Source organism: Eutrigla gurnardus (assembly GCF_963514095.1).
Source record: "Eutrigla gurnardus genome assembly, chromosome: 15".
Classification (NCBI taxonomy): domain Eukaryota; kingdom Metazoa; phylum Chordata; class Actinopteri; order Perciformes; family Triglidae; genus Eutrigla; species Eutrigla gurnardus.
The window spans coordinates 21,123,492-21,187,899 of record NC_139938.1 but is presented as its reverse complement, the minus strand read 5'-3'; the positions used below and the strand labels follow the sequence as shown (position 1 = coordinate 21,187,899).

The 64,408-nt window shown below is 43.6% G+C and overlaps 4 protein-coding genes and 1 pseudogene across 5 annotated transcripts; all 5 read left to right on the top strand.

Annotated features, from left to right (window-relative positions):
• Positions 1-12,404: 12,404 nt before the first annotated feature.
• Positions 12,405-13,214, top strand: LOC311025353 (odorant receptor 131-2-like; the record flags this gene model as incomplete). The annotated part of the gene is made up of 1 exon (XM_084028203.1): positions 12,405-13,214. The coding sequence occupies one exon, from the start codon at positions 12,405-12,407 to the stop codon at positions 13,212-13,214; it is 810 nt and encodes a 269-aa protein (XP_083884329.1).
• Positions 13,215-19,193: 5,979 nt separating this feature from the next.
• LOC311025352 (odorant receptor 131-2-like) lies at positions 19,194-20,021 on the top strand (the record flags this gene model as incomplete). The annotated part of the gene is made up of 2 exons (XM_084028202.1): positions 19,194-19,858; positions 19,916-20,021. 2 exons carry the CDS (start codon positions 19,194-19,196, stop codon positions 20,019-20,021), a joined length of 771 nt encoding a protein of 256 aa, XP_083884328.1.
• A 13,047-nt stretch (positions 20,022-33,068) lies between these two features.
• Positions 33,069-33,878, top strand: LOC311025351 (odorant receptor 131-2-like; the record flags this gene model as incomplete). The annotated part of the gene is made up of 2 exons (XM_084028201.1): positions 33,069-33,733; positions 33,791-33,878. 2 exons carry the CDS (start codon positions 33,069-33,071, stop codon positions 33,876-33,878), a joined length of 753 nt encoding a protein of 250 aa, XP_083884327.1.
• Positions 33,879-47,018: 13,140 nt separating this feature from the next.
• LOC311025350 (odorant receptor 131-2-like) lies at positions 47,019-54,023 on the top strand (annotated as a pseudogene). The gene is made up of 3 exons: positions 47,019-47,653; positions 47,740-47,823; positions 53,901-54,023. The product of its transcript is annotated as an odorant receptor 131-2-like (transcript).
• Positions 54,024-57,358: 3,335 nt separating this feature from the next.
• On the top strand, positions 57,359-58,237 carry LOC311025692 (odorant receptor 131-2-like; the record flags this gene model as incomplete). Its single annotated transcript, XM_084028762.1, has 1 exon — positions 57,359-58,237. Exon 1 carries the CDS (start codon positions 57,368-57,370, stop codon positions 58,235-58,237), a length of 870 nt encoding a protein of 289 aa, XP_083884888.1. The 5' UTR covers positions 57,359-57,367.
• Between the last annotated feature and the right edge of the window lie 6,171 nt (positions 58,238-64,408).

Genomic DNA, 64,408 nt, shown 5'->3' with positions numbered 1-64,408 from the left:
GAAGCTAGTATCAAGACAACCAAAAGCACTGGAGAAGTATTTACCTACCAGTCACTGCATGAAAAGTGGGATTTTCGTCAGTTAGCGGCCCTGTAAATTGACGTGGAAGTTCAGGTTTACGACTGCAAACGGCAATTTGCAGGAAACACCGAAAACTGACGTAAATTGCCGGGAATTGACGTGGGCCTTGCTTGGCAGTTGTCCCCCCATGACCCCCCTCCCCGTAATCCTAGGGGAGGCTTTAACATGTAAATGAAAATGCTGTGAGCTATACAAATGCAAATCAGGGTAGCAGGGGGAGTTTTCCCCCAGGTGACATTTTTCTGAAAGGTGTTAACTTCATTTCATCTTCATTCAAAGATATAACTTAATTTCATCTTCATTCAAAGATACACAAAACAATTTGCTTCAACAATTACTTTTAATCAGGCTTTGCCACAAAGGTAAAATGTACATTCATGCAAACAACATCACAGTCTCCTAGAGCTCAACCACTGTGCATAGTGGCATGACTACAGTGACCCTTTCTGTGCTTAAATGCACAGTGGATGTGTTAACCACACATCTCCCAGCAATGCGCTCAACAGGCAGAAATGATGCTGGGTATGACGTGTCTGTTCCCTGCAAGCTCCAAACTTCTATTGGCTTTCCATAAAAATGTCTGTCCGGATGGGGATGAAGCCAGGAAACTTGCGCAGTAACATGTTTAAATGCAGTACCTTTTGACACAACATTAACAACTATAAACTGCTTTATAATGGCTGGTCGTAGTTCTGAGGGTCAAGGATGGGTTCATAGATCATAGATCATAGGCTTGTGTTAGAAATGCCATACTAACGTCCTACTCGTACTTAATTGTGACGTAAATTTGAGTACGTAGTGCGTTCACATACAATAGTATGTGAATTTGTGCACGCGAGAAATGCCCGGATGTATACTGCATTGGCAAGAATTTCTGAGTACAGCGGACCTTGCTTAATCTACTCAACTTCCCAAAATGCATTGCGGCTCGTCTGACTTCACAAGTTTTGGATAATGGCGGACGACTGCGGTGATTCTGGCGAGGAGCCCGACACAAACCGCGTACACATGTAAGTATACTGTAACATGACTTTTACGTTTCCAGCTGACTTTTAAATCGTATTGATAATGAACGTTACTTTATTGTTGTTGGCATTGTACGTTAACGTTACGAATCGAAGGTCCTTCCAGCCGGCTAGCCTACTGACGCTAATTTACCATTTAGGGGTTAGCGAGCGCAAGCGAAGCGGAAAATGTGCCGTTTTTACCGACGTTAACTAATAATATAGTGCTTATGTTAAACCGTGGTTATATATTTACTAACGGTGATTAATAACGCCGTGCACCGTTGTCCGTTAAAGGGACTGATGCAGACACCGTGCGCCTCATTCAGTGGGGGGAACGAGGCGGAGACGTTCACGTTCACCGGCAGCAGGGATGCTGCTCTGAGAGGCTTCACTTAAGAAAATGTGGTTTAAATGTTATAATTCTTATATCCAGGACTGCTGGAGACTCTCAGGATGATTGCGGTAAGAATATGTTCGGTGACTGCTAGCTAAGCTAAAATTAGCAAAGCAAGCCCAAGCTAAAAGTAGCTTAAAAGCTAATAGTCCAAGCTAAAAGTAGCATAGTAGCCTTGTAAAAGAACAAGAGAGAGGAACCAGTGTAACGTTAAGTTGCTTTGTTAAGTGTATGTTGGTCTTTTACAGGAAGCAGTACGCCGTCTTCACAACCCGGAGACGAATTGTAGGCGCTACGAACCGGAGTAAGGGTACGATTTAAAGAATATGCTTTCATTCTGCTGTATAAGGAAATAGATGCGTTAACAGTAGATACCGATCTTAACTGTTCATTTTGTTTTCACAGACGAACCTCGCCTCATAACGAAGCTGTGACCTCTTACTTGCTCGGAGCTTTGTCCGCAAGTCCGGATTTCTATGACGCTGAATTACGACGCCATTGTGTGTAAGTAACTTTTACTGTTTTCTTCTTCCTTGTTTTAATTTTACTGTGACTTAAGTTTTCTTATTCATACCACTCATTTAATTGTTTTCCAGCTGCCTGTAAGACATACTATGAAACGGTACGCAGGAGCTTCAGACACACACAGCCTGATCTCGCATCGCAGGCGGAAGCTGTGAAGACGTCAGCTCGGAGTCGTTCCAGGAGAAAGAGGGTAAGACTTATTAGATCTGTTTTTGGTCAATGTGACCAAACCTACCTAAACCTATTTTCAGGTGCATTAATAGATGTGTTGTGTCCATGCGCAGTGCATCGCGCAGTACTGATTGTCTTTATTGATTGTTTTACAGCTGCTGGAAGTGAGACGGAGTGTGCTTGCTGGCGATGAGGCGGACCGTTGGAAGTGCGCCACCACAGACATGATGTCTGATGAGGCAGACGGCACATGATGTCTGATGAGGCAGACGGCGTCGTTGGCGGGGTGTCTGGATGGATTGTGCGACCTCCATCCTCTCGTAGCCAGGAGCTCACCGAGCTCTGTGCGACTCTACAGTCGCGATTAGAGAAGACTCCCAAGTACAGGGCCACGCACTGCAGGCGGCTGTAAAATTGACCAAATTCGGACAGAATGTCACCAGTTCATTTGTGTGTTGTGTTGTCAATAAAGCTCTTTCTTTGAATACTTCCTCCTGGCAATTTTTCCTTTCCTCAATAAATTCATTAATATTTATATTTATAAATATATAAATAAATAAAAATAAATGTGTATATATATATATATATAGATCTGCTAACCAATCACTAGTGATTATTCTTGTTTAAAAGACCCAGTGTGACCAATAGTAACACATCTGCCAACGGGGGTGGGGTTTACATTTATAATGACTCATCAGGTTGACCAATAGTGACAGATCTACCAACGTGGGTTGGCTTTACATTTATAATGACCAGATCTGCCAACCAATCACGAGCGATTATACTTGTTTAAAACTAGTGGTTTCATCCAATCCTGAGTGAGGATATTCAAGCCATCTCTGGCCAGGCGGGGTTTCGCCGCTATTCATATGCTAATTAGAGCCTTCGCTGTGGTTCGTTTCCGACAATTTTCGGCACAGACGAACGCGGCGTTCGCAGCCTGTAAATTGTCGTTAACTCCCGAAAATTAGGGAGATTTTCGGGCGTTTACAGGGACGAAAATCCGACTTTTCATATATTACACCATATTTGAATCAAAATGACACATATGATTTACATTACTTTAGAAAGTATGTCACTATCCACTGCAGTATGTTGGTAAACGGGGAATAAAGCGTTTCAGGGTAACTGTTCCAGACCCCTTTTAGGCTTGGAGAACTGTTGGAGAACACAAAAGTCTTGGCAAGGACAGCTTGAAATGTGTTTGTTTCATATGTTGAAGTTTATTTACAACTACATGCAGCTTCATACTTGAGTTTCAACATTTAAGTTTCAAATTACCTTTTGAGGACAGACTTTGGAGATCAATGTTTACTCCATATACGTGCTTAGGACAACTAAGATTACTCAAAAACACCCACAGAGGGCATTAATTATATCAATATTTAATGAAGATGTGATGGTGAGTTACGGTTTGGATATTCAATGTCTCTAAATGAGTTATCAGGGGATTGGGACAACTGTGGGGATTTTTCTCTGTGATACCTCAGAGTATTTCACCAAACTAAAAACAATAGTTTCATAACAACAACGCACTATTTGGAAAAGTTAGCAGAAGTCTAACTTTGACTGACTTGCAGGTGTTGCCATTTTCTGTTTTAGGCATTAGATGTTCAAATACACTTAATGTAAAATAAAATAGAAAATCAACAATTATATATTCATACACATTGATTAAGACTGGTTAAGACAACACATTAGATGTCAGATCCAAAGTTTGGCGGGGAAGGAAGTGAAATGGTAGACTGCCAATCAAGCAAACATGCTCTCAAATACAATGCTCTTTAATCTGTTCTTATTAACTGTCAATAGCTCGTAAAACATAACTCAAACTTACTGTAGACCTTTAGGATTCATTACTTAAAAAAAAAACCTTGAAAGAGGCCACTGACTATAGTCAGCTTTGGATTCACAGAGGTTACAGTGGATTGTTTTTCTTCTTGAGACTGCCTATGCCCTTGAAGTTTTGCTCACCTGTCCTGGATTTTGCCTTTTTGCTTGTTTTTGGATTTTGTAATTTTTGCCTGTGGATTCCCTGTTACCTGTGCATTTATGACTGCCTTCTCGTGTATGACCTCTGCCTGCATTAAAACGGAGACTGTTGATTTGGACTTGAAGTTTTGTCTGATTCCTGTGTGCGAGTCTCTCTTCTTGGTGTATTCATCAAAAATATACATGACTGGGATCATTGCTCTCATTATTAACAATAATATTTGTATTGTTGTTAATAATCCTTTTTGAAGAGTTTGCCCAACAGGATGTCAGTCAATGGACTTTTTCCTGAACTCGTAAATATTTCAATTTGATATCACAATTGGGCTTGGGGGTGTGGCATGTCAGCTCTATAACACTACATTTACTATTAGCCTTCAAATGCATTTTTTACACCCTTGGGGCATGGCAGGCCTTAGTCTGGATAATGGTGCTCCAACATTCAAGAAATTTGGTATGCATCTAGCTCTTATCATTTTAGACTTATTTCACATTGGCTTTGATTAACTCAGCCCAGCCCAAAGTCATCTATTTAACATTTTGCATGTTTTTCATTTACAGTTTTTCTCCATTGGTTTGGCTCTTTTCTTGAAACAGAAATTACATTCTCCAAACAACATGGACAAATCTCCAAACCACTTGGCAATTGTCCACAACAGAATTGCATTTCTCATTCATTAATCAAATTGCAATTGTCTTAGTACATGTCTCAATATCTCATTACATCTTTGCAAATGATTAAGTACAGGTAGCCTACATTTAGCACAATTTCCAAGTGAATAGATCTTGTTGATCTAAACTGATTGTCGATTCTCAGTCTAATGGTTGTTCTCTTCAAAACATGTCAGCATTATTTCATTGTGTAAGTCATCACTTGCACAATAGTCTGATCAATTGTCAAAATTAGTCAAGAACATAGTACCATGAATACCATATATGAATCTCTTGGAACGTTTGATAAATTGAGTACAGTAATTGACAGTCAGGTGAAACTAGAACTTGAGTAACGAAGGATGAGTTTCACTCATCTCAGATGACCAATCAAACCGTATGTTTAGTTACCTGACAGGTGCTGTCTATGATTGTGAATGCTGCCAAACATATACAGTATATATATAATGGTTGACCAGGACCAGTACCATTTCTGAACATGGAGGCACCTGGCCAAGCAAATGAACAAGGGCAACTGCCTGCTCCATGAAGAAGAAGAGGAAGAGGAGTAAGGGTGCGTGGTGGTGGAATAGGGGGAAAAGGGTCGAGGAGCACGAAGACACCATGTTGTCCCGGATGAAATTCGGGCCACAATTATAGACCATGTTGTCAACCACCGCCTCACAATGGTGGAGGCAGGTCGCAGAGTGCAGCCTAATGTGCCTCGCTCTACAGTCTCCTCCATCATCCAAACCTTTCGCAGGGAAAACAGGTGTACTCATATCAGTCAATAATTGAATTATATGTTGTATACTGTAGGACTGGACACTGTGCATAAAGCAAGAAATGTGCATTTACCTATTCATTTAGTGTGCGTGTGTGTGTGTGTTATAGCCCTGCAGTAATGTACCTCAATGGGATACAGTAGTATTCCAGTCACTGTTCAGTGATGCATTAGAATAGTGGTAAAAAGTAAAGCAACAATACAATTTCATTGGTAACTCATTCTGTAAGAAATACATAAGACATACATTACGAATGGAGTGTTGTCTTTTGAATTCTATGTTTGAACGACAACCTGGCACAGGTGGCTACTCTTACCGTAAAATCCTATTTTTTTCAGTTTTACACACAATTGTATTCTGTTAGCTAGATAAAAAATAACGAGTACAGTAACCATTGTCAATGAAGGACTGGGCTAAGACTTAGTGGTGGACATGAGGGATATTTCAATTGTCCTCTGCCATAGTGACAAAACATCTAAACATTTTGACTTGCAGTGCTTACACAATGCCAAAGGGATGATGCATTTTGGGGGCACTGACTATTTATATGAGAAAGGAATTTAGATTTGACACATGAGCGAACTGTTTTGGGAGAGATATGAGCTTTTGCAGGTGAACCATGGTGTTGTGCTGAACCATCCAGGTTATTTTGGCAAAAGCACCAAAGAGTGTTGAGAACGTCCGGTCTGTTTCGAGAAATGAGCCAAAGCAATTGAGAAGGATCTTTTGTCTTTTGGGGGCACTGACTATTTATATGGGAAAGGAATTTAGTTTTGAAGCATGAGTGAACAGTTTTGGGAGAGATATGGTGTTGTGCTGAACTGTAAGACTGTTTTGCCAAATGATCTTAGAGTTTTGAGAATGTAATTTCTGTTTCAAGAAATGAGCCAAACCAATGGAGAAAAACTGTAATGCAGTATGAACAAGAATATTTTAATGTAGACATATAGGGCCCTAGTTTCGTAGACCAGGCGCAGTCAGCTTTCAGCGCACCTGCGCCGCGCCGACGGGGTGTGTCCGCCTGGATTTTGCAAGTTTCGTGCACCGCGCAGGCTCGCGCAGGCACACCTCCCGTCTCGCCCACCGGCGCAAGTGGGAAAGAGGGAGGAGAAGAAGGCGTGAGTTGGAGACGAGGAGGAGACGAGGCGTGGACTGGGATTAATACAGCCGATTCAGATCTTCACCAATCAAATGAGCTCCTCTCCTCACCTTTAATGCGTTAGGGGAGGTTCAGTGCAAGTTCCGTCACTTGACAACCCGATGACAGAAGCAGCGCCGCTGCTCCCACCACGCGCATCACGCGCTGTGCGCGCGTATCATAATAATAACAATGCCGATATTATAAAAAACAGGAGAGAGAGAGGGAGATGTTTTGGTCCGAGAGGCTGAGTTTCCGTTACGCGTGCCATCCGCCTTTGATCTGACGTCAGATGTGACGGGACAATCTATATAGATATACATTCACGTGTTGATTCAATTAGTTGCATTAAATAGTGTTTGTTGTGATAGTTTATTGCATTTAAATGTGCCTGGAACTGTGGAAACCTGCCTGTGAGGTCTTGGTGACGTGTGCGGACTGCGCGCCGTCAGCCAAACTTCCGATCCGCCAGCTGTGATTCGCATTGAATGAATGGACTTCATTTACGCCTTGCGCCTTGCGCCGAAAGTAGACCAGGTTGGAGCTGGCGAGCTTTCAGCGCAGTCTCGGCGAGGCTTTTTGCCACGAAACTTCCGCTACGCCAAGCTGAATGTGTGACGCCTCCCCCTGCTGCGCCGCCACACCCATCTTGGCGCAGGCGATCCACCAAACTGCCAAACTGACCGTGCGCAAGGCTGCGCGGGTCGAAACTTGCATTGCGCCGGCTCCGCCACCCTGCGCCGCCCTGCGCTGCGCCACGAAACTAGGGCCCATAGAATCATCATACTGGTGTGATTGCATGCATCAAAGTGTTAATTAAAGGCTAAGGAAAAATATCGAGATATATATCGTGTATCATGACATGGCCTAAAAATATTGCGGTATTAATAAAAGGCCATATCGCCCAGCCCTAGAGGCACAGATAAATGTCTTCATGAGTAGAATGTGACTGAATATCATGTCAATGTTTTACATTTAAAGACATTTAGCCTAAAGGAGATTTGTGAGCTGGTGCTAGGGCTTCCTTGGGCAGAGGGTACGAGTCATGATTCTAGCCCATGTGGTACTTCGTATCTGCAGGGTGTTTCCAGATGCAGATAGCATAGATATTTATTGACATATTAAGTAATTCAGTTTTCTTTAGTTGAGGATGCAAACATTATCTTTACCTCTTTACTCAAGGGACCACTTGCTACTCTTGCGAGGGTCTTGGAGGGGGCCTGGGAATATGTCCATCCAGTCTACATGTATTTTGTGGAATAATAATAATAATAAGATAGCAAAAATAAAAAGTCCAAAAACTCAGGGAGACCACAGGGGCAAAAACACTATAAAAAAAACTAACCAAAAACATCCAAAAAACTCAGGGAGGCCACAAGGGCAAAAACACTATCAAAAAACAAAGACCCGTGGACAAAACTCACAAACAATAATCCAGACAAAGACCAGGACATAGGCAGGACAGATCAGGTGGTGGACACACCCAGGATAAAACAGACGACTGAGAAAGATAGAACAGAAACAGATAGACCAAAAACACCAGGGCTGATAAGGTCGACGACAGACAGGTGTGGAAACACAAGGGCAGGCTATGGTGATAGGAGAGAACGAGAGGCAAGGCTGACGAGACAATGAGACACAGCTGCGAGACGAAAAATGAGGGAAACTAAAACCGCAAGCAAAGCATGTGACAACACGAAACAGAAGGAGTACAAAATTAAACAGGAAACCAACACTACAAAAACCCACAGTCATGACATAGACAAGACAAGAAAAATGTGTGACAACACAAGACAGAATGACTGCAAAAAAACCCCAGAAACCAAAACATCAAAAACCCACAGTCATGACACCCCGGAAGATTTTGAGAGAGATGCTGTGGGAGTATGGGGTGAGGGTGTCACTTCTTAGGGCCATCCAATCTCTGTACTCCCAAAGCAAGAGCGGTGTTCGTGTACCCAGCAGTAAGTCGAACTTACCCTCCAGTGGGGATTGGCCTCCGCCAAGGCTTCGCTTAGCTCTTACTGCATCGGCAATGATACGTCGTGGTTTCTTTGTTTCCTTCTTTTGACAAATGTACTTATTGTAAGTCGCTTTGGACAAAAGCGTCTGCTAAATGACCTAAATGTAAATGTAAATATCACCAATCCTATTTGTGATAGTCATGGACAAGATATTGAGGCGTAGTCAGAAGGAGGAGGGTTTGCAGTACGGTATGCTGCAGATCTCATCGCTACTTTTTGCAGATGATGTGGTCCTGCTGGCATCATTGGTTTGTGACCTCCAGCACTCACTGGATCGGTTCGCAGCCGAATGTGAAGTGGTCCGGATGAGGATCAGCACCTCTAAATCTGATGCCAAGGTTCTCAGCCGAAAACCAATGAACTGCCTGCTCCGGGTAGGGAATTAGTCCTTACCCCAAGTGAAGGAGTTCAAGTACCTCATGTTCTTGTTCGTGAGTGAGGGGACAATGGAACGTGAGATTGGCCAGACAATTGGAGCAGCGGGGGCGGTATTTGCTGTACCGTCACCATTGTGACGAAAAGAGAGCTGAGCCGGAAGGCAAAGCTAATGATCTACCGGTCAATCTTCGTTCCTACCCTCACCTATGGTCATGAGAGATGGGTCACGACTGAAAGAACTAGATCGCGGGTACATGCGGCCAAAACGAGTTTCCTGAGGAGGGTGGCTGACGTCTCCCTTAGAGATAGGGTGCTCCTTTGCATCAAAAGGAGACAGCTGAGGTGGTACAGGGACAACCAGCTGGGGGAGGCCATGATGAAGACACAGGACCAGTGTTGGGCAAGTTACTTCAAAAGCGTAATGCATTATTTATTACTTGTTACTGTCATTTCAAAGTAATTAGTTACATTACAATATTACTGTCTTTGAATTGTAAGGCATTACACTACTTTTACATTACTTTTGCATTACTTTTCGCCAAAATAAAAGGAAATATGGATTTTTTTGTTCTCAATAGATCTTCTTGTGTTCAATGCAGCTCATTACACAGCAGGATGTGATGTGTTTCGCTTCAAAATAAAAGAACGAAAAACGGAAAATGACTCGTATCCCGTTATTCGTAAAAACGGAAAACGAGAAACGGAAAACGACTCGTTAACTGATATTAGATATTGTGTTCATGAACGGGATTCGGGGATGAAATAACAGTGCCATTTTTCATTCCAGATTTGCCGTATGACTTTTTTAATGACCCTGTGTTATGCTGCGAAATTACCTGAATCGGAGCCTCCGGCTTCGCCGCCGCCCCTCAGCTGTTGATCCTCGGTGTGCCGGGTCGGCTGCGCTCTGACTGACCGGGAGCCGCTCCGTGTCCAGCTCATGGAGCCTGCTAAGAACAGCGATTAATTAACATAGTGTAGCGTTACACGGACCGGCTTTCACACTTTTGGCAAATTTGTATAAAAACAACACACCAATTGATTTCGGGTTTAAAATGCATTGTAACGCGTGTTACTGAGAATTGTACCGAGTAAAATATTACCATTTTTTTTTTTGTAATGCCTTACATTACCGCTTTACAGCAAAACGTAATGCATTACAGTAATGCATTACTTTTGTAACGCGTTACTCCCAACACTGCACAGGACTAGGTGGAGTGATTATGGGCCCTAGTTTCGTGGCGCAGCGCAGGGCGGCGCAGGGTGGCGGAGCCGGCGTAATGCAAGTTTCGACCCGCACAGCCTTGCGCACGGTCAGTTTGGCAGTTTGGTGGATCGCTGCGCCAAGATGGGTGTGGCGGCGCAGCAGGGGGAGGCGTCACAGATTCAGCTTGGCGTAGCGGAAGTAAAGTCCATTCATTCAATGCGAATCACATCTGGCGGAGTGGAAGTTTGGCTGACGGCGCGCAGTGCGCACACGTCACCGAGGCCTCACAGGCAGGTTTCCACAGTTCCAGGCACATTTAAATGCAATAAATAATCACAACAAACACTATTTAATGCAACTAATTGAATCAACACGTGAATTTATATCTATATAGATTGTCCCGTCACATCTGACGTCAGATCAAAGGCGGATGGCACGCGTAACGGAAACTCAGCCTCTCGGACCAAAACATCTCCCTCTCTCTCTCCTGTTTTTTATAATATCGGCATTGTTATTATTATGATACGCATGCACAGCGCGTGATGCGCGAGGTGGGAGCGGCGGCGCTGCTTCTGTCATCGGGTTGTCAAGTGACGGATCTTGCACTGAACCTCCCCTTGCGCATTAAAGGTGAGGAGAGGAGCTCATTTGATTGGTGAAGATCTGAATCGGCTGTATTAATTCCAGTCCACGCCTCGTCTCCTCCTCGTCTCCCACTCACGCCTTCTTCTCCTCCCTCTTTCCCACTTGCGCGGGTGGGCGAGACGGGAGGTGTGCCTGCGCGAACCTGCGCGGTGCACGAAACTTGCAAAGTCCAGGCGGACACACCCCGTCGGCGTGGCGCAGGTGCGCTGAATGCTGACTGCGCCTGGTCTACGAAACTAGGGCCCTATATCTCCAGACTGGCCTTGAAACGCCTTGAGATGCCCCGGTCAGAGTTTGCTTATGTGGCCCGGGAAAGGGAAGTTTGGGGTCCCTTGCTGGAGCTGTTGCCCCCGCGACCAAACCCTGGATCAAGCGGTTGACGATGATTGATTTTTTAAGATTGAGCAAAACATGTTTGTAAATATAAAATGCATATCTTGAAATGATTGTCTGCTTATAAACGTAACTAAACCATACAATTAGAACATTCATTACTGTAGTCCCGATTGACATTTTTGATAGGAACAAAATAATCTTCTTGATAATTAAAATGCATAAAAGACATTAGAGAACAAAACGTTTCCAATGATGAAAGAGAGTGCTTAAAATAAAATGTGTAACTTGATTTCTCTATCATATTTAAACCCAAAATTTTTCCTGAGGCCATATGTATTCACACTGTTCTAATTGGAGCTTCCATTTGTTTAAAAATTATACGTTTTCGTAGACAAAATGTATTACATTAAAAAAAAGAAGTACGAACCAAAAAATCCTTTTTTTCCAAATCAGAAAAACACTCGTCATGTTCACAAACCAAAATATGATGACATGGACTAGCGTATAGAGAAATAACTTTGAAACGATTACATCATCCATTACTGTTTTTCACAGATCCAGTTGCCAAGTTTATGTGTGATGATATCACGTGAAGTGGGTGTGAGGATTGATTTCTTAAAATGCATGTGATGCCAGACAAACCCTGCAGACCAGTTCTGCTCACATGGAGTCAGGCACGGCAGCCAACATGCCAACCATCATCGGGGAAACGCATTTGGATAACTTTCTGTTTTGCATGTGAACTCAATAGACATCACTGCCTAAACAATGGGGTTTTTACTTTTCTGATAGGGCAAGTTGTGTAAGATAATTTTGTTTCTGTGTTATACTTGAATAACAAGGATCCAATAGAGTTGGAAGGACTTCAATGCTATTTAAGGTTACTTGAATGTAGATAGAAAATACCCATCTCGATTTCAAGTGGCATAATTGGCTGAATTATGTTGTATGAAACTTCATTTCAGATGAACATCACTTTTGAACAGCAGAAACGGGGAATACTGGAAATGATGTTGTTTTCTGCTCCAATTACAGTGACATGCTGTGTGTTTCTCTTCATTAACGGGATCATGTTATTCACTTTGAGGAGTAAATTGGTGTTTTGTGAGACCTCCCGTTACATTCTTCTGTTTAACCTCCTTTTTGCAGACACCATGCAGATGGCACTGAGCCAATTACTTTACCTACTGTCTGCTTGTAGTGTAAGGCTGACATATCCTGTATGTGGTGTTCTTGCCATGCTTGCTGATCTCACAAATGTAATCTCCCCTCTAACACTGGTGGTGATGTCTCTGGAGAGATATGTGGCCGTGTGCTACCCACTGAGACATGCTAGCATCATTACCATCAGAAACACAGCAGTGGCTATTATTGTGATTTGGGCATGCAGCTCACTTAATATACTCATACAAGTTCTTCTACTGTTAGATTATCCATTTCAAGACATGGCGAGTCTGCAGATGAAAGAATTTTGTGCCAAGGAAAGAATACAGCTTGGTCGATTGTCAGATGATTATGACAAGGTGTACAATTCTATTGTGTTTGTATCAGCTAGTGTGGCAGTCACTTCCTCTTTTGTTGCTGTGATGATAGCAGCCAGGTCAGCCTCCACAGACAAAGCGTCAGCTTGTAAGGCTCGTAACACACTGCTGCTGCATTTGTTGCAGCTGGCCCTCAGTCTCTGTTCAACTATACACAACCCCTTGGTTACTGCCATCACAAGAAACACTGACAGGTTATCAATGTTACGAATCCATAGTGTTCTTTATGTGTGCATCATCCTTTTCCCCAGATGTCTAACCGCTCTCATCTACGGCATCAGAGACCAGACCATCAGATCCCTCCTCATATACCATCTATGTTGTCGACTAAAACTGTAGGTCTCATTCTAGGCCACATTGAATCATTGAAACATACTCTGTACACATGTACTGTATTGATTTGGGACACAGGTCAAAAACTTAACATTTTAAATATAGAATATGACTAAAATAATTTATTTGATGTCCATTTATTTAAAGTCGATATGGGTTTTGAATTAATAATTAAAAATAAAATAAATGTGGTCTCATCTTGCAACAGTACTTCATATTCTTCCTGCATTATTTATGATGTCAACATAATACATTGAAGTTAACTTTATTACCTTAACCTTTGTGTCGTGTTCGTTTCCTGTTTTAACTGCTCTTACATTAACACAAAAAACACTGATCATGACCAAATTTGATTTTACACCCCTTTAAGCTTTTAACAATGTCTCAGACTACTGGTTTACATGAATAACTGCAGTGAATATTGAAATTGTACACTTTATTCCAAAATTTCCGTGTACTGTAAAAAAAATCAAAAAATCAAAACAGAGACCAAATTCACAAAACATCAGAACATCAGCATAAACACATCATCCATGTGTGTGTGTGGGGTGTGTGTGTGTGTGTGTGTCTTCACACACAGGATTGGCATTTTGCAATCAGGTCGGAATGCGCCTTGCAAACGTAGGCAAGGTCGGAAAGGTTGTGAAGTTCTGTCATCCAATCGGATAACTTGTGAGTGGACATGAAACTGTTGCAGGGACATAGTTGACCAGAATATAGGCCTCCCTGACTCCACATCCCACAGACTCATTGTTGGACCGATATACTCCTACTAAAATCAACAGACCCATGTAGGCTTGGATGTCCAATGTGTTGATGTGTTCATATGTATGACTATGTTACAACATAGCAACGATTGCTTACAGCTAAACAGCAGCCCGTTGCCAAAACAATGCAAGTCTCGCGCAAGAGTACTGAGTAGTTGCAATGGCGTATGGCAGGGGTGTCCAAAGTTTTTTTAGTGAGGGCCAAATACAGAAAAATAAACAAAGGGCCGGGCCACACACTAGAGGTGACATATTTACACATGAATACTGTGTGTATTTCTAACTCACCTATAATCTGAAGAACATTGCACTCAGTGGGAGCAGTGATGCTGTCCTTTGGATTGAAGGATGGCTGACATGTCAGGAGAAAGTTTGGTGGTTGAGACACGAAGGACTTCACAGAGATGGCTATCAGTCATTCTGGTTCTCAGTCTGCTTTTGTTCTGATTTAACAGAGAAAATGTTTGTTCACATATGTATGTTGAGCCGAACAGGCTCATCATTCTTTTTGCGTGGCGTCTCATCAGAGGAAACTTGGCATTATCCAAACTCTGATAGAAGTCAGGGAGGGAGAGAAGCTGATGTTGACTCTTCAGAGAATCATCACATTGCATTTCAATCAGTTCTAACTGCAGACTCTCTTCCACTTCTTCTGCATCCACCAGGAAGGGGGTCGAGAACAGCTTGATTTGTTTTTCAATGACAGAAAAATCTTGGAAACGCTGGTTGAATTCTGTCACGAGAGATGCAATCACAGACACATATTTCTCCTTTTTAGCAGAAAGGTCGGCCTTTGGAAAAGCAGACTTGATTTCAGACAGCGCAGGGAAGTGTGCAGCATTAAAGCTTCGTAGTTGTGTCTCAAACAGGCGGAGCTTTACACAGAAGGCTTTCATGTGCGCATACAGGTGTGGCACCAGCTGTTCTTTGCCTTGTAGGTTCTTGTTCAGTGTATTCAGATGATGAGTAAGATCAACTAAAAATGCCAGGTCTGCCAGCCACAGAGGGTCACTCAGTTCATGAAGAGGTCGGCCCTTGTCTTTCAAAAACTGGTCGATTTCTGATCTCAGCGAATAAAACCGCTGCAGCACAGAGCCGCGGCTGAGCCAGCGCACATCAGAGTGGTAGAGCACATCCCCGTATTCAGCATCCACATCAGATAGGAAAGCTTGAAATTCTCTGTGGTACAGTCCTCTAGCTCGAATTATGTTGACAGTTTTTACAACAGTGTTCATCACATCGCCCAGCTGGACAGTCTTGGCACACAGTGCTTCTTGGTGGATTATACAGTGCATCCTAACAGCCTCACCTCCGCTCTCTTTTACCTTTGCGCACACCATCGATGCCATTCCTTTGCGCTCGCCCGTCATGGCCGGAGCTCCATCCGTTGTTACTCCACAGAGCTTGTCCCATTGAAGTCCCATCTTTTCAACTGCCTCTGACACAGCTTCAAAAATATCTCTACCCGTCGTTGTGCCTTTTAGGCTCATCATATCAAGCAGCTCCTCCGTACAGCAAAAATTATCATCTACTCCCCGCAAAAAAATTAACAGCTGCGCGGTGTCTGTGGCATCTGTGCTCTCATCGCATGCTATTGAGTAGAAATCAAAAGCACAAGCTTTGTCTCTCAGCTGAAGTTTCAAGTTAGCTGACAAGTCCTCGATTCTCCGCACCACTGTATTTCTGGATAAGCTCACGTTGTTGAAATCCTGCACTTTTTCCGGGCACATTATTTCTGTGACTTTGATGAGGCACTGCTTTATGAAATCACCGTCTGAGAACGGTTTGCCGTGCTGGGCAATAAGTTTAGCGACTTCATAGCTTGCTGTTGTGGCGTTTTCCTGTATTTTGTTAGCACGAAAAAAAAACTGTTGTTGAGCTTGCAGGCTAGCTGCCATTTGCTTGACTTTCTGTGTTCGTTCGGCACCGGTGTACGATGTGTAGCTCTGATGCTTGGTCTCATAGTGCCGACGGACATTATACTCTTTCATCACAGAAATATCTTCATTGCAAATCAAACAGACACACTTTCCGTTGATTTCTTTGAAGAAATATTCATTTTCCCACCGTGTTTGAAATCTTCTACACTCACTTGCTATTTTGCGTTTCTTCGGTGCTGCCATTTCTGGTGACTCGCGGTAAAAGTTTTTCTTTGCTTAATTTTGCTTAGTGGAGAAGCACCGTTTCCGTGGCTGGCTCCATCTAGTGTTGAAACTGAGAAGTGCAACAGAGTTGAGCTCAAGCTTCTTGTGCGGGCCATATTCAATTATATTTTCAGAATTTGCTGCGGGCCAATAAAAACTGGACCGCAGGCCGCAGTTGGCCCGCGGGCTGTAGTTTGGACACCCCTGGCGTATGGGATCGGTTGACTCAAACCTGCCGAGAATCTTGATGAGCCTACGAGACTTGCAATGTTAGAGTATTCAGACTCGGGCTGTGTTCGAAATGCCATACTAACGTCCTACTCGTACTAAAATGTGACGTATATTTGAGTATGTAGTGCGTCTACATACAATGGTACGTGAATTGTGTACGTGAGAAATGCCGGGATGTATACTGCATTGGCAAGAATTTCAGCGGAAATTCTTGCCAATGCAGCGGACCTTGCTAGATCTACTCAACTTCCCCAAAATGCATCGCGGCTCGTCTGACTTCTGAAACTTTTTAGATAATGGCGGACGAATGCTGTGATTCTGGCGACAGCTCGACACAAACTGCGTACACATGTAAGTATAACCTAACACGATTTTTATGTTTTCAGCTGACTTTTAAATCATATTGATAATGAACGTTACTTTAGTGTTGTTGGAATTGTACGATAACGTTACGAATCGAAGGTCCTGCTAGCCGGCTAGCTTACTGACGGTAATTTACCACATAGGTTAGCGAGCGTAGCGGCAAATGTGTAGTTTTTTGCGACGTTAACTAAGAAGATAGTGCTCATCTTAAACCGTGGTTACATATTTACTAATTAGAATTTTCTTTTAATAACGCGGTGCATCGTTGTTCGTTAAAGGGAAAAATGAAAACACAGAGTGCCTCATTTGGTGGAGGGAACAAGGAGAAGTTCACCAGCAGGAGGAATGCTGCAGTAAGAGGCTTCATATAAGAACATGTATTTTAATGTTGTAATTCTCATATGCAGGGCTCCGTTTAAGTTCTGCTGTTGCATATTTAGCTTCTCAATGATATAAGGTTGAACACCAGCATATAGATGGGAGATATACTGCTCTCCTGAGATGTCTACCTGAAACGTTTCTGTTTCAACTTGCTAATCTTCATACAGGATGTTTATTAAAGAACATGGGATGGAGGGAAGGTGGAGCAGAAATACAAGGTGAGTTGGAAGCAGTTTAAAGTGTTGAACACTACAGCATAAAAGAAAAAAGATGAAGTTATCTTTCTTATAAATAACCAGTCAAAGTCAGTGCTGGGTAATATCTACAATGTATTAAAACATCAGAGTCCATTAAGATGATCCCATGTTGTAAAGTATTACAGTACATATTATAATATATGACTAGTGGTGAGTAGTTGATCTAAACAATGATTATGAGAAGTGTTTGTATATGTTGTTTGTATGAACTGAAGGTGTCAGCCCTGAGGGAGGAGAGGTCACTGCTGTAAACTGGAAGTGTTTGTTGTCATGGATGAGGTGATGGAGCAAAGACCTGCTATTACCCCACTACACCCCATCTCCTCAGCCATGATGCCAACCACTGCAGCAGGGTCTCTCCTCCAGAGCAGGAGGGAAATAGACCTGCAGGCCATAAGAGGAAACATGAGTCAACAATAATATATATTCAGATATTTATTATTTAGATTTATACAGAACATCAGATATAATCGTAAAACATTTAACAGGAAACATTTGTAAAAGCTTATACTGTGTGGTATTACCTATAAACTGCACTACTGATAAACAAAAATAAAAGATCAACAATAATCATGTTCCTGCAACACAGGGATCTGGACATTTGGAGCAGACGCTGCAGCTACAAGCCTCTGAGGATGTCCCAGGACTGCTGGAGCCTCTGAGGATATCCCAGGACTGCTGGAGCCTCTGAGGATATCCCAGGACTGCTGGAGCCTCAGAGGATGTCCCAGGACTGCTGGAGCCTCAGAGGATGTCCCGGGACTGCTGGAGCCTCTGAGGATGTCCCAGGACTGCTGGAGTCTCTGAGAATGTCCCAGGACTGCTGGAGCCTCTGAGGATGTCCCAGGACTGCTGGAGCCTCTGAAGATGTCCCAGGACTGCTGGAGCCTCTGAAGATGTCCCAGGACTGCTGGAGTGGCTCGTTGGCTTCGTCGCCATCACAACCGTGGAACTATGGACATGGAACCCATCTGTTCTGTTAGCAATGCAGTGATTAACGTAACGTGATTGATTTTTTTAGACTGAATTTTTTGACATTTAATTTTTTTAGACTGAATTTCTTTTAGGAATTGAATTTTTTTTACACTGAATTTTTTTGAGATGTTGATTTTTTTCATACTGATTTTTTTTCAGTGCTAGAAATTTGATGGTTTTTAAACTTCAATGTCTGATTTTGATACTAAAAAATGTCAATCATAGAAATTCATAGTCAAACTGATGGCACAGAATTACTTCCATACTCGTGTCATATCCACAAATGAAAATATGATGACATGGACTAGGGTTTTAGAGAAATAACTTTGAAACCATTACATCACCCATTACTGTTTTTCACAGATCCAGTTGCCAAGTTTATGTGTGATGATATCACGTGAAGTGGGTGTGAGGATTGATTTCTTAAAATGCATCTGACAAACCCTGCAGACCAGTTCTGCTCACATGGAGTCAGGCACGGCAGCCAACATGCCAACCATCACCGCATTTGGATAACTTTCTGTTTTGCATGTGAACTCAATAGACATCACTGCCTAAACAATGGGATTTTTACTTTTCTGATAGGGCAAGTTGTGTAAGATAATTTTGTTTCTGTGTTATACTTGAATAACAAGGATCCAATAGAGTTGGAAGGACTTCAATGCTATTTAAGGTTACTTGAATGTAGATAGAAAATACCCATCTCGATTTCAAGTGGCTCCCATAATTGGCTGAATTATGTTGTATGAAACTTCATTTCAGATGAACATCACTTTTGAACAGCAGAAATGGGGAATACTGGAAATGATGTTGTTTTCTGCTCCAATTACAGTGTCATGCTGTGTGTTTCTCTTAATTAACGGGATCATGTTATTCACTTTGAGGAGTAAATTGGTGTTTTGTGAGACCTCCCGTTACATTCTTTTGTTTAACCTCCTTTGTGCAGACACCATGCAGATGGCACTGAGCCAATTACTTTACCTACTGGCTGCTTGTAGAATAACACTGACATATCCAGTATGTTGTGTTTTTTCCATGCTTACTGATCTCACAAATGTAATCTCCCCTCTAACACTGGTGGTGATGTCTCTGGAGAGATATGTGGCCGTGTGCTACCCACTGAGACATGCTAGCATCATTACCATCAGAAACACAGCAGTGGCTATTATTGTGATTTGGGCATGCAGCTCACTTAATGTACTCATACAAGTTCTTCTACTGCTAGATTATCCATTTCAAGACATGGCGAGTCTGCAGATGAAAGAATTTTGTGCCAAGGAAAGAATACAGCTTGGTCGATTGTCAGATGATTACGACAAGGTGTACAATTCTATTGTGTTTGTATCAGCTAGTGTGGCAGTCACTTCCTCTTTTGTTGCTGTGATGATAGCAGCCAGGTCAGCCTCCACAGACAAAGCTTCAGCTTGTAAGGCTCGTAACACACTGCTGCTGCATTTGTTGCAGCTGGCCCTCAGTCTCTGTTCAACTATACACAACCCCTTGGTTACTGCCATCTCAAAAAACACTGACAGGTTAACACTGATACGAATCCGTAGTGTTCTTTATGTGTGTTTAACCCTTTTCCCCAGATGTCTAAGTGCTCTCATCTACGGCATCAGAGACCAGACCATCAGATCCCTCCTCATATACCATCTATGTGGTCGACTAAAACTGTGGGTCTCAAGGCCACATTGAACGATTGAAGCAAAACTCTCATTTAAGAGATGTACTGTATTAATTTGAGCCAAAACAATTTTTCTTTTTTAATTTTAAACATGAATATGAATATGAAGTAAGCATTTTTAAAATTAAATTCCAAGCAGATTTTGCTACACTAAAGCTTTATCGCAGGCAACTGGACTTGCTTTAGCTTTTTGAAGACACATTCCTCCTCTCATCCAAGAGGTCAAACTACAGTTTTACAAAATATTGGGCTTCAGAGGGATAAGAAATGCATATAAACTAAGCGCTGCCCGAGCCACTTAAAAATGGCGCGAAAGTCCATGAAATAAAACAGATCCATAGATGTAATCACCACGCTAATATACGCAGGGAAAACATTTGTGGTAGGCAACATTGCTGTTTTGCGATCTGTCTGGAAAATTGCACAGGACTAATACAAACATCTACAAAATCCGGAGAGACAGCCGGTAAGATGCTGGCTTCTTACTTCAACCATAATATTTGTATGTGAATGTAGTGATGTTTGTCAAGTGGAAAGATGCGAGTGGTGATGAGAAAAGGAAAGAATTCATAACTTTGAGTCACATTCACACAGCCCCTCCTTGAACCGACACCTTATCGTGGTGGAGGGGTTTGAGCACCTGAATGATCCTAGGAGCTATGTTGTCCGGGGCTTAATGCCCCTGGTAGGGTCTCCCAAGGCAAACAGGTCCTAGGTGACAGGTCAGACTAAGAGCGGTTCCAAAGCCCTTAATGAAGAAGCTAAAATCGAGGACGTTCACGTCGCCCGGATTGGCGTCACCGGGGCCCCACCCTGGAGCCAGGCCCGGGGTTGGGGCTCGCAGGCGAGCGCCTGGTGGCCGGGTCTGTGCCCACGGGACCCGGCCGGGCACAGCCCGAAAGAGCGACGTGGGCCCGCCCTCCTGTAGGCCCACCACCCGCAGGAGGGTTCAGAAGGGGCCGGTGCGGTGGGATTTGGGTGGCTGTCCTGGGCGGGTGCCCCGGCGACCCAATCCCCGGACGGTGACTCTAGCCATGGGGACATGGAATGTCACCTCACTGGGGGGTAAAGAGCCTGAGCTAGTGCGGGAGGTAGAGCGCTACCGGCTACAGGTAGTCGGGCTCACCTCCACGCACAGTCTGGGCTCTGGAACCCAACTCCTTGAGAGAGGCTGGACTCTCTTCTACTCTGGAGTTGCCCGCGGTGAAAGGCGCCGAGCTGGTGTGGGCTTGCTCATAGCCCCCCAGCTCGGCCGCCATGTGTTGGAGTTTTCCCCGGTGAACGAGAGGGTCGTTTCCCTGCGCCTTCGGGTCGGGGATAGGTCTCTCACTGTTGTTTCGGCCTATGGGCCAAACGGCAGTGCAGAGTACCCGGCCTTCTTGGAGTCCTTGGGAGGGGTACTTGAGAGTGCTCCAACCGGGGACTCCATTGTTTTACTGGGGGACTTCAACGCTCACGTGGGCAACGACAGTGTTACCTGGAGGGGCGTGATTGGGAGGGACGGCCTCCCCGATCAGAACCCGAGTGGGGTTCTGTTATTGGACTTCTGTGCTGGTCACGGTTTGTCCATAACGAACACCATGTTCAAACATAAGGGTGTCCATCAGTGCACATGGCACCAGGACACCCTAGGCCGGAGGTCAATGATCGACTTCGTGGTTGTGTCATCTGACCTCCGGCCGTATGTTTTGGACACTCGGGTGAAGAGAGGGGCTGAGCTGTCAACTGATCACCACCTGGTGGTGAGTTGGATCCGCTGGCAGGGGAGGAAGCTGGACAGACTTGGCAGACCTAAACGCGTTGTGAGGGTCTGCTGGGAACGTCTGGTGGAACCCTCTGTCAGGGAGGTCTTCAACTCCCACCTCCGGGAGAGCTTTGACCAGATCCCGAGGGAGGCTGGGGACATTGAGTCCGAATGGACCTTGTTCTCTGCCTCCATTGTTGACGCGGCTGTTCGAAGCTGTGGCCGTAAGGTCTCCGGTGCCTGTCGTGGTGGCAATCCCCGAACCCGGTGGTGGACACCGGAAGTAAGGGATGCTGTCAAGCTGAAGAAGGAGTCCTACCGAACCTGGTTGGCTTGGGGGACTCCCGAGGCAGCTGATGGGTACCGGCAGGCCAAGCGTGCTGCAGCACGGGTGGTCGCTGAAGCAAAAGTTCGGGTCTGGGAAGAGTTCGGGGAGGCCATGGAGGAGGACTATCGGTCGGCCTGGAGGAAATTCTGGCAAACCATCCGGCGCCTTAGGAAGGGGAAGCAGCCCTCCACCAACACTGTTTACGGTGGAGGTGGGGAGCTGCTGACTTCGACTGGGGATATCGTCGGGCGGTGGAAGGAATACTTCGAGGATCTCCTCAACCCCACTGACACGTCTCCCATTGGGGAAGCAGAGGCTGGAGACTCAGAGGTTCATCCACCCATTACACGGGCTGAAGTCACCGAGGTAGTTAAGAAGCTCCCCGGTGGCAAGGCACCGGGGTTGGATGAGATCCACCCTGAGTACCTCAAGTCTCTGGATGTTGTGGGGCTGTCTTGGTTGACACGTCTCTGCAACATCGCGTGGCAGTCGGGGACAGTGCCTCTGGACTGGCAGACCGGGGTGGTGGTCCCTCTATTCAAAAAGGGGGACCGGAGGGTGTGTTCCAACTATCGGGGGATCACACTTCTCAGCCTCCCCGGGAAAGTCTATTCCAGGGTGCTGGAGAGGAGAATTAGGCCGATAGTCGAACCTCGGATTCAGGAGGAACAATGCGGTTTTCGTCCTGGCCGTGGAACACTGGACCAGCTCTATACCCTCCGCAGGGTGCTTGAGGGTTCATGGGAGTTTGCCCAACCAGTCCACATGTGTTTTGTGGACTTGGAGAAGGCATTCGACCGTGTCCCTCGTGGCATTCTGTGGGAGGTACTTCGGGAGTACGGGGTCGGGGGCCCTCTGCTAAGGGCTGTTCGGTCCCTGTATGACCGGAGCAGGAGCTTGGTTCGCATTGCCGGCAGTAAGTCAGACCTGTTCCAGGTGCATGTTGGACTCCGGCAGGGCTGCCCTTTGTCACCGGTCCTGTTCATTATTTTTATGGACAGGATTTCTAGGCGCAGCCGTGGGCCGGAGGGGATCTGGTTCGGGAGCCACTGGATTTCATCCCTGCTTTTTGCGGACGATGTGGTCTTGTTGGCTCCTTCGAGCCAGGACCTCCAGCATGTCCTGGGGCGGTTTGCAGCCGAGTGTGAAGCAGCCGGGATGAGGATTAGCACCTCCAAATCTGAGGCCATGGTTCTCGACCGGAAAAAGGTGGCTTGCTCCCTCCAGGTCGGGGGGGAGTTCCTGCCTCAAGTGGAGGAGTTTAAGTATCTTGGGGTCTTGTTCACGAGTGAGGGAAGGATGGAACGCGAGATTGACAGGCGGATCGGTGCAGCGGCTGCAGTAATGCGGTCGCTGTATCGGTCCGTCGTGGTAAAGAGAGAGCTAAGCCGAAAGGCGAAGCTCTCGGTTTACCGGTCAATCTACGTTCCTACCCTCACCTATGGTCATGAACTTTGGGTCATGACCGAAAGAATAAGATCCCGGATACAAGCGGCCGAAATGAGCTTCCTCCGCAGGGTGGCGGGGCGCTCCCTTAGAGATAGGGTGAGGAGCTCCGTCACACGGGGGGAGCTCGGAGTAGAGCCGCTGCTCCTCCACATCGAGAGGAGCCAGTTGAGGTGGCTCGGGCATCTGCATCGGATGCCCCCTGGACGCCTCCCTCGGGAGGTGTTCCAGGCATGCCCCACCGGGAGGAGACCCCGAGGAAGACCCAGGACACGCTGGAGTGACTATGTCACCCGGCTGGCCTGGGAACGCCTTGGGGTCCTCCCGGAGGAGCTAGGGGAAGTGTCCGGGGAGAGGGAAGTCTGGGCGTCCCTGCTCAGGCAGCTGCCCCCGCGACCCGGTACTGGATAAGCGGAAGAAAATGGATGGATGGATGGAGTCACATTCTGGTTTATGAGTATCAAGCATGGTTAAATAATTAATGACTGGTAATTTGTTGTGTATGTTAACTGAAGCATGTTATAGGCTCAAAAGAGAAAGATGTGTTGTTTGAAGAGGTTGTGCAATTTGATGTTACATTATCTGTTTATGTAATAGTATTAATTAATTAATTAATCATATGAATATTTTAATACTATAAAGATTGAAATTATATTATGAGATATTTGATCATGAAATGTGTAAAAATGCACTATAGTGACATACATATTGAGTGTAAGAGCTTAAATATTTACAGAAGCAGAACAGGTCAGGAAAAGATCCGACTTGGTCCAGAGTAAGATAAAGGTAAGAAGAAGTATAATGTTCTTTCGCAAACTTTTGCTAGAGTTGGCAAAGCAATGTCGAAATGCATTCTCAAACACTACATCAAAAACCTTCAGCACTATAAAAGATTAGTCAGGTCTACTAGTGGAAATTGGATTGCAAGAGTTGCCAGTCATTATGATTCTTCTCAAGGTCACAGGTAATGCCGAACAGAAAATCTTTAATACCTTAATAGACTTTTCCTCATACACTGATCACATAAACCACAAGGATGCAATCAGACTGAACCCCATAAGTAAAGAAATAACTCTTTTCGTCTATGGCGTGGGTGGAATGAAGATTCATGTGGAGACAGTGTTTTCTAAAGTTCAGAGTGAACACTCCCAAGAGCACTCTCAAGTCATACCAACTGGTGTGTTATAGACCGGACTGCATTGCAAATGTCAACAATTGTGTGACCGCAAAACAATTGCAGAAATTCTTTCCAGACATACTGCTTGACGAACATTTACACACGATTAAACACCTGATTCCCTACAATACAACAAACAGATTTTGGTCAGTATCATCGTCGTCCTCCAGAATTATGTGCTGAATTATAGGCTGAATTGTGAATAATAGGCTGTGTGCTGTGTTCTGTACATGATTGTGCTCCATCTCAACATTAGGTTACAAACTTAAGGTTGCCAAATTCAAACATGAAGCTTACTGCTTTTCCACTTCAGCTTGTCAGCAAAGTCCATCAGGTTACCATATTCACAAAAATGTTATTGTGGAAATGCTCAAATTATTCACTTTATTTGTCTAGGTGCACATGTGGGAATTGTGCAACAATGCCTTCAAACACTGAAAATGTATGCTGCATGGTGTTGGGACCTAACCGTTAGGACTACACAATGCGGCCTACAAAGCCTACACAATGCGGCCAGACAATGGGACAAAGGAGATAAAAAACTACAACCACCATTTTAGTGTCACCTCCACCTGGTCGCGAGATCTGACGTCACACAACTGGTGCCCTATTGGCTGGCAACTGCATGGGACTCCAGGGGGTCCCCCGGACCAGCCGTGAGCTATAAATCCCGGCGTCACCAGAAGAACCTCCTCTCTCCAAAGTAACTCGCGTTACACCAGGAGGTGAACATTACGTCTGCAACGTTTTCCTTTGTCCTAGGCCGCAGTCTTTCCCCCAAACTCGCTGGACGAGCAACAGACTGTTTTCCCCTCTTTTTCTCTACTCGTTTTATTTTTCTTTTGTTTATCATTTTGGATCCCGAGGAGACCACCGCGACAGCGCGACTCTCCCGTTCCCCGCGGTAAGAAGAAAAACTTTCTTCGTCCCAGCTGCCAGCAGAACGGATAACTCGACCCGTCTTTGTCTGAAATCAGCTGACTAAATCGCTGAGCCCCGCGATTCATCATTTCCCTGCAGAAGGAAGAATAACTAACGGTTTTCTTCAACCAATTGGATCCGGCGCTGAACGAGCGCCCACGAACTACTGTCCGTTGCCGGCGTCAAGGAACGCCATCACCGCACGGGACGAAACCCTCACATCGACGCATCTCACATCGACAAAAGTAAGAGGCTATTTGTCTGGGCAGAAGCAGAGATTCGATAGTGTAGGACATGCTTGTAATTCTTGTTAATGTGTTTTAAGTTCTGATCGCGGACCGCCGAGTCCGTTGGTTCATGTGCTGCTGTATGTGAATGCTGATCGTGTACCCACGCAGCTGGGTTGATTTCTGTAACAGTGTTTCCGACTAACCTCCGCCATATTCGCAAGCTCAGAAAGCCTCTACTATCAGTTAAAAGACCGGTCTCGCGGAATAAACGCCAGTTAATTCACGCGCGCCCGGGTGATAGCGGCATGGCTTCTGTGCCTCAGAATATCGCTCGCGCATTCTCTCTCTCTTTGTTTGTGTCCCGCTAACACACACACACACATACACGCCGCACACACGTGTCCTAAGCCAGCTGTTCCCGGCGGACGCTAGGGACATAGTTACATCTGGTGGCTACATACGGCTATCTCTCTCTTTCTCTCTCTCTCTCGCTACTCCATCGGACGTCAGTGGCTCCGCCCCTGAACGCTGCGAGGAATAGCTCCACCTCTCTCTCTCTCTCGCTACCCCATCGGACATCAGTGGCTCCGCCCCTGAACGCTGTGAGGAATAGCTCCAGCTGGTGGCCGCACATAGCCATCTCTCCCTCTCTCTCTCTCTCTCTCTCTCTCTCTCTCGACACGCACGCACGCACACACATACGCACACACTCCACGTGTGTCTCTCCTTCTGTTTAGCTTAGTTTTGTATGTTAGGTAGTTAGGTAATAAGGCTTTGTTAATTGCAGTGTTATTGATTGTGATCATTATTACTGATTTTAATAAATCTTATTATATTATAGCTAGCGGTCTCTTGTGCTTGTTGTGTATATGTCACTGGATAACAGCAGGTTGTGAAGGCTAGTGCTTGAATTTCACGCCCTTCTTAATTGTTCGATTGTTTTTATGCTTCCATGCCAATGATCACGATGATTGTTATCTTTTCCCTGATCCCAGGGTGGTGCCCCGTTTATTCATGATTATATCATGATAATATATTAAAAATAATTATTAATACCGATAATCATATTGATATTGATAGTTAACTGTTGATAACAAAATCTGCTCCTGCTACAACCCCAACAATGGAGACACCACAGGTAATGTTATTGTTTGTTACACCAAGTTGTCTGATTAGATTATTATTCACATAACATGATGATAACCATGATTCACACTTGGGTACAAGATGGATGCAGCAGCTGGAGGAAAAGGTTGCATACATGGTGGAACATTCTGGGTTGGAACCTGTCTGCCTGAATGTCTTCTCACTCCAAAATGTACTCAGTATATCGCTGACTATGGTGCTTTACACATAAGGGGAAAACAGCAGTAAGTTGTTTGTTTATGAATTGTGTTTATAAAAATGAATATCTCTAAGTAAGACATTATACAGTGTTCCTGACTATAATTGAGTAATATAAGACAAGACACATTTTAAAATTACTGTAAAGACTTTATTGTCAATGAATCAGTAGTTGAAGTTTACAGTTTGGTCACAATTTGAAAATTGACTGGAAGTCACACAAAGAGACACGAGACGATCCGATCAATTGAAAATAAAATACCACGATTGAAAATGTGATCATATTTGTGTATCTAAACAGAGTATCCATCCATCCATCCATCCATCCATCCATTTTCTACCGCTTATCCTGTATTCAGGGTCGCGGTCTAAACAGAGTAGAGAGATGAAAACAAACAAACAAAATGAAAAAAATAACAACAGCTGAGCAGAGGGGCTTGTCAACCGTCGCAGAGAAATACTTGTCTGGTCTGCGCAGGGGGGCAGCGGCTGCTCGCTCACTGCTGCTACTGCTCACTTTAATTCAGTGTTGTTTTGAAATGTCATCTTAGTGATAACATGCACAAAAAGGCACTTTATTTGTTTTAAAATATTGTAGTGGCATAATGTACAAAAACAGCACTTCAATTTTGTGTTTTGAAATGCCATGTGAGTTACAGCATGCACAAAAGTGCACTAATTTCTTGTTTTGAAATGTTGTCTCTGTGACAGTTTTGCAAAAAACGTGCACTTTCTGTTTTGAAATGACAATTTTATGTTTGTACCACTCACTGTTTAATAAATACAGTTTTGTTAACTTTGACTTAGTTGTGATTTACCCTTTTTTGCATGAAAGTTTAAAATTAGCATATATTAATGCAGTATGAACAAGAATATTTTAATGTAGACATATAGAATCATCATACTGGTGTGATTGCATGTATCAAAGTGTTAATTCAAGGCTGAGGAAAAATATCGAGATATCGTGTATCATGACATGGCCTAAAAATATTGCGGTATTAATAAAAGGCCATATCGCCCAGCCCTAGAGGCACAGATAAATGTCTTCATGAGTAGAATGTGACTGAATATCATGTCCATGTTTTACATTTAAAGAAATTTAGCCTAAAGGAGATTTGTGAGCTGGTGCTAGGGCTTCCTTGGGCAGAGGGTACGAGTCATGATTCTAGCCCATGTGGTACTTCGTATCCGCAGGGTGTTTCCAGATGCAGATAGCATAGATATTTATTGAGATATTAAGTAATTCAGTTTTCTTTAGTTGAGGATGCAAACATTATCTTTACCTCTTTACTCAAGGGACCACTTGCTACTCTTGCGAGGGTCCTGGAGGGGGCCTGGGAATATGTCCATCCAGTCTACATGTATGTTGTGGAATAATAATAATAATAAGATGACAAAAATAAAAAGTCCAAAAACTCAGGGAGACCACAGGGGCAAAAACACTATAAAAAAAACTAACCAAAAACATCCAAAAAACTCAGGGAGGCCACAAGGGCAAAAACACTATCAAAAAACAAAGACCCGTGGACAAAACTCACAAACAATAATCCAGACAAAGACCAGGACATAGGCAGGACAGATCAGGTGGTGGACACACCCAGGATAAAACAGACGACTGAGAAAGATAGAACAGAAACAGATAGACCAAAAACACCAGGGCTGATAAGGTCGACGACAGACAGGTGTGGAAACACAAGGGCAGGCTATGGTGATAGGAGAGAACGAGAGGCAAGGCTGACGAGACAATGAGACACAGCTGCGAGACGAAAAATGAGGGAAACTAAAACCGGAAGCAAAGCATGTGACAACACGAGACAGAAGGAGTACAAAATAAAACAGGAAACCAACACTACAAAAACCCACAGTCATGACATAGACAAGACAAGAAAAATGTGTGACAACACAAGACAGAATGACTGCAACCCACAGTCATGACACCCCGGAAGATTTTGAGAGCGATGCTGTGGGAGTATGGGGTGAGGGTGTCACTTCTTAGGGCCATCCAATCTCTGTACTCCCAAAGCAAGAGCGGTGTTCGTGTACCCAGCAGTAAGTCGAACTTACCCTCCAGTGGGGATTGGCCTCCGCCAAGGCTTCGCTTCATCACCAATCCTATTTGTGATAGTCATGGACAAGATATTGAGGCGTAGTCAGAAGGAGGAGGGTTTGCAGTACGGTATGCTGCAGATCTCATCGCTACTTTTTGCAGATGATGTGGTCCTGCTGGCATCATTGGTTTGTGACCTCCAGCACTCACTGGATCGGTTCGCAGCCGAATGTGAAGTGGTCCGGATGAGGATCAGCACCTCTAAATCTGATGCCAAGGTTCTCAGCCGAAAACCAATGAACTGCCTGCTCCGGGTAGGGAATTAGTCCTTACCCCAAGTGAAGGAGTTCAAGTACCTCATGTTCTTGTTCGTGAGTGAGGGGACAATGGAACGTGAGATTGGCCAGACAATTGGAGCAGCGGGGGCGGTATTTGCTGTACCGTCACCATTGTGACGAAAAGAGAGCTGAGCCGGAAGGCAAAGCTAATGATCTACCGGTCAATCTTCGTTCCTACCCTCACCTATGGTCATGAGAGATGGGTCACGACTGAAAGAACTAGATCGCGGGTACATGCGGCCAAAACGAGTTTCCTGAGGAGGGTGGCTGACGTCTCCCTTAGAGATAGGGTGCTCCTTTGCATCAAAAGGAGACAGCTGAGGTGGTACAGGGACAACCAGCTGGGGGAGGCCATGATGAAGACACAGGACCAGTGTTGGGCAAGTTACTTCAAAAGCGTAATGCATTATTTATTACTTGTTACTGTCATTTCAAAGTAATTAGTTACATTACAATATTACTGTCTTTGAATTGTAAGGCATTACACTACTTTTACATTACTTTTGCATTACTTTTCGCCAAAATAAAAGGAAATATGGATTTTTTTGTTCTCAATAGATCTTCTTGTGTTCAATGCAGCTCATTACACAGCAGCATGTGATGTGTTTCGCTTCAAAATAAAAGAACGAAAAACGGAAAATGACTCGTATCCCGTTATTCGTAAAAACGGAAAACGAGAAACGGAAAACGACTCGTTAACTGATATTAGATATTGTGTTCATGAACGGGATTCGGGGATGAAATAACAGTGCCATTTTTCATTCCAGATTTGCCGTATGACTTTTTTAATGACCCTGAAGGCGCTGTGTTATGCTGCGAAATTACCTGAAAGCCTACCTGAGACATTTAGGGGAGCTCTAAAACACTGTTCATAAAAGCTCTGACAGCGTCTGACGCTCGCGTTTTGAAGTAAACCGACTGTTTTAAACACGCACCTAAAGCGTTATGACGCGGACATAAAAGCGGTTAAAAACCGACGGGGAGAATCGGAGCCTCCGGCTTCGCTGCCGCCCCTCAGCTGTTGATCCTCGGTGTGCCGGGTCGGCTGCGCTCTGACTGACCGGGAGCCGCTCCGTGTCCAGCTCATGGAGCCTGCTAAGAACAGCGATGAATTAACATAGTGTAGCGTTACACGGACCGGCTTTCACACTTTTGGCAAATTTGTATAAAAACAACACACCAATTGATTTCGGGTTTAAAATGCATTGTAACGCGCGTTACTGAGAATTGTACCGAGTAAAATATTACCATTTTTTTTTTGTAATGCCTTACATTACCGCGTTACAGCAAAACGTAATGCATTACAGTAATGCATTACAGTAATGCATTACTTTTGTAACGCGTTACTCCCAACACTGCACAGGACTAGGTGGAGTGATTATGGGCCCTAGTTTCGTGGCGCAGCGCAGGGCGGCGCAGGGTGGCGGAGCCGGCGTAATGCAAGTTTCGCAGTTTGGCAGTTTGGTGGATCGCCTGCGCCAAGATGGGTGTGGCGGTGCAGCAGGGGGAGGCGTCACAGATTCAGCTTGGCGTAGCGGAAGTTTCGTGGCAAAAAGCCTCGCCGAGACTGCGCTGAAAGCTCGCCAGCTCCAACCTGGTCTACTTTCGGCGCAAGGCGTAAATAAAGTCCATTCATTCAATGCGAATCACAGCTGGCGGAGTGGAAGTTTGGCTGACGGCGCGCAGTGCGTACACGTCACTGAGGCCTCACAGGCAGGTTTCCACAGTTCAAGGCACATTTAAATGCAATAAATAATCACAACAAACACTATTTAATGCAACTAATTGAATCAACACGTGAATTTATATCTTTATAGATTGTCCCGTCACATCTGACGTCAGATCAAAGGCGGATGGCACGCATAACGGAAACTCAGCCTCTCGGACCAAAACATCTCCCTCTCTCTCTCCTGTTTTTTATAATATCGGCATTGTTATTATTATGATACGCGCGCACAGCGCGTGATGCGCGTGGTGGGAGCGGCGGCGCTGCTTCTGTCATCGGGTTGTCAAGTGACGGATCTTGCACTGAACCTCCCCTTACGCATTAAAGGTGAGGAGAGGAGCTCATTTGATTGGTGAAGATCTGATTCGGCTGTATTAATCCCAGTCCACGCCTCGTCTCCTCCTCGTCTCCTCCTCCTCTCCCACTCACGCCTGCTTCTCCTCCCTCTTTCCACTTGCGCGGGTGGGCGAGACGGGAGGTGTGCCTGCGCGAGCCTGCGCGGTGCACGAAACTTGCAAAGTCCAGGCGGACACACCCCGTCGGCGTAGCGCAGGTGCGCTGAATGCTGACTGCGCCTGGTCTACGAAACTAGGGCCCTATATCTCCAGACTGGCCTTGAAACGCCTTGAGATGCCCCAGTCAGAGTTTGCTTATGTGGCCCGGGAAAGGGAAGTTTGGGGTCCCTTGCTGGAGCTGTTGCCCCCGCGACCAAACCCTGGATCAAGCGGTTGACGATGATAGATTTTTTAAGATTGAGCAAAACATGTTTGTAAATATAAAATGCATATCTTGAAATGATTGTCTGCTTATAAACGTAACTAAACAATACAATTAGAACATTCATTACTGTAGTCCCGATTGACATTTTTGATAGGAACAAAATCATCTTCTTGATAATTAAAATGCATAAAAGACATTAGAGAACAAAACGTTTCCAATGAAGAAAGAGAGTGCTTAAAATAAAGTGTAACTTGATTTTTCTATCATATTTAAACTCAACATTATTCATGAGGCCATATGTATTCACACTGTTCTAATTGGAGCTTCCATTTGTTTAAAAATGATACGTTTTCATAGACAAAATGTATTACATTAAAAAAAAAGAAGTACGAACCACAAAATCCTTTTTTTCCAAATCAGAAAAACACTCGTCATGTTCACAAACCAAAATATGATGACATGGACTAGCGTATAGAGAAATAACTTTGAAACGATTACATCATCCATTACTGTTTTTCACAGATCCAGTTGCCAAGTTTATGTGTGATGATATCACGTGAAGTGGGTGTGAGGATTGATTTCTTAACATGCATGTGATGCCAGACAAACCCTGCAGACCAGTTCTGCTCACATGGAGTCAGGCACGGCAGCCAACATGCCAACCATCATCGGGGAAACGCATTTGGATAACTTTCTGTTTTGCATGTGAACTCAATAGACATCACTGCCTAAACAATGGGGTTTTTACTTTTCTGATAGGGCAAGTTGTGTAAGATAATTTTGTTTCTGTGTTATACTTGAATAACAAGGATCCAATAGAGTTGGAAGGACTTCAATGCTATTTAAGGTTACTTGAATGTAGATAGAAAATACCCATCTCGATTTCAAGTGGCATAATTGGCTGAATTATGTTGTATGAAACTTCATCTCAAATGAACATCACTTTTGAACAGCAGAAACGGGGAATACTGGAAATTATGTTGTTTTCTGCTCCAATTACAGTGCCATGCTGTGTGTTTCTCTTAATTAATGCGATCATGTTATTCACTTTGAGGAGTAAATTGGTGTTTTGTGAGACCTCCCGTTACATTCTTCTGTTTAACCTCCTTTGTGCAGACACCATGCAGATGGCACTGAGCCAATTACTTTACCTACTGGCTGCTTGTAGTGTAAGGCTGACATATCCTGTATGTGGTGTTCTTGCCATGCTTGCTGATCTCACAAAAGACATATCCCCCCTCACATTGGTGGTGATGGCTCTGGAGAGATATGTAGCTGTGTGCTACCCACTGAGACATGCTACCATCATTACCATCAGAAACACGGCAGTGGCTATTATTGTGATTTGGGCCTTCAGCTCAGTAAATGTACTAACACAAGTTCTTCTACTGTTAGATTATTCATTTAAAGACATGGAAAATCTGCAGATGAAAGATTTTTGTATGAAGGAAAACATGCAGCTTGGCCGATTGTCAGATGATTATGACAAGGTGTACTATTCTATTGTGTTTGTATTAGCTAGTGTGGCAGTTACTTCCTCTTTTGTTGCTGTGATGATAGCAGCCAGGTCAGCCTCCACAGACAAAGCGTCAGCTTGTAAGGCTCGTAACACACTGCTGCTGCATTTGTTGCAGCTGGCCCTCAGTCTCTGTTCAACTATACACAACCCCTTGGTTACTGCCATCACAAGAAACACTGACAGGTTATCAATGATACGAATCCGTAGTGTTCTTTATGTGTGTTTAACCCTTTTCCCCAGATGTCTAACCGCTCTCATCTACGGCATCAGAGACCAGACCATCAGATCCCTCCTCATATACCATCTATGTTGTCGACTAAAACTGTAGGTCTCATTCTAGGCCACATTGAATCATTGAAACATACTCTGTACACATGTACTGTATTGATTTGGGACACAGGTCAAAAACTTAACATTTTAAATATAGAATATGACTAAAATAATTTATTTGATGTCCATTTATTTAAAGTCGATATGGGTTTTAAATTAATAATTAAAAATAAAATAAATGTGGTCTCATCTTGCAACAGTACTTCATATTCTTCCTGCATTATTTATGATGTCAACATAATACATTGAAGTTAACTTTATTACCTTAACCTTTGTGTCGTGTTCGTTTCCTGTTTTAACTGCTCTTACATTAACACAAAAAACACTGATCATCACCAAATTTGATTTTACACCCCTTTAAGCTGTTAACAATGTCTCAGACTACTGGTTTACATGAATAACTGCAGTGAATATTGAAACTGTACACTTTATTCCAAAATTTGCGTGTACTGTAAAAAAAAAAAAAAAATCAAAACAGAGACCAAATTCACAAAACATCAGAACATCAGCATAAACACATCATCCATGTGTGTGTGTGTGTGTGTGTGTGTGTGTGTGTCTTCACACACAGGATTGGCATTTTGCAATCAGGTCGGAATGCGCCTTGCAAACGTAGGCAAGGTCGGAAAGGTTGTGAAGTTCTGTCATCCAATCGGATAACTTGTGAGTCGACATGAAACTGTTGCAGGGACATAGTTGACCAGAATATAGGCCTCCCTGACTCCACATCCCACAGACTCATTGTTGGACCGATATACTCCTACTAAAATCAACAGACCCATGTAGGCTTGGATGTTGTCACGCCCAGCTTTGCCGTGCTGGATGTGCCCCTCTACCTGTCTTGCTTGGCGTGTCATGATTATCCGTGTTCCGTGTCCGTGTTCCTTCTATCGTCACTAGGGGGAGCTGTCTGCCAGGCTAATGACTGGGCTGATTGAGCTGGAGATAAAAGACGCCTTTCCCGTCGGCTCGGGCTCTCTCACTACTGCGATGGCCTGACGGGGAAGGGCTGGCTGCAGCTTCGCTCCTCATCTTTACCTCACTTTGCGTTATATTACATCTACTGATATGCACTACACTTTTGTTTTGGCTTCCCCTTACTGATAAGGTTTTGCATTTAGCACTTTAAATAAATAATCGTTCCATCTTTATAATCAGCGTGGCCTCCCTTTGTTATGTCAGCTCTACTCGAGCCAAGTGATCCTGACATAATGGGGGCCGTATTGTAACCCTGGGTTTGGTGGTAATTTGGTAGGTTTACTCTAATTTCCACTCAACAGCTGTGTGCGGTGTAGTCACGTGATCGGCGATTATTTTTTGTGATTGAAGTCGGGGTAGGCGTGGTTTGGGTCTACCGGCTTCTGAACGCCGATTGTTTGATTTGGGGAGATCAGCGCTGGTTATCCTTTGGTTAAGCTTGGTTTTGAGGAAAATTGGGGAGCTTTCATTTAGCCATAGTTTTTTTTTTGAAAGGGGGAATGCTTTTCTCGTAGTGGAGCGATCAGTCATTTGGAGCCATTGTCATCCCCATTCTAGAGCGCTTCCGCGCTGGGTTTATAGGCTGCTGTGTCACTGTTTCTGGGCCAGGTCACCGCTGTGGAGAACCGACCGCATTGGCCTGTCGGGACGGTACGGGCTTCAGCAGCGTTTGGTGAGGAAATGATGTAATCATCCTGGTCCTCGGACTCAGTGCGAAGATAGTTTATAGTAGTGGGGGTGAATGGTTAGGGGGAGGCTCTAATTGGTCTGCTCTTCTGCGTGATTTGATTTCACTTTGCATTATATCTTTTGTTTTGTTTGGGCTATGTGGTTAGATTATTGGATAAGTACTGGAAGACCGATGGTTAGTTCTGCTTTTGGATTATGTACATTGATCATGTGATTGGATAGTTTGTGAGCTTGTATAATGAGTGGATATGATGACTTTTTGGCTGCTCCATCAGAGTGTTTATTGGTAGCCTTGACAAAAGAGCAGTTGTTTTGTATAGCAGATTATTATGAGATTGAGGTGACCGTTCCAAAGAGGTCTAATAAAGATCAGTTAGTGGATTTCATTCGGGAGCGTTTAAAGGAGAAACAGGTATTGTCTGGGGGTACACCTGTAGAGCCAACGCCATTGACGGTGCCTGACCAACCATTGTCCAACATGAGTCAACTAACGTTTGATGAGCAAAAATAACTTTTGCAAATGCAGTTAGAACAAAGGAGATTAGATATCGAACAAGAGAGGGAACATAAGAAATGGGTGGTGGTGCAAGAGTTAGAGCAGAGGAGAATCGAGGCTTTCGAAAGAGAGAAAGATCGATTGCTTGAGATGGAGCGGCTTAAGCATACCGAGCATGAACAAGAACAAGCTCGAGAGCTTGAGCGCACCAGGCTTAAGTTGGAAGCTGAGGGTAGAGGCAGTGCCGGCCAGCATTCAGGCTTGGGAAGTATGATTAAGTTCCTTCCAAAGTTCAATGAGCGTGATCCCGATGTCTTCTTTTCATTATTTGAAAATGTTGCTGCAAATCAAGATTGGAGTAGCGAGGATAAAACTCTGCTGTTACAGACTGTTCTAATTGGCCGCGCACAAGAAGCGTTTGTGGCTTTGTCTTTTGAAGAAAGGAGAAGTTATGAAAAAGTGAAAGAGGCTGTGCTGAAGTGCTATGAACTTGTTCCAGAAGCATACAGACAGCGTTTTCGCAATTTAAGAAAATTCGAAAGGCAAACTCATTCGGAGGTAGCCAGGGAGCTCGCAAATCTTTTCAATCGCTGGCTCACTGCAGAGGGTGTTGTTGAATTCGATGGCTTGCGTAATTTAGTGATGTTGGAACAGTTCAAAAACATAGTGCCAGAACGCATTGTTACATATCTTAACGAGCATAAAGTGAAGACAGCAGCCGAGGCTGCTGTCCTCGCTGATGGCTATGTGTTGACTCATAAGAATCAATTAGCCTATGTACGAGACTACTCGCAACGGTATGACAATCGCAGAGATGACCGCGACCACCGCAGAGATCACTGCGACGTTGATGCGCAGGTGGTTCGTGGAAATGTGGGTCCTCCTGGAAGGTTGGATTCTGTGCCTTATAGCAAAAGTGAAGAGGACAATAAATGTAATTATTGTTGGCAATTGGGCCATTGGAAAATGGATTGTCCAGCTTTGCTTGCTCGCAGAAAGAGTAGGTTTACAGCAATTAATAGGGAAGTCAAGGACGTCGGCTGTGTGGCTTCGATTCGTGCTGCGCATTTGGGAAATGAACGAAAGGCAAATGTGTTTCAGTTGAAGGCTACGAAGACTGTTCACGAGCAGTCTAATGTACAGGATGTAAAGAAGATGGATGATAAACCTAAAGGAACAACCGTGTCTAACTATGCTCCCTTCATTACAGAGGGGTTTGTGTCAATGATGGGGGATGATCGTATAGTGCCAGTAAAAATACTGCGTGACACAGGATCATCTGAGAGTTTTTATGTCAATCGTCTTTGCCTTTCTCCTCTTTGTCGGACACTGGGAGCTGTGTTTTGATTCGGGGAATTGGCCTTCATCCGTTTCCAGTGCCATTGCACAAAATTAAGTTACAGTCTGGATTTGTGAATGGCGAAGTGGTTATCGCTGTACGTCCGACTCTGCCTGTAGATGATGTTGACCTGATTATTGGAAATAATTTGGGGGGGGATTGTGTATGGGTTAGGGTTAGGTGGTAAAATCAGTAACTATAGCACCAGCAGAGCCGGACAAATGTCAAGGCAGGTGTTCACTGCCTGCGCTGTGACACGAGCGATGGCTCGTGCGCAGACAGAGAAGTCTTCTGATGTATCCAAGACTGGTGCAGCTAAAGTGTGTGTCCCAGAGTTACCAGCACCATTGTCTTCCAGTGAGATAATTGGAGCACAGAAGAATGATCCAAGTCTTGAGAAGTATTTTGCATTTGCCTCTGGTACGGATCAAGCCGAGCATGGGTATTCGATCCAGAATGGATTATTGGTGCGTAGGTGGTCACCTCATGGAGATACGGGTGTGGCAGATCAGGTGTTGCAGGTGGTGATGCCTGTAGAGTACCGTGATGTGGTGTTGAAAACTGCGCACGGGGACGCGTCTGGACATTTTGGGGTGAGAAAGACCTATAATCGTGTGTTACAGCATTTCTATTGGCCGCGTATTAAAAGAGATGTAGCGGGGTACGTTAAAGCTTGTCATGCTTGTCAACTGGCAGGGAAACCAAATGTGTCGATTAAACCTGCGCCGCTACAACCCATCCAGTCCGTGGGCACGCCGTTTGAACACTTGGTGATCGATTGTGTGGGTCCGTTGCCCCCGTCGAAGTCTGGAAATGTGTATCTGTTCACTGTGATGTGCCAAGCCACGCGTTACCCTGCGGCCTATGCTTTACGAACAATAACAACGAGATCAGTTGTTAAAGCTCTGTCTCAGTTCATATCCATTTTTGGGTTACCCAAAGTAATTCAAAGTGATCGAGGGTCAAACTTTACTTCCCAGACGTTCCGAGCGGCATTAAAACAACTGCGCATAAAGCACAATCTGAGTAGCGCGTATCATGCTCAAAGCCAGGGGGTTCTTGAACGTTTCCATGGCACCCTGAAAGCGTTGTTGCGCGCTTATTGTGTGGAACTTAAACGAGATTGGGAGGATGGGATGCCTTGGTTGTTACTGGCGGCGCGTGCAGTCGTACAGGACAGCACAGGTTTTAGCCCAAATGAATTGGTTTTTGGTCACAAAGTACGCAGATTTTTGTCAGTGTTGGGCAGTGATTTGGATGGTGGTGAGGAGCCACCTGGGAATTTGGCTGACTATGTATATGGTTTTCGCCGGAGATTGTCGTTGGCTGGGAAATTGGCTACTGAACATTTGGGTGTGGCTCAGACAAAAATGAAACGATTGTATGATCGTAGGGCGGTGGCTAGAGTGTTCAGCCCTGGTGACCAAGTGCTTGCACTGCTGCCCATTCTGGGTTCGCCATTTGGGGCGAAATACTCTGGTCCTTTCACTGTCCTGCGTAAAATCTCAGAGATTAACTATGTGGTGTCTACTCCTGAGCGCAGGAAGAAAAAACAACACTGTCATGTCAACCTACTAAAACCGTATTATTCCTCACCATTGCAGGTGGTGGGTGAGATAAGTGCGGCTAGTCCTGTGGCGCTCGCTTTTGGGGAGGGCGTGCCTGATGTCTCGCAGGTGGCAGCTGAGGATGACGTGCGAGGTCCAGATGATGCGATCCTGCAGGCTCGGTTAAACAACACAGAGACATTGGCTAAGTTGGACAGTCTGTTGGGACATTTGGACAAGGGGCAAAGTGTTGAGTTGAAGTCTTTAATTTCTGAGTTTTCGTCTTTGTTTTCGGACACGCCAACTTGTACCGATCTTATAGAACACGACATAGATGTGGGGGATTCAAAACCGATTCGTCAGAGGTTCTATCGTGTTTCTCCAGACAAACGAAAGAGCTTGGATGAAGGTGTACAATATCTACTTGATAATGGTTTAGCGAAACCATCGTATTCGAGCTGGGCATCTCCATGCCTGCTAGTTAAGAAATCGGACAACACCTTCAGGTTTTGTACAGATTATAGAAAGGTGAATGCTGTGACTAAGGCAGACTCTTTTCCACTACCGCGTATTGAAGACTGTGTTGATCAGGTTGGCAGTGCACGTTATGTCAGTAAATTTGATTTATTAAAAGGGTATTATCAGGTAGCGCTCACGCCTAGGGCGCAGGAGATATCTGCATTCATCACACCTTCGGGTTTGTATCAATACACCCGCATGAGTTTTGGCCTTCGTAATGCTCCATCGTCATTTCAACGCCTCATGAATTACGTTGTTGCAGGGTTAGAAGGTTGTGCGGTTTACCTTGACGATGTAGTTTCTTATGCAGATACATGGGACACACACTTGGATCGCATTCGTTTGCTGTTTGAGCAGTTGGCGGCAGCGACGCTCACAGTGAACCTTGCAAAGTGCGAGCTTGCCCAGGCCACCGTAGTCTATTTAGGCAAAGTGGTCGGACAGGGGCAGGTTCGGACTGTCAGGGCTAAAGTTTTAGCCATAGACAAGTTTCCTCCCCCAACTACTAAAAAAGAAATAATGCGTTTCCTAGGCATGATTGGGTATTATCGCAATTTCTGTTGTAATTTTTCTACCGTTGTGGCCCCTCTTACCAATTTGTTGAAGAGTTCAGTGAAGTTTGTTTGGTCTGCTGATTGTCAGCAAGCGTTTGAAAATGCAAAAAATTTGTTGAGCTCTGCGCCGGTCTTGGCTGCTCCCAAGTTAGATGAGCCTTTTCAATTGCAAGTGGACGCAAGTCTTGTGGGGGCTGGCGCAGTTCTCATACAAAAGGATACACAGGATATTGAGCGTCCTGTGTGTTACTTTTCACGCAAATTTAATCGTCATCAGCTTAATTATTCAACAATCGAGAAGGAGGCACTGGCTTTGATCTGGGGGCTCCAACATTTTGAGGTTTATGTGGGGGGAGGTATTCATCCTGTTGTGGTTTATACAGACCACAACCCCCTCACATTCCTCTCGTCTCTACAGAACGCTAACCAGCGTCTCATGCGTTGGGCGCTTTTCTTGCAGCCATACCGACTGTCCATTAGACACATCCGTGGCGCTGAGAATGTGCTAGCGGATGCGCTTTCTCGGGCCCCGGATGAGTCAATGTAATGTTATTGTTCCATCCGTTTCTTTGTCTTGTCTGTCCCCCTTAAGTTGCTTCCGTAGGATCTGCTTGGTGGTATGATGGGTTGCAGATCGGGTGGAGAGGATGGCCGGTGTTGGTGATGGCTTGTAATAGGTGTGTCCGCACGGTTAAATGGGTGAATGTGCCCAATAGAGTGTATGAGTCTTCCAGTGTGAATTTATTATTTGGTTAGAATTTACTCATTGTGTTTTGGTGATTTGGGATTGTTGGGTAGATAGAGAGTCCCGTTAATATGGGCCTCTGTCTTTTAGGGGGGAGTGATGTCACGCCCAGCTTTGCCGTGCTGGATGTGCCCCTCTACCTGTCTTGCTTGGCGTGTCATGATTATCCGTGTTCCGTGTCCGTGTTCCTTCTATCGTCACTAGGGGGAGCTGTCTGCCAGGCTAATGACTGGGCTGATTGAGCTGGAGATAAAAGACGCCTTTCCCGTCGGCTCGGGCTCTCTCACTACTGCGATGGCCTGACGGGGAAGGGCTGGCTGCAGCTTCGCTCCTCATCTTTACCTCACTTTGCGTTATATTACATCTACTGATATGCACTACACTTTTGTTTTGGCTTCCCCTTACTGATAAGGTTTTGCATTTAGCACTTTAAATAAATAATCGTTCCATCTTTATAATCAGCGTGGCCTCCCTTTGTTATGTCAGCTCTACTCGAGCCAAGTGATCCTGACAGATGTCTACCTGGTTCAATGCTTTCCATGTGTCAGCAAACACACGCCTCCCCTCCAGGTTTGTCATCAGTATAATTTCCATAATGGACTCTGGTAAAAAGAGTTGGAAGCTGGACTTGATGTCATCCACAAGAGATGTTAGCATTAGCAGTAGATTGCCGAGCATGCGCTCGTCCCTCCCAGTCACCGCAGAAAGGAAGAAATAAACGTTTTCCTTGTAGTTTTGATTTTGTATCCATAAAGAAATGATCGAGCAGTGCAATCATCATGTCCGTAATAAATCCATGAAGCTGTTATGTTCATATGTATGACTATGTTACAACATAGCAACGATTGCTTACAGCTAAACAGCAGCCCGTTGCCAAAACAATGCAAGTCTCGCGCAAGAGTACTGAGTAGTTGCAATGGCGTATGGGATCGGTTGACTCAAACCTGCCGAGAATCTTGATGAGCCTACGAGACTTGCAATGTTAGAGTATTCAGACTCGGGCTGTGTTCGAAATGCCATACTAACGTCCTACTAAAATGTGACGTATATTTGAGTACGTAGTGCGTCTACATACAATGGTATGTGAATTGTGTACGTGAGAAATGCCGGGATGTATACTGCATTGGCAAGAATTTCAGCGGAAATTCTTGCCAATGCAGCGGACCTTGCTAGATCTACTCAACTTCCCCAAAATGCATCGCGGCTCGTCTGACTTCTGAAACTTTTTAGATAATGGCGGACGAATGCTGTGATTCTGGCGACAGCTCGACACAAACCGCGTACACATGTAAGTATAACCTAACACGATTTTTATGTTTTCAGCTGACTTTTAAATCATATTGATAATGAACGTTACTTTAGTGTTGTTGGAATTGTATGATAACGTTACGAATCGAAGGTCCTGCTAGCCGGCTAGCTTACTGACGGTAATTTACCACATAGGTTAGCGAGCGTAGCGGCAAATGTGCCGTTTTTTGCGACGTTAACTAAGAAGATAGTGCTTATCTTAAACCGTGGTTACATATTTACTAATTATAATTTTCTTTTAATAACGCGGTGCATCGTTGTTCGTTAAAGGGAAAAATGAAAACACAGAGTGCCTCATTTGGTGGAGGGAACAAGGAGAAGTTCACCAGCAGGAGGAATGCTGCAGTAAGAGGCTTCATATAAGAACATGTATTTTAATGTTCTAATTCTCATATGCAGGGCTCCGTTTAAGTTCTGCTGTTGCATATTTAGCTTCTCAATGATATAAGGTTGAACACCAGCATATATAGATGGGAGATATACTGCTCTCCTGAGATGTCTACCTGAAACATTTCTGTTTCAACTTGCTAATCTTCATACAGGATGTTTATTAAAGAACATGGGATGGAGGGAAGGTGGAGCAGAAATACAAGGTGAGTTGGAAGCAGTTTAAAGTGTTGAACACTACAGCATAAAAGAAAAAAGATGAAGTTATCTTTCTTATAAATAACCAGTCAAAGTCAGTGCTGGGTAATATCTACAATGTATTAAAACATCAGAGTCCATTAAGATGATCCCATGTTGTAAAGTATTACAGTACATATTATAATATATGACTAGTGGTGAATAGTTGATCTAAACAATGATTATGAGAAGTGTATATGTTGTTTGTATGAACTGAAGGTGTCAGCCCTGAGGGAGGAGAGGTCACTGCTGTAAACTGGAAGTGTTTGTTGTCATGGATGAGGTGATGGAGCAAAGACCTGCTATTACCCCACTACACCCCATCTCCTCAGCCATGATGCCAACCACTGCAGCAGGGTCTCTCCTCCAGAGCAGGAGGGAAATAGACCTGCAGGCCATAAGAGGAAACATGAGTCAACAATAATATATATTCAGATATTTATTATTTAGATTTATACAGAACATCAGATATAATCGTAAAACATTTAACAGGAAACATTTGTAAAAGCTTATACTGTGTGGTATTACCTATAAACTGCACTACTGATAAACAAAAATAAAACCTCAACAATAATCATGTTCCTGCAACACAGGGATCTGGACATTTGGAGCAGACGCTGCAGCTACGAGCCTCTGAGGATGTCCCAGGACTGCTGGAGCCTCTGAGGATGTCCCAGGACTGCTGGAGCCTCTGAGGATATCCCAGGACTGCTGGAGCCTCTGAGGATGTCCCAGGACTGCTGTAGCCTCAGAGGATGTCCCAGGACTGCTGGAGTTTCTGAGGATATCCCAGGACTGCTGGTGCCTCTGAGGATGTCCCAGGACTGCTGGAGTCTCTGAGAATGTCCCAGGACTGCTGGAGCCTCTGAGGATGTCCCAGGACTGCTGTAGCCTCAGAGGATGTCCCAGGACTGCTGGAGTTTCTGAGGATGTCCCAGGACTGCTGTTGCCTCTGAGGATGTCCCAGGACTGCTGGAGCCTCTGAAGATGTCCCAGGACTGCTGGAGTGGCTCGTTGGCTTCATCGCCATCACAACCGTGGAACTATGGACATGGAACCCATATGTTCTGTTAGCAATGCAGTGGACGAGGTTCTCCATGGAATGCCTTGAAAGACAGAGGTCCTTCCTTAAATCCTGTTACCCAAAGTAGAGGCCCAGCGGGGGAACATGAGGATTGACCTGCAGTACGGCCCTCTGGTACCAACCTGTAACAGAAAACATGAGATATTACATTTATTCTGAATGTTTTCCTATTCATTTGTTGATAAACTACTCATTTCTTCTTATCGTTCACGTATTGCAACCTGTAGAAATAACATGGATTATTTGTCTAATAAATGATTCACTAATAGGCCACTACTTGTTTTTTTATCCCACCAAACTCATCCATGATATTATTAAATGACTTATATTAGCCTACATGTCTGTTGATTTTGTTTATGCATGCATATGCATGTCTATTGATGATCAAATAATAAAGGAACTTATTTAAACCAGATAAGTCATATTACTTACTTCAGAGTGATGAAATGTTCCTCCTCCGTCGGGCCGATTGCCTCCGTCGTCTCCGTGGTGAAAGTGCTGGTGTCCCACGTCAGAGGTATAAAGGCTCATTTATGCTCTACGCTAGACACTAGGGGTGTCTAGTCTCTAATCTTTGGGTTCACAGCGATTCGATTCGATTAACGATACAGTAGTTGGCGATTCGATTCAAGGACAATTTCTTTTTTTTGTAACGATTCGATTCCGTAAACCACGATTCGAAATTCTATATCCATGAAATAAACATGCAATAATGCGAGTGAGACTATTTGTATTCTTCTGAAATGTGAAAAAATAACATATTTATTCTATAAAAAAGTAAACCTGCATAATATTTTATGCTAAATACAAAAATGTAATTAAAATATGCTCAGTTATTTTTTTAACATTTTCAGTAGACTACATGCTGGCAGGGGAGAAAGTGTCTTAAACATATTAAAACATTAATCATAAGTAAGAATCACGATTAATCCGATTAAATGCATTTATATCGATTATTGGTGAAGCCAAAACGATTCATTCTATTTATTTATTGTAGCAGATCGATTTAGTAGAATCTATAGGACTGACAATCGATTCATTGATTAATCGAATAAATCGTTACACCTCTACTAGACACGCATACGGACGGAGCCTTCTGTCTGTTCTCTGCGTACATTTCGTCTGTATTTCTGTCCGTATCCTGCAAGCTTGCGGATGCGTACCGATACGGACCAAACGTTGCAGATCCAACGGAAATCGTGGGGGCAGTGTCGGGCATTGTACACAGAAAGTGCCGTGAATAGCATACAGCATACAGGGATCAGTCATTAAAAATGACTGATCCCTGACGCGAGGAAGCGAATGGTGACCGCTAGTCGCTCAGCCAGTGTCACCGGTGAATTGTGCGAGTTCCCATGTTTAATGTGAGCAGCCACCCGGCGAAGCCAGTTGTCGAAAGCCCCGACGGACATCCTGATATACTGAAAATGACATTCGTCGTCAATTTCTCTCATCGGTAAAACCAATGACTGGAAGTCTCCGTCCACACTCGGGATGTATTCAGTGGTCTCACAGACCACCGCCGTCTACAACGCTGCCTGCGATTTTGCCTCCCTCTCAATAGATGCAGGATCATTATCTCCTCCATTGTCCAGTCGCCATGTTTGTTGTTGTGATAAACTTATTTTTTTTAAACTTTATTGGAGTAACGTTTTAATGTGAACGACGCCCTCTAGAGGATGTTTTGCCCAACGTCCATTCCAACATAGAAAGCATGCAGGCAGGCAGCGACGTTTAAAACGTTGATAACGCACGTCTCTATTTACGCACGAAATGGAAGCATAAATGAGCCTTAATATGATCTATGAACGGACAATTAATGATCGATAAAAGCTGCTTAATAGTCACGATTGATGGTGAGTGAAAGCAGCTACTCAGGTAAGATGAAGAGTGGGAAAGCGTGGGAGCGCGCATATATAATAAACTAGAAAACATTTGACAATGGTAGTTTGACTTAATAAATATTTAGAAATATTGAATGAAGTGTAATAGTAATCATGCTTTCTATTTTGATAAGTAATTTCCATTAAACGGGAGCTAGAACTGCTAACGTAATCGATTCCGTTAAGTGAGAGAAGATGAGGATGAGACGTCAATAAAGTTAAAAAGAAAATGTAGTATGAGATGTTATACTTCCATGTGAACAGTCTGAGGGTAACAGCATACTCAAACGTTCATTTAGTAGGCAGTATGCAGTACATACACGTTGAGTGTGTAGTAGGCAGTACGTTAGTATTGCATTTCGAATACACGCACCATCACCTGCGTTTGTGGCCATGGCCGACCTGGGTGGGTGTCACATGACCAATGGAGCGTAACGTGATTGGCTGAACATTGGCTGAATTGAGACAGGGATAGATTGCTTCTCCCTGGTGACCCGGATGTTGAGTGTGGTTCTTTTTACAGTGAATTTTTTGACGTTGAATTTTTTTAGACTGAATTTTTTGACATTGAATTTTTTTAGACTGAATTTCTTTTAGGAATTGAATTTTTTTTACACTGAATTTTTTTGAGATGTTGATTTTTTTCATACTGATTTTTTTTCAGTGCTAGAAATTTGATGGTTTTTAAACTTCAATGTCTGATTTTGATACTAAAAAATGTCAATCATAGAAATTCATAGTCAAACTGATGGCACAGAATTACTTCCATACTCGTGTCATATCCACAAATGAAAATATGATGACATGGACTAGGGTATAGAGAAATAACTTTGAAACCATTACATCACCCATTACTGTTTTTCACAGATCCAGTTGCCATGTTTATGTGTGATGATATCACGTGAAGTGGGTGTGAGGGTTGATTTCTTAAAATGCATCTGACAAACCCTGCAGACCAGTTCTGCTCACATGGAGTCAGGCACGGCAGCCAACATGCCAACCATCACCGCATTTGGATAAATTTCTGTTTTGCATGTGAACTCAATAGACATCACTGCCTAAACAATGGGATTTTTACTTTTCTGATAGGGCAAGTTGTGTAAGATAATTTTGTTTCTGTGTTATACTTGAATAACAAGGATCCAATAGAGTTGGAAGGACTTCAATGCTATTTAAGGTTACTTGAATGTAGATAGAAAATACCCATCTCGATTTCAAGTGGCTCCCATAATTGGCTGAATTATGTTGTATGAAACTTCATCTCAAATGAACATCACTTTTGAACAGCAGAAACGGGGAATACTGGAAATTATGTTGTTTTCTGCTCCAATTACAGTGCCATGCTGTGTGTTTCTCTTAATTAATGCGATCATGTTATTCACTTTGAGGAGTAAATTGGTGTTTTGTGAGACCTCCCGTTACATTCTTCTGTTTAACCTCCTTTGTGCAGACACCATGCAGATGGCACTGAGCCAATTACTTTACCTACTGGCTGCTTGTAGTGTAAGGCTGACATATCCTGTATGTTGTGTTTTTTCCATGCTTACTGATCTACAAATGTAATCTCCCCTCTAACACTGGTGGTGATGTCTCTGGAGAGATATGTGGCCGTGTGCTACCCACTGAGACATGCTACCATTATTACCATCAGAAACACAGCAGTGGCTATTATTGTGATTTGGGCATGCAGCTCACTTAATATACTCATACAAGTTCTTCTACTGTTAGATTATCCATTTCAAGACATGGCGAGTCTGCAGATGAAAGAATTTTGTGCCAAGGAAAGAATACAGCTTGGTCGATTGTCAGATGATTATGACAAGGTGTACAATTCTATTGTGTTTGTATCAGCTAGTGTGGCAGTCACTTCCTCTTTTGTTGCTGTGATGATAGCAGCCAGGTCAGCCTCCACAGACAAAGCTTCAGCTTGTAAGGCTCGTAACACACTGCTGCTGCATTTGTTGCAGCTGGCCCTCAGTCTCTGTTCAACTATACACAACCCCTTGGTTACTGCCATCTCAAAAAACACTGACTGGTTAACAATGATACGAATCCGTAGTGTTCTTTATGTGTGTTTAACCCTTTTCCCCAGATGTCTAAGTGCTCTCATCTACGGCATCAGAGACCAGACCATCAGATCCCTCCTCATATACCATCTATGTGGTCCACTAAAACTGTGGGTCTCACTCTAGGCCACATTGAACGATTGAAGCAAAACTCTCATTTAAGAGATGTACTGTATTAATTTGAGCCAAAACAATTTCTCTTTTTTAATTTTAAACATGAATATGAATATGAAGTAAGCATTTTTAAAATTAAATTCCAAGCAGATTTTGCTACACTAAAGCTTTATCGTAGGCAACTGGACTTGCTTTAGGTTTTTGAAGACACATTCCTCCTCTCATCCAAGAGGTCAAACTACAGTTTTACAAAAATATTGGGCTTCAGAGGGATAAGAAATGCATATAAACTAAGCGGTGCCCAAGCCACTTAAAAATGGCGCGAAAGTCCATGAAATAAAACAGATCCATAGATGTAATCACCACGCTAATATACGCAGGGAAAACATTTGTGGTAGGCAACATTGCTGTTTTGCGATCTGTCTGGAAAATTGCACAGGACTAATACAAACATCTACAAAATCCGGAGAGACAGCCGGTAAGATGCTGGCTTCTTACTTCAACCATAATATTTGTATGTGAATGTAGTGATGTTTGTCAAGTGGAAAGATGCGAGTGGTGATGAGAAAAGGAAAGAATTCATAACTTTGAGTCACATTCTGGTTTATGAGTATCAAGCATGGTTAAATAATTAATGTCTGGTAATTTGTTGTGTATGTTAACTGAAGCATGTTATAGGCTCAAAAGAGAAAGATGTGTTGTTTGAAGAGGTTGTGCAATTTGATGTTACATTATCTGTTTATGTAATAGTATTAATTAATTAATTAATCATATGAATATCTTAATACTATAAAGATTGAAATTATATTATGAGATATTTGATCATGAAATGTGTAAAAATGCACTATAGTGACATACATATTGAGTGTAAGAGCTTAAATATTTACAGAAGCAGAACAGGTCAGGAAAAGATCCGACTTGGTCCAGAGTAAGATAAAGGTAAGAAGAAGTATAATGTTCTTTCGCAAACTTTTGCTAGAGTTGGTAAAGCAATGTCGAAATGCATTCTCTAACACTACATCAAAAACCTTCAGCACTATAAAAGATTAGTCAGGTCTACTAGTGGAAATTGGATTGCAAGAGTTGCCAGTCATTATGATTCTTCTCAAGGTCACAGGTAATGCCGAACAGAAAATCTTTAATACCTTAATAGACTTTTCCTCATACACTGATCACATAAACCACAAGGATGCAATCAGACTGAACCCCATAAGTAAAGAAATAACTCTTTTCGTCTATGGCGTGGGTGGAATGAAGATTCATGTGGAGACAGTGTTTTCTAAAGTTCAGAGTGAACACTCCCAAGAGCACTCTCAAGTCATACCAACTGGTGTGTTATAGACCGGACTGCATTGCAAATGTCAACAATTGTGTGACCGCAAAACAATTGCAGAAATTCTTTCCAGACATACTGCTTGACGAACATTTACACACGATTAAACACCTGATTCCCTACAATACAACAAACAGATTTTGGTCAGTATCATCGTCGTCCTCCAGAATTATGTGCTGAATTATAGGCTGAATTGTGAATAATAGGCTGTGTGCTGTGTTCTGTACATGATTGTGCTCCATCTCAACATTAGGTTACAAACTTAAGGTTGCCAAATTCAAACATGAAGCTTACTGCTTTTCCACTTCAGCTTGTCAGCAAAGTCCATCAGGTTACCATATTCACAAAAATGTTATTGTGGAAATGCTCAAATTATTCACTTTATTTGTCTAGGTGCACATGTGGGAATTGTGCAACAATGCCTTCAAACACTGAAAATGTATGCTGCATGGTGTTGGGACCTAACCGTTAGGACTACACAATGCGGCCTACAAAGCCTACACAATGCGGCCAGACAATGGGTCAAAGGAGATAAAAAACTACAACCACCATTTCAGTGTCACCTCCACCTGGTCGTGAGATCTGACGTCACACAACTGGTGCCCTATTGGCTGGCAACTGCATGGGACTCCAGGGGGTCCCCCGGACCAGCCGTGAGCTATAAATCCCGGCGTCACCAGAAGAACCTCCTCTCTCCAAAGTAACTTGCGTTACACCAGGAGGTGAACATTACGTCTGCAACGTTTTCCTTTGTCCTAGGCCGCAGTCTTTCCCCCAAACTCGCTGGACGAGCAACAGACTGTTTTACCCCTCTTTTTCTCTACTCGTTTTATTTTTCTTTTGTTTATCATTTTGGATCCCGAGGAGACCACCGCGACAGCGCGACTCTCCCGTTCCCCGCGGTAAGAAGAAAAACTTTCTTCGTCCCAGCTGCCAGCAGAACGGATAACTCGACCCGTCTTTGTCTGAAATCAGCTGACTAAATCGCCGAGCCCCGCGATTCATCATTTCCCTGCAGAAGGAAGAATAACTAACGGTTTTCTTCAACCAATTGGATCCGGCGCTGAACGAGCGCCCACGAACTACTGTCCGTTGCCGGCGTCAAGGAACGCCATCACCGCACGGGACGAAACCCTCACATCGACGCATCTCACATCGACAAAAGTAAGAGGCTATTTGTCTGGGCAGAAGCAGAGATTCGATAGTGTAGGACATGCTTGTAATTCTTGTTAATGTGTTTTAAGTTCTGATCGCGGACCGCCGAGTCCGTTGGTTCATGTGCTGCTGTATGTGAATGCTGATCGTGTACCCACGCAGCTGGGTTGATTTCTGTAACAGTGTTTCCGACTAACCTCCGCCATATTCGCAAGCTCAGAAAGCCTCTACTATCAGTTAAAAGACCGGTCTCGCGGAATAAACGCCAGTTCATTCACGCGCGCCCGGGTGATAGCAGCACGGCTTTCTGTCCCTCCGGATATCGCTCGCGCATTCTCTCTCTCTTTGTTTGTGTCCCGCTAACACACACACACACGTGTCCTAAGCCAGCTGTTCCCGGCGGACGCTAGGGACATAGCTACATCTGGTGGCTACATACGGCTATCTCTCTCTCTCTCTCGCTACTCCATCGGACGTCAGTGGCTCCGCCCCTGAACGCTGCGAGGAATAGCTCCACCTCTCTCTCTCTCTCGCTACCCCATCGGACATCAGTGGCTCCGCCCCTGAACGCTGTGAGGAATAGCTCCATCTGGTGGCCGCACATAGCCATCTCTCCCTCTCTCTCTCTCTCTCTCTCTCTCGACACGCACGCACACGCACGCACGCACACACTCCACGTGTGTCTCTCCTTCTGTTTAGCTTAGTTTTGTATGTTAGGTAGTTAGGTAATAAGGCTTTGTTAATTGCAGTGTTATTGATTGTGATCATTATTACTGATTTTAATAAATCTTATTATATTATAGCTAGCGGTCTCTTGTGCTTGTTGTGTATATGTCACTGGATAACAGCAGGTTGTGAAGGCTAGTGCTTGAATTTCACGCCCTTCTTAATTGTTAGATTGTTTTTATGCTTCCATGCCAATGATCACGATGATTGTTATCTTTTCCCTGATCCCAGGGTGGTGCCCCGTTTATTCATGATTATATCATGATAATATATTAAAAATAATTATTAATACCGATAATCATATTGATATTGATAGTTAACTGTTGATAACCAAATCTGCTCCTGCTACAACCCCAACAATGGAGACACCACAGGTAATGTTATTGTTTGTTACACCAAGTTGTCTGATTAGATTATTATTCACATAACATGATGATAACCATGATTCACACTTGGGTACAAGATGGATGCAGCAGCTGGAGGAAAAGGTTGCATACATGGTGGAACATTCTGGGTTGGAACCTGTCTGCCTGAATGTCTTCTCACTCCAAAATGTACTCAGTATATCGCTGACTATGGTGCTTTACACATAAGGGGAAAACAGCAGTAAGTTGTTTGTTTATGAATTGTGTTTATAAAAATGAATATCTCTAAGTAAGACATTATACAGTGTTCCTGACTATAATTGAGTAATATAAGATAAGACACATTTTAAAATTACTGTAAAGACTTTATTGTCAATCAATCAGTAGTTGAAGTTTACAGTTTGGTCACAATTTGAAAATTGACTGGAAGTCACACAAAGAGACACGAGACGATCCGATCAATTAAAAATAAAATACCACGATTGAAAATGTGATCATATTTGTGTATCTAAACAGAGTATCCATCCATCCATCCATCCATCCATTTTCTACCGCTTATCCTGTATTCAGGGTCGCGGTCTAAACAGAGTAGAGAGATGAAAACAAACAAACAAAATGAAAAAAATAACAACAGCTGAGCAGAGGGGCTTGTCAACCGTCGCAGAGAAATACTTGTCTGGTCTGCGCAGGGGGGCAGCGGCTGCTCGCTCACTGCTGCTACTGCTCACTTTAATTCAGTGTTGTTTTGAAATGTCATCTTAGTGACAACATGCACAAAAAGGCACTTTATTTGTTTTAAAATATTGTAGTGGCATAATGTACAAAAACAGCACTTCAATTTTGTGTTTTGAAATGCCATGTGAGTTACAGCATGCACAAAAGTGCACTAATTTCTTGTTTTGAAATGTTGTCTCTGTGACAGTTTTGCAAAAAACGTGCACTTTCTGTTTTGAAATGACAATTTTATGTTTGTGCCACTCACTGTTTAATAAATACAGTTTTGTTAACTTTGACTTAGTTGTGATTTCCCCTTTTTTGCATGAAAGTTTAAAATTAGCATATATTAATGCAGTATGAACAAGAATATTTTAATGTAGACATATAGAATCATCATACTGGTGTGATTGCATGCATCAAAGTGTTAATTCAAGGCTGAGGAAAAATATCGAGATATATATCGTGTATCATGACATGGCCTAAAAATATTGCGGTATTAATAAAAGGCCATATCGCCCAGCCCTAGAGGCACAGATAAATGTCTTCATGAGTAGAATGTGACTGAATATCATGTCCATGTTTTACATTTAAAGAAATTTAGCCTAAAGGAGATTTGTGAGCTGGTGCTAGGGCTTCCTTGGGCAGAGGGTACGAGTCATGATTCTAGCCCATGTGGTACTTCGTATCCGCAGGGTGTTTCCAGATGCAGATAGCATAGATATTTATTGAGATATTAAGTAATTCAGTTTTCTTTAGTTGAGGATGCAAACATTATCTTTACCTCTTTACTCAAGGGACCACTTGCTACTCTTGCGAGGGTCCTGGAGGGGGCCTGGGACTATGTCCATCCAGTCTACATGTATGTTGTGGAATAATAATAATAATAAGATGACAAAAATAAAAAGTCCAAAAACTCAGGGAGACCACAGGGGCAAAAACACTATAAAAAAAACTAACCAAAAACATCCAAAAAACTCAGGGAGGCCACAAGGGCAAAAACACTATCAAAAAACAAAGACCCGTGGACAAAACTCACAAACAATAATCCAGACAAAGACCAGGACATAGGCAGGACAGATCAGGTGGTGGACACACCCAGGATAAAACAGACGACTGAGAAAGATAGAACAGAAACAGATAGACCAAAAACACCAGGGCTGATAAGGTCGACGACAGACAGGTGTGGAAACACAAGGGCAGGCTATGGTGATAGGAGAGAACGAGAGGCAAGGCTGACGAGACAATGAGACACAGCTGCGAGACGAAAAATGAGGGAAACTAAAACCGGAAGCAAAGCATGTGACAACACGAGACAGAAGGAGTACAAAATAAAACAGGAAACCAACACTACAAAAACCCACAGTCATGACATAGACAAGACAAGAAAAATGTGTGACAACACAAGACAGAATGACTACCAAAAAAACCCAGAAACCAAAACATCAAAAACACACAGTCATGACACCCCGGAAGATTTTGAGAGAGATGCTGTGGGAGTATGGGGTGAGGGTGTCACTTCTTAGGGCCATCCAATCTCTGTACTCCCAAAGCAAGAGCGGTGTTCGTGTACCCAGCAGTAAGTCGAACTTACCCTCCAGTGGGGATTGGCCTCCGCCAAGGCTTCGCTTCATCACCAATCCTATTTGTGATAGTCATGGACAAGATATTGAGGCGTAGTCAGAAGGAGGAGGGTTTGCAGTACGGTATGCTGCAGATCTCATCGCTACTTTTTGCAGATGATGTGGTCCTGCTGGCATCATTGGTTTGTGACCTCCAGCACTCACTGGATCGGTTCGCAGCCGAATGTGAAGTGGTCCGGATGAGGATCAGCACCTCTAAATCTGATGCCAAGGTTCTCAGCCGAAAACCAATGAACTGCCTGCTCCGGGTAGGGAATTAGTCCTTACCCCAAGTGAAGGAGTTCAAGTACCTCATGTTCTTGTTCGTGAGTGAGGGGACAATGGAACGTGAGATTGGCCAGACAATTGGAGCAGCGGGGGCGGTATTTGCTGTACCGTCACCATTGTGACGAAAAGAGAGCTGAGCCGGAAGGCAAAGCTAATGATCTACCGGTCAATCTTCGTTCCTACCCTCACCTATGGTCATGAGAGATGGGTCACGACTGAAAGAACTAGATCGCGGGTACATGCGGCCAAAACGAGTTTCCTGAGGAGGGTGGCTGACGTCTCCCTTAGAGATAGGGTGCTCCTTTGCATCAAAAGGAGACAGCTGAGGTGGTACAGGGACAACCAGCTGGGGGAGGCCATGATGAAGACACAGGACCAGTGTTGGGCAAGTTACTTCAAAAGCGTAATGCATTATTTATTACTTGTTACTGTCATTTCAAAGTAATTAGTTACATTACAATATTACTGTCTTTGAATTGTAAGGCATTACACTACTTTTACATTACTTTTGCATTACTTTTCGCCAAAATAAAAGGAAATATGGATTTTTTTGTTCTCAATAGATCTTCTTGTGTTCAATGCAGCTCATTACACAGCAGGATGTGATGTGTTTCGCTTCAAAATAAAAGAACGAAAAACGGAAAATGACTCGTATCCCGTTATTCGTAAAAACGGAAAACGAGAAACGGAAAACGACTCGTTAACTGATATTAGATATTGTGTTCATGAACGGGATTCGGGGATGAAATAACAGTGCCATTTTTCATTCCAGATTTGCCGTATGACTTTTTTAATGACCCTGAAGGCGCTGTGTTATGCTGCGAAATTACCTGAAAGCCTACCTGAGACATTTAGGGGAGCTCTAAAACACTGTTCATAAACGCACTGACAGCGTCTGACGCTCGCGTTTTGAAGTAAACCGACTGTTTTAAACACGCACCTAAAGCGTTATGACGCGGACATAAAAGCGGTTAAAAACCGACGGGGAGAATCGGAGCCTCCGGCTTCGCTGCCGCCCCTCAGCTGTTGATCCTCGGTGTGCCGGGTCGGCTGCGCTCTGACTGACCGGGAGCCGCTCCGTGTCCAGCTCATGGAGCCTGCTAAGAACAGCGATTAATTAACATAGTGTAGCGTTACACGGACCGGCTTTCACACTTTTGGCAAATTTGTATAAAAACAACACACCAATTGATTTCGGGTTTAAAATGCATTGTAACGCGTGTTACTGAGAATTGTACCGAGTAAAATATTACCATTTTTTTTTTTGTAATGCCTTACATTACCGCGTTACAGCAAAACGTAATGCATTACAGTAATGCATTACTTTTGCAACGCGTTACTCCCAACACTGCACAGGACTAGGTGGAGTGATTATGGGCCCTAGTTTCGTGGCGCAGCGCAGGGCGGCGCAGGGTGGCGGAGCCGGCGTAATGCAAGTTTCGACCCGCACAGCCTTGCGCACGGTCAGTTTGGCAGTTTGGTGGATCGCTGCGCCAAGATGGGTGTGGCGGCGCAGCAGGGGGAGGCGTCACAGATTCAGCTTGGCGTAGCGGAAGTAAAGTCCATTCATTCAATGCGAATCACAGCTGGCGGAGTGGAAGTTTGGCTGACGGCGCGCAGTGCGCACACGTCACCGAGGCCTCACAGGCAGGTTTCCACAGTTCCAGGCACATTTAAATGCAATAAATAATCACAACAAACACTATTTAATGCAAGTAATTGAATCAACACGTGAATTTATATCTATATAGATTGTCCCGTCACATCTGACGTCAGATCAAAGGCGGATGGCACGCGTAACGGAAACTCAGCCTCTCGGACCAAAACATCTCCCTCTCTCTCTCCTGTTTTTTATAATATCGGCATTGTTATTATTATGATACGCATGCACAGCGCGTGATGCGCGAGGTGGGAGCGGCGGCGCTGCTTCTGTCATCGGGTTGTCAAGTGACGGAACTTGCACTGAACCTCCCCTTACGCATTAAAGGTGAGGAGAGGAGCTCATTTGATTGGTGAAGATCTGAATCGGCTGTATTAATTCCAGTCCACGCCTCGTCTCCCACTCACGCCTTCTTCTCCTCCCTCTTTCCCACTTGCGCGGGTGGGCGAGACGGGAGGTGTGCCTGCGCGAGCCTGCGCGGTGCACGAAACTTGCAAAGTCCAGGCGGACACACCCCGTCGGCGTGGCGCAGGTGCGCTGAATGCTGACTGCGCCTGGTCTACGAAACTAGGGCCCTATATCTCCAGACTGGCCTTGAAACGCCTTGAGATGCCCCGGTCAGAGTTTGCTTATGTGGCCCGGGAAAGGGAAGTTTGGGGTCCCTTGCTGGAGCTGTTGCCCCCGCGACCAAACCCTGGATCAAGCGGTTGACGATGATTGATTTTTTAAGATTGAGCAAAACATGTTTGTAAATATAAAATGCATATCTTGAAATGATTGTCTGCTTATAAACGTAACTAAACCATACAATTAGAACATTCATTACTGTAGTCCCAATTGACATTTTTGATAGGAACAAAATAATCTTCTTGATAATTAAAATGCATAAAAGACATTAGAGAACAAAACGTTTCCAATGATGAAAGAGAGTGCTTAAAATAAAATGTGTAACTTGATTTATCTATCATATTTAAACCCAAAATTTTTCCTGAGGCCATATGTATTCACACTGTTCTAATTGGAGCTTCCATTTGTTTAAAAATTATACGTTTTCGTAGACAAAATGTATTACATTAAAAAAAAGAAGTACGAACCAAAAAATCCTTTTTTTCCAAATCAGAAAAACACTCGTCATGTTCACAAACCAAAATATGATGACATGGACTAGCGTATAGAGAAATAACTTTGAAACGATTACATCATCCATTACTGTTTTTCACAGATCCAGTTGCCAAGTTTATGTGTGATGATATCACGTGAAGTGGGTGTGAGGATTGATTTCTTAAAATGCATGTGATGCCAGACAAACCCTGCAGACCAGTTCTGCTCACATGGAGTCAGGCACGGCAGCCAACATGCCAACCATCATCGGGGAAACGCATTTGGATAACTTTCTGTTTTGCATGTGAACTCAATAGACATCACTGCCTAAACAATGGGGTTTTTACTTTTCTGATAGGGCAAGTTGTGTAAGATAATTTTGTTTCTGTGTTATACTTGAATAACAAGGATCCAATAGAGTTGGAAGGACTTCAATGCTATTTAAGGTTACTTGAATGTAGATAGAAAATACCCATCTCGATTTCAAGTGGCATAATTGGCTGAATTATGTTGTATGAAACTTCATCTCAAATGAATATCACTTTTGAACAGCAGAAACGGGGAATACTGGAAATTATGTTGTTTTCTGCTCCAATTACAGTGCCATGCTGTGTGTTTCTCTTAATTAACGGGATCATGTTATTCACTTTGAGGAGTAAATTGGTGTTTTGTGAGACCTCCCGTTACATTCTTCTGTTTAACCTCCTTTGTGCAGACACCATGCAGATGGCACTGAGCCAATTACTTTACCTACTGTCTGCTTGTAGTGTAAGGCTGACATATCCAGTATGTGGTGTTCTTGCCATGCTTGCTGATCTCACAAATGTAATCTCCCCTCTAACACTGGTGGTGATGTCTCTGGAGAGATATGTGGCCGTGTGCTACCCACTGAGACATGCTAGCATCATTACCATCAGAAACACAGCAGTGGCTATTATTGTGATTTGGGCATGCAGCTCACTTAATATACTCATACAAGTTCTTCTACTGTTAGATTATCCATTTCAAGACATGGCGAGTCTGCAGATGAAAGAATTTTGTGCCAAGGAAAGAATACAGCTTGGTCGATTGTCAGATGATTATGACAAGGTGTACAATTCTATTGTGTTTGTATCAGCTAGTGTGGCAGTCACTTCCTCTTTTGTTGCTGTGATGATAGCAGCCAGGTCAGCCTCCACAGACAAAGCTTCAGCTTGTAAGGCTCGTAACACACTGCTGCTGCATTTGTTGCAGCTGGCCCTCAGTCTCTGTTCAACTATACACAACCCCTTGGTTACTGCCATCACAAGAAACACTGACAGGTTATCAATGTTACGAATCCATAGTGTTCTTTATGTGTGCATCATCCTTTTCCCCAGATGTCTAACCGCTCTCATCTACGGCATCAGAGACCAGACCATCAGATCCCTCCTCATATACCATCTATGTTGTCGACTAAAACTGTAGGTCTCATTCTAGGCCACATTGAATCATTGAAACATACTCTGTACACATGTACTGTATTGATTTGGGACACAGGTCAAAAACTTAACATTTTAAATATAGAATATGACTAAAATAATTTATTTGATGTCCATTTATTTAAAGTCGATATGGGTTTTGAATTAATAATTAAAAATAAAATAAATGTGGTCTCATCTTGCAACAGTACTTCATATTCTTCCTGCATTATTTATGATGTCAACATAATACATTGAAGTTAACTTTATTACCTTAACCTTTGTGTCGTGTTCGTTTCCTGTTTTAACTGCTCTTACATTAACACAAAAAACACTGATCATCACCAAATTTGATTTTACACCCCTTTAAGCTGTTAACAATGTCTCAGACTACTGGTTTACATGAATAACTGCAGTGAATATTGAAACTGTACACTTTATTCCAAAATTTGCATGTACTGTAAAAAAAATAAAAAAATCAAAACAGAGACCAAATTCACAAAACATCAGAACATCAGCATAAACACATCATCCATGTGTGTGTGTGTGGGGGGGGGTGTGTGTGTGTGTGTGTGTCTTCACACACAGGATTGGCATTTTGCAATCAGGTCGGAATGCGCCTTGCAAACGTAGGCAAGGTCGGAAAGGTTGTGAAGTTCTGTCATCCAATCGGATAACTTGTGAGTGGACATGAAACTGTTGCAGGGACATAGTTGACCAGAATATAGGCCTCCCTGACTCCACATCCCACAGACTCATTGTTGGACCGATATACTCCTACTAAAATCAACAGACCCATGTAGGCTTGGATGTCCAATGTGTTGATGTGTTCATATGTATGACTATGTTACAACATAGCAACGATTGCTTACAGCTAAACAGCAGCCCGTTGCCAAAACAATGCAAGTCTCGCGCAAGAGTACTGAGTAGTTGCAATGGCGTATGGGATCGGTTGACTCAAACCTGCCGAGAATCTTGATGAGCCTACGAGACTTGCAATGTTAGAGTATTCAGACTCGGGCTGTGTTCGAAATGCCATACTAACGTCCTACTCGTACTAAAATGTGACGTATATTTGAGTATGTAGTGCGTCTACATACAATGGTACGTGAATTGTGTACGTGAGAAATGCCGGGATGTATACTGCATTGGCAAGAATTTCAGCGGAAATTCTTGCCAATGCAGCGGACCTTGCTAGATCTACTCAACTTCCCCAAAATGCATCATGGCTCGTCTGACTTCTGAAACTTTTTAGATAATGGCGGACGAATGCTGTGATTCTGGCGACAGCTCGACACAAACCGCGTACACATGTAAGTATAACCTAACACGATTTTTATGTTTTAAAAGCCTTAATACGATCTATGAACGGACAATTAATGATCGATAAAAGCTGCTTAATAGTCACGATTGATGGTGAGTGAAAGCAGCTACTCAGGTAAGATGAAGAGTGGGAAAGCGTGGGAGCGCACATATATAAGCAGAACAGGTCAGGAAAAGATCCGACTTGGTCCAGAGTAAGATAAAGGTAAGAAGAAGTATAATGTTCTTTCGCAAACTTTTGCTAGAGTTGGTAAAGCAATGTCGAAATGCATTCTCTAACACTACATCAAAAACCTTCAGCACTATAAAAGATTAGTCAGGTCTACTAGTGGAAATTGGATTGCAAGAGTTGCCAGTCATTATGATTCTTCTCAAGGTCACAGGTAATGCCGAACAGAAAATCTTTAATACCTTAATAGACTTTTCCTCATACACTGATCACATAAACCACAAGGATGCAATCAGACTGAACCCCATAAGTAAAGAAATAACTCTTTTCGTCTATGGCGTGGGTGGAATGAAGATTCATGTGGAGACAGTGTTTTCTAAAGTTCAGAGTGAACACTCCCAAGAGCACTCTCAAGTCATACCAACTGGTGTGTTATAGACCGGACTGCATTGCAAATGTCAACAATTGTGTGACCGCAAAACAATTGCAGAAATTCTTTCCAGACATACTGCTTGACGAACATTTACACACGATTAAACACCTGATTCCCTACAATACAACAAACAGATTTTGGTCAGTATCATCGTCGTCCTCCAGAATTATGTGCTGAATTATAGGCTGAATTGTGAATAATAGGCTGTGTGCTGTGTTCTGTACATGATTGTGCTCCATCTCAACATTAGGTTACAAACTTAAGGTTGCCAAATTCAAACATGAAGCTTACTGCTTTTCCACTTCAGCTTGTCAGCAAAGTCCATCAGGTTACCATATTCACAAAAATGTTATTGTGGAAATGCTCAAATTATTCACTTTATTTGTCTAGGTGCACATGTGGGAATTGTGCAACAATGCCTTCAAACACTGAAAATGTATGCTGCATGGTGTTGGGACCTAACCGTTAGGACTACACAATGCGGCCTACAAAGCCTACACAATGCGGCCAGACAATGGGTCAAAGGAGATAAAAAACTACAACCACCATTTCAGTGTCACCTCCACCTGGTCGTGAGATCTGACGTCACACAACTGGTGCCCTATTGGCTGGCAACTGCATGGGACTCCAGGGGGTCCCCCGGACCAGCTGTGAGCTATAAATCCCGGCGTCACCAGAAGAACCTCCTCTCTCCAAAGTAACTTGCGTTACACCAGGAGGTGAACATTACGTCTGCAACGTTTTCCTTTGTCCTAGGCCGCAGTCTTTCCCCCAAACTCGCTGGACGAGCAACAGACTGTTTTACCCCTCTTTTTCTCTACTCGTTTTATTTTTCTTTTGTTTATCATTTTGGATCCCGAGGAGACCACCGCGACAGCGCGACTCTCCCGTTCCCCGCGGTAAGAAGAAAAACTTTCTTCGTCCCAGCTGCCAGCAGAACGGATAACTCGACCCGTCTTTGTCTGAAATCAGCTGACTAAATCGCCGAGCCCCGCGATTCATCATTTCCCTGCAGAAGGAAGAATAACTAACGGTTTTCTTCAACCAATTGGATCCGGCGCTGAACGAGCGCCCACGAACTACTGTCCGTTGCCGGCGTCAAGGAACGCCATCACCGCACGGGACGAAACCCTCACATCGACGCATCTCACATCGACAAAAGTAAGAGGCTATTTGTCTGGGCAGAAGCAGAGATTCGATAGTGTAGGACATGCTTGTAATTCTTGTTAATGGGTTTTAAGTTCTGATCGCGGACCGCCGAGTCCGTTGGTTCATGTGCTGCTGTATGTGAATGCTGATCGTGTACCCACGCAGCTGGGTTGATTTCTGTAACAGTGTTTCCGACTAACCTCCGCCATATTCGCAAGCTCAGAAAGCCTCTACTATCAGTTAAAAGACCGGTCTCGCGGAATAAACGCCAGTTCATTCACGCGCGCCCGGGTGATAGCAGCACGGCTTTCTGTCCCTCCGGATATCGCTCGCGCATTCTCTCTCTCTTTGTTTGTGTCCCGCTAACACACACACACACGTGTCCTAAGCCAGCTGTTCCCGGCGGACGCTAGGGACATAGCTACATCTGGTGGCTACATACGGCTATCTCTCTCTCTCTCTCGCTACTCCATCGGACGTCAGTGGCTCCGCCCCTGAACGCTGCGAGGAATAGCTCCACCTCTCTCTCTCTCTCGCTACCCCATCGGACATCAGTGGCTCCGCCCCTGAACGCTGTGAGGAATAGCTCCATCTGGTGGCCGCACATAGCCATCTCTCCCTCTCTCTCTCTCTCTCTCTCTCTCGACACGCACGCACACGCACGCACGCACACACATACGCACACACTCCACGTGTGTCTCTCCTTCTGTTTAGCTTAGTTTTGTATGTTAGGTAGTTAGGTAATAAGGCTTTGTTAATTGCAGTGTTATTGATTGTGATCATTATTACTGATTTTAATAAATCTTATTATATTATAGCTAGCGGTCTCTTGTGCTTGTTGTGTATACGTCACTGGATAACAGCAGGTTGTGAAGGCTAGTGCTTGAATTTCACGCCCTTCTTAATTGTTAGATTGTTTTTATGCTTCCATGCCAATGATCACGATGATTGTTATCTTTTCCCTGATCCCAGGGTGGTGCCCCGTTTATTCATGATTATATCATGATAATATATTAAAAATAATTATTAATACCGATAATCATATTGATATTGATAGTTAACTGTTGATAACCAAATCTGCTCCTGCTACAACCCCAACAATGGAGACACCACAGGTAATGTTATTGTTTGTTACACCAAGTTGTCTGATTAGATTATTATTCACATAACATGATGATAACCATGATTCACACTTGGGTACAAGATGGATGCAGCAGCTGGAGGAAAAGGTTGCATACATGGTGGAACATTCTGGGTTGGAACCTGTCTGCCTGAATGTCTTCTCACTCCAAAATGTACTCAGTATATCGCTGACTATGGTGCTTTACACATAAGGGGAAAACAGCAGTAAGTTGTTTGTTTATGAATTGTGTTTATAAAAATGAATATCTCTAAGTAAGACATTATACAGTGTTCCTGACTATAATTGAGTAATATAAGATAAGACACATTTTAAAATTACTGTAAAGACTTTATTGTCAATCAATCAGTAGTTGAAGTTTACAGTTTGGTCACAATTTGAAAATTGACTGGAAGTCACACAAAGAGACACGAGACGATCCGATCAATTAAAAATAAAATACCACGATTGAAAATGTGATCATATTTGTGTATCTAAACAGAGTATCCATCCATCCATCCATCCATCCATTTTCTACCGCTTATCCTGTATTCAGGGTCGCGGTCTAAACAGAGTAGAGAGATGAAAACAAACAAACAAAATGAAAAAAATAACAACAGCTGAGCAGAGGGGCTTGTCAACCGTCGCAGAGAAATACTTGTCTGGTCTGCGCAGGGGGGCAGCGGCTGCTCGCTCACTGCTGCTACTGCTCACTTTAATTCAGTGTTGTTTTGAAATGTCATCTTAGTGACAACATGCACAAAAAGGCACTTTATTTGTTTTAAAATATTGTAGTGGCATAATGTACAAAAACAGCACTTCAATTTTGTGTTTTGAAATGCCATGTGAGTTACAGCATGCACAAAAGTGCACTAATTTCTTGTTTTGAAATGTTGTCTCTGTGACAGTTTTGCAAAAAACGTGCACTTTCTGTTTTGAAATGACAATTTTATGTTTGTGCCACTCACTGTTTAATAAATACAGTTTTGTTAACTTTGACTTAGTTGTGATTTCCCCTTTTTTGCATGAAAGTTTAAAATTAGCATATATTAATGCAGTATGAACAAGAATATTTTAATGTAGACATATAGAATCATCATACTGGTGTGATTGCATGCATCAAAGTGTTAATTCAAGGCTGAGGAAAAATATCGAGATATATATCGTGTATCATGACATGGCCTAAAAATATTGCGGTATTAATAAAAGGCCATATCGCCCAGCCCTAGAGGCACAGATAAATGTCTTCATGAGTAGAATGTGACTGAATATCATGTCCATGTTTTACATTTAAAGAAATTTAGCCTAAAGGAGATTTGTGAGCTGGTGCTAGGGCTTCCTTGGGCAGAGGGTACGAGTCATGATTCTAGCCCATGTGGTACTTCGTATCCGCAGGGTGTTTCCAGATGCAGATAGCATAGATATTTATTGAGATATTAAGTAATTCAGTTTTCTTTAGTTGAGGATGCAAACATTATCTTTACCTCTTTACTCAAGGGACCACTTGCTACTCTTGCGAGGGTCCTGGAGGGGGCCTGGGACTATGTCCATCCAGTCTACATGTATGTTGTGGAATAATAATAATAATAAGATGACAAAAATAAAAAGTCCAAAAACTCAGGGAGACCACAGGGGCAAAAACACTATAAAAAAAACTAACCAAAAACATCCAAAAAACTCAGGGAGGCCACAAGGGCAAAAACACTATCAAAAAACAAAGACCCGTGGACAAAACTCACAAACAATAATCCAGACAAAGACCAGGACATAGGCAGGACAGATCAGGTGGTGGACACACCCAGGATAAAACAGACGACTGAGAAAGATAGAACAGAAACAGATAGACCAAAAACACCAGGGCTGATAAGGTCGACGACAGACAGGTGTGGAAACACAAGGGCAGGCTATGGTGATAGGAGAGAACGAGAGGCAAGGCTGACGAGACAATGAGACACAGCTGCGAGACGAAAAATGAGGGAAACTA